This window comes from Cavia porcellus, unplaced genomic scaffold, assembly GCF_034190915.1.
Source record: "Cavia porcellus strain 051 isolate PalLab524CR breed Dunkin Hartley unplaced genomic scaffold, mCavPor4.1 scaffold_10, whole genome shotgun sequence".
Taxonomy (NCBI): Eukaryota; Metazoa; Chordata; class Mammalia; order Rodentia; family Caviidae; genus Cavia; species Cavia porcellus.
In genome coordinates this window covers 17,164,190-17,236,278 of record NW_026947493.1, presented here as the reverse complement: position 1 = coordinate 17,236,278, position 72,089 = coordinate 17,164,190, and positions in this window count along the sequence as shown.

Below are 72,089 nucleotides of genomic sequence, written 5' to 3'. Positions count from 1 at the left end.
TGAAACAATTAAAGAACAGATTCCCTTTAAACTCTCCATTTCCTCTCTCATTTTTTATTCTTCTAGCTTATTTTTTAAATTTCATGCTTGTCATTATGTCTAACATTATGTAATGTTTCAGTGAATGAAGCTACTTTTATTTTTTCCTAAAGACAGATACTTTCCTAGGGGTTACCTAATTATTGGTATCCTTAACTGCCTTACTTGGTTCTTGAGAGCCCATTGTTAATTTTTCAAGAAATTTGCTTGCTGGCTATTAAATACAATAATTGCTAAAAATTAAGTTTTATGAACTTATAGGCAATAAACGATATTATTAAGGACACTAAAAACTAACAGTTAATTCTATTCCTAATATTTTGTAACATTTTACTATTATCTATGTTCATCATGCCACTTGTATGTACTATACCTGAAAGGTAGAATTACTACAGGATGACGTGCTATGATTGCGCCTGTATTTCTAATGCTCCATTCAGAAAAGTCACACTGGTAAATGGAATCAACCACGGTGAGAGTATTTCTACCAAGAAAGTAAGAAAATACTAAAAAATGAGAATTTTTTTCTTCAGATAGATATTTGTATAAATTGACGAGCTCATGGCTTATTATGGGTTGAATAGTATCCTAGACAAGATTCATGCTTTAAGAGTTGTAACTACTTATACTTCAGTATATGGTAATATTTGAAGATAGGATTTTTAAAGAGGTCATTAACATTAAATGAGGTCCTATGAGTGGAACCTTAACACACTGAACTAACATTTTTATATAGGAAATTGGGACATACAAAGGGACAGCAGGGTTATTGCAGAGAGAGCGAGAGAAAGAGAGGGAAGGAGGAAGGGAGGGAGAGAGAGAATGGGAAAGGGAGGGAAAGAGATCATGTGTTGAGCTATAAAACTGGCAATTTCATAAGATTCAATTTAATGTAATTTTATACATATTTTGGTATCCTCTAGTTTTATTGGTTTTATAATAGATTTTGTAAACTGAGGCTTGTGAGATTCATATGTGCCATTAAAAAATGTTGCTTGTTACACAAGGTATTATTGGTAGTTTGAAATAGCTAACCTAAATTTAAAAATGAGCAAGTGCTTTAAGAACTTTGAGATTCTGGGCTTACTGGAACCCTAGAAAAAAGCTACCCTGGGATCCATTTATCCCTGGGTAGCTCCAGACTGCCCCCATCACTTAGGAAGGTTGCGTTGCTCATCTGTAATACTCCCAGGTCTTAGATGGAACGTATCTGTGTGGGTAGCCTCTGCAAGGCATAACTTTTACTCTCCTCCTTCCCTGCTAAATATGTACAAAGAGAAATAATGAATCATCTAGGGTCAAGATTACAATCCCAGAAAGGTCAGTTCCCGGAAGCTCAGCAAGGCTCCGTATGGTAGAATTTAGTAGAATATGGTAGATATTAATACAGGTATTAATATCTGCAGACAAATCAAAAGAAGAAAAATTCTAAAATCACAGATAAATTGGTGTTACAGTGACTAATCAAATAATTTGCTGCAACCTTCCACTAGTATTTGCTATCATCTGAAAAAAATTACATTGCATTTAAAGTTCATCTCAGGGTACTATGTAGTTAAATGTGTCATAATTACTATATTTCAGGAAGACAACATCAAAGGAGAAATATACAGTCTTTATATAACTTCTTAAGATCTCTGCTTGGCAGAGATTTTCTCTATTATTTTTAATTTCAAGATTTCATTTAATTTCTTATCTTGCTGCAGTTGCAATTACTGTCTAATGGCCTTCTACTCAGTTAGGTTACTTCTCCTACTACTTAGGGACTATTTTAGGTTGCTTTATTGATAAGAAACATCTTAGGCCTCTTATCTGCAAAGAAGATAAATAGAAATTGATCTCACAGGCACCATTTGTTGCCTAATTAATGTTCATGATAGTCTCTTTAATTACTCTCAAATGTTATTACTTTTAATCATGTCAGTTTATATGGATTAAAAAGCACAATGCAATTATATCTCTATAGCCCCAATGCTAGGGCAATTCACATTCTAAAATATTTCTAAAGTATTCTGTGATAGTTGTACTGGCCAATAGTCAATAAACAATACCAAAAAATGTCACTGCATTTGGCTGTATTGACTAAATCTAATGATCATCAAAAATTAGATAAGAAAAATGTATGCAGTGTTTCTTGGGACTGCACAGAAAAATTTGCAAGCATTTTATGCATTTCTATGTTTTAATCATTTTAATTTTCCAATCTGAGCATCAAAGATTCAGCTGTTATGAATATGTTACTTTGCAAATTAGCAAAGGAGAACTCAGACATTAGCATTTGATAGTCATTAAGGATTATCTAAGGCCAAGTCCTTTATCTCACAGAGTTAGAAACTGATGCCTGGAGAGAGACTGTAGATTGCTGAGTAACAGACAGTTAATAGTAAACTTCAGTGATGACAACGTCTTATCCTCACAGTGTCACACTCACATATATTCCCACTCATCTCACAAAACACTCACATTGAGAGACTACCATATATATTACTCTTTAATTTACTCTAAATTAATTTTTCCAGATCATTATGTTGTCATTTTAATGACTTTAGATAGCTGTTATAATCCATTGAGGTTTTACTAGATAACTTTACACAAAAAACTGCCACTCTGTCCTTTCATAGCTGGCTTGTATACACACATTATTATTCTACTACCTTTATGCTCATGTTTTAATCATTTTAGTTTTGCTCATGACTAACCACAGCTGCAGAGAATCACGCCTAGACTCTAATATTAGTAACACAGAGTCTAGGTACCCAAGCTCTGGTTTTGACTGGTATGCAGAGAAGGTTAGCTCTTTTGTGATAAAATCCTATCATCTACACATCCTTAAAATGAAGTGAATCTCACCTGCACCAGTATATACTGGCAGTAAACAGAGACACATCCTGAATACTTATCTCAGTACTTCATTTAATCAATAGGATGACAAAGCCAGCTTTATCTCAACATCAGTGAAGAAAGAAAAGACAAGGAAGTAATTTAACTGTTAATTAATCAATCTACACACTCAAGTGCTTAGAAATTATGAAGCAGATTTCTTGATTAAGCAGACCAATGTTGAGACAGTGGCCCTACCTTCCTCCCATTACTATGGAGTATGTTCAGTTCCCAAGGCACTGAGGGATAGGTTGCATACTCAAGAAAGTCAAATGTGATAACATCAGCCTATTAAATTAGGCCTACTATGGACTTCTAGGCCCACAGGAAGAGGCCTTTTAAATCAGAAGGTAGAGCTCTCCCCCTGGGCTACTAATGCAGTTTCATGTCCATACCCAGCTCTCTCCCATCACCTCCTCACCCCCTCCAATTCACTGTTCATGCGGTAGCACAAGTGACTTGAGCAAATGTGTTCTCTTTTTCTCCTCTGCTCAGAGTCTGGTGATGACTTCTTGTTGCCTTGAGAGTGAAGACAGAGTTTTGAGACCCTACATTCTCAAGTCACTCCTGATACAATGCCTCCACCTCATCTAACTGTGCATTCCCTCTGACTTTCCACTCCTGCTCCAGCCACACCTGCTTCCTTCATCATCTCTTTCTCCCATGCTGGCTCCTGCCACTGGATTGTCACATGATGCTGTGACTGTCTCCTCTTCCTAGAGTGTTGTTCCCCTTCTCTCCAAATTAAGTATGTCTTATCATAGCAGATCAGTTCAAGGGTCAGTTCCGCTGAAAGCCTTCTCACTCTCTATTATGATTAGGATTCAGAATGACCCTCAAAGCCTCATGAGCTCTTAGGAGGAGTTTTGAGAAGACTGGATCATGAGAGCACTGTATTCATGGGTGGATTTTTCTACTGAAGAGTTTATAGCTAACTATGTTGTTCAGAGGTGGGGTCTGGTTGGAAGAGGCAGGTCACCAGGGACATGACCTGGAAGGTGCTATTTCACTCCTTGATTTCTCCCTTCTCTCTGCTTCCTGGATGCCTATGTGAGTAGCCTTTCCTTTGTCATGTCTTTAGTCATGACGTGTTGCTTTGGAACCAGCTGACTGTGGACCGCACCATGAGCCAAACAAACCTCTCCTCCTTTAAGCTATATGTGTGAGGTATTGTGTTTAAGTAATAAAGAAAGTGAACAAGACATCTTCCTTCTTAGAAATTCAACTAAAACTACAGTATGATACCACTATATAGTGCTATTGCAGAATGAATAATGTAACAAAGACTGAAAATCCCAACAGCTGGTAAGCATATGTAGGAAATGGAACTCTTGTATTGCTGTAAAACAGTGTCACAAATTTTGATAGTGATAAGCATATAGAATGTGTGATCAAAAATACAGTGAATGTTTAAATTTTTAAAAATATCATATAAAAATACATATTACTATTGCTGTTCTTTAAAATATTTCCCCTCACTTCACACACACTTGTATCTATTCTTGTCATTTTCTAAAGCAGTCCTGGAAGCCTCCTTTTGTATTTTTAGTTACACTGACATGGCTGCCCCCATATCTTTGATCTATTCAAAGGATTTGTGTTTCTTGGTCATTTTGGTCTTAGGGAAGATTCAGGTGGCACAGGAACACATGAATAATGTAGATGAGGACAAATTATAATGTTTCTGTGAGCCTGCCTTTCTGCTGGATGGCACTCGGCAGCAGCATTCGCCTTATTTTTTCTTAAATAATTTACAAAGGTACTCATAGAAAGGGAGTTCTATGACTGCTCAAGAAAGTAGCAATAATGATGGGATTAAGCATGTTTGAAGTGAGGGGGAGTATTTTGAGGAGTATTAATGGCAATGTATCTTTCATTGTAATACATTTTTAAAATTTAAGTATTCACTGCATATTTGATCACTCCTTGTATAGACTCTGATCTAGCAATTCCATTTCTGACACTTAAAATATACACCACAAATGGGTTTATGTTTATGTTAGGGCTAGAATGTTCTTAGGAGCAGTATTTATAAAAGACAATAATTAGAGATCACTCACAGCCCATTAACAGAAGAAATAAACTGAAGTGTGTAAAATACTATATGTATTAACATACTATGTAAAATGTATTTACACATAAAAAATAGAGATGAGTCGTACAAAGTGTTGATTAGTGAAGAAAGTTAATAAAAATATATGATTCTTGGTGTATACAGTTCTCAAATGGAAATAATGTCTGGTTTTGAAAATCTGTATATGGATTACCCAAGTGTGAGTAATGAAAGGTGACGTGAGGTTCTGAGATGCTGTTGTATGTTTGTCAAAACATACAGATCTGCACATTCATAACTTATTTTTCTGCATGTATATTATGTGCTAATAATAATTTCACACCTAATTACCAAACAGGTAACAAATATTCATTCTTTGTGCTGCCCTTTTGTCTTACAATTCTCTTCAGTGTCCCAGAGTCTAGACAGAAAGCTCTATGAGGTCAGGAAACAGTTTTTAATAAGCATTACGCATTATGTGCCTAATTTTACTTTTGTCAAATAACTAATGAAATCGTTGAATGCACATTTTACACCTCCTCAGTGTAAATCTATGGTTATTAGCTACTACAATCCTGCTTCAGTAATACAAAGCATGAACTTTGGAAGCTAAGATACCTTGTGCTAGAACCAGTTCTGTAAGACCGCCCATACTTGTCTGGGGGAGTCACATGTGTCCCTGGCTCACCACTGGTCTTTGGCACTCAGTATAGTGTTTGCAAAATTTCAGTTACTCAGTTTTTTGGGATTACTTTCTTCGAACAAATGGAACACTGAATTTGAATGCACATTAAAATGGATTAGTATCTTTCCTGTGTACAACGTGCTCAAGTGAACTAAAACACCATAATGAACCATTTGATTTTACTCTCACATTCTGGTTGTAATAACCAGAGTACATCAGCCCACCCTAAAAGCTGCAGTCCATACATCTGCATGACTCTAGTTCCTCTGCTCTTTGCTGTTCACCTTTCCCTTCTGTCTCCATTAACATATCACTGTTCTGGTGATTTCACAGCTTTTGAGATGGTTCTGAGCTCACTGAGATCTCAGGCTATAGCTGATATGATTGGAGAAATAGGCAATGAACTGATTTCCAATGATAACACTGTAAATAAGCATTCCATTTTTCCAATCAAGTAGTACCAGAAAAAAATGCTTAACTGACTTGATTGTAGAAATGATTAAATATAGATTTTTTTTCTTTAAGGTATAAAATTATATTTAACTAATAATGTACTACCAGAAGTACTAGACCTCCTAAATCAAACAACAGTCTCAAAACTTTTACACCATTGCACTCACAAGAAGAGAATCATACTTATATCACCTAGAAATTTTCCAGAATATATCATTTTACTCCCATCTGACATGCTGTAGACTGTTTAAATTCATATACAGGGTGACACTGGAAAATATAAGGCAAGTCTCAAGTGCTCATTTGCAAAATATTAGGATAGATGATCTGCTTATTTATCCTCTAGGTATTTATGCATGATCTATGCATTTGCGCTATTGCTTTTGAAAGTGATCTTCAAAAGCCTGTAGCAGTGAAATCCAACACCATGTTAAATCTTTTTGCCTGTTTTTAAGATAGCAACTCTTCTCATGTGAATTCTCTTGGTATTCAAAACAACTATTAATAATGGATACACTAGACCAATCTGTTTTCTCCAAACAGGATTCTTGGTTGTCAACCATGAAATTGCCCCATGCATAAAATGCTTTATGAAGAGTTGAATATAAATCTCTCAAGGGCTTGTTTTGGGTAAAACTCTCCATATTAATTCATATAAAGAAAGTCACCTTGTTTTTGGTAGTTGGAAGAGATCATCAATGAGAAAGATATAGAAGAAATCTATGATGAGTTTCTTCTGGGTGAAGAAAGTGAGAGGAAGGGACTACACCATCTTCTGGCCTAATCCTAAGTTTTGCTGCTGCCTGTGAAACCAGTGGGCCTCATGGAAAGACCTCACAAAACTCAGGGCCAGCTGAAGTTCAGTAGGGCCTACATGGGTCAGCTTAAGCTAACTAACAGCTTTCTGAAACAGCCTGTCTTTTCACCTGGGGCACCTTGCTAAGTATCTTCTTAAGGAGCAAAGGAATAATTGTCTTATGCCTCAGCCTCCTCCACCCTCCCCCCTACAGCAAAAAACAAAGAAAATGAACATCCTACTTGTCTATCTTTTAAGAGAGTTATAAGGTTTGATTATTGTCTATGTTTCTCTCTCAGAGGTACAGATAAAAAGCCCTGATATTCACATTCACAGCACATCATGTGTTCATGCAAATTAAGCTTTCTGAACCTTCAGCTACAAAGAATTATTTTTAGAAGATTATAAACCTCTAAAGAAAAGAAGGGAATCTGGTATCACTGCAACCTGCTACATACTAACTACATTTCCTATGCCTCTCCCTGCCTGGTCCCACCAACAACACATGACTTACGCTCCTCCACGCTGACCTTCATGTATCACACTTTATTTCTTTTGGACCTCTCTAATGACCATATTGGCATTTTTTCCTTATTTGTATATCTCAAATTTCTATTATACTCAAATACAGTTCTAAATTTGCCTCAACATTTTTAAGGCATTTAAAACATGGCACTTATATTCAGCAATAGTAGGCACAAAATTCTTTCTGCGTACTATTGCCCAGTGGGTGTTACAGTGAAATGTTTAAATGAGGTCTGACATGGAAACTCTGTGGTGCTAATAAAAAGGTGATTTCCCAGGAGTCATCTATTTGTTGAAGCCATTTAACCTTAGAAATAGCTCAATATTTGAACAAGTTCTGTTTTTCCTTCTATTCATAGTTTAAGCAGCCAGTACTGTTAAGCCACTCATAAATGTGAACAGGCTTCATTTGGAGTCTTTAGATTTGTAAATGGGTTTGTAACACAAACGCTTGAACTAGATGCTATGAGGAGAAATGAGTTTTAAAATGTGTGCATCTAGGACTCGTGCTTGCAAAGGTCTCTTACAATATCCATTGCCCAGAAATGTTATTTTTTAAGACAATATAATGAGGGTAGAACCTGAGAGGTGGAAGAAGTCATATAATTTTTATATTAGCAAACTCCAGTCTGGGCATAGTGGTTGCTCAGGTCACTGACCCACAGATTTAAAGTTGGATTTTTCAAATTTTCTTCCTTCTCGTACAATGACTTTTCTAATAACAAACACTATAATCACCCTACCAGTCTTAAATGAATATGATTTGCTCATGTATCCTATATTTTAAGATACAGAAGTCAATGTCTTTTAAAATTGCCTATTAGCAACAGCCTTTAATCAGAGATCTACACTCAAGATAAAATTCTTGATGATTTTTAAAAAATAATCCTTCCAAACTGATTTGTCTTTCTTCCTGTCCTCTGTCATATCTGATCTCAGCCTATTCAATGAGACTAACAACTGGCTTCCAGTTTGTGAGAGACCAGAGACAGAAGAATTATTCTACTACCTTATTTTTTTCTAACAATGTACTTAACTAACTATGATGGCATATAGTTGCAAGACATATGCTTTGGCCATATTTGCTGTGATCTCCAAGATATATTTGTTCTAGTTCAACACATGTGTGTTTGGAGTTATTATGACACCCATTCAGTCCATTGCTCAACATAGGCCTTCCAAAAATTCCAAACTTTTTCCAGGTGAAATGTCGTGATTCATGTCGCTATAACAAAATATCAGAAATTAGTTGGCTTAGGAAAAACTGAAGTTTATGCCTCATATTTATTAATGCTGGAAAGTTCAGGATGTGGAAAGGGTGATATCTCGTGAGGATCTCATGGATAGCACCTTCTTGCCACATTACTCTGATGGCATAACAGGAAAATAGTCTCCTTCAGGCCTCTCATATAAAGGTACTAATCCCACCCACTAAGATATAGCCTTTGTTCCCTAGTCACCTTCCAAAAGCCTCGTCTCTTAGCATTATTTTGGGTATTTGGCTTCAACATATTAATTTCAGAGAAACACAAGCATTCCGAACATAACACTAAGGGTTAGAACTAGTCTTTGTGATCATCCATTTTAAAATCAAATGATTGGCCCTGATTCAGAAACACTAATTTTAGTAGTACTTATCAAAAGTGCCTTTTATTCTACCTTAAAAGAATTACAGTTGACACAGTATTAACAAGCTGTCTCCTGTTTCTACCTTACTTCCTGTCATATAGATAATCATTTTTAAACACAAAGGTATTTGATCAAATAGCTGATGTCAAAAGCGTTATCAGGTATACTGCTTTCTTGAATATTATATAAAAATGCTCCACCTAAGCTGATACTCCAGGGGAACTGTGACCTTTAGAATACTTTTACATTTTATATTTGGATTAATATTGATGGCAGACTCATTAAAATGATAAAATGTGTGTTTATTATTACTATTATTATTTATTTTTTTGGTAAAACACAATGAATGAATGGCAAACTATGGAAAGCTGTATCCTGGGTCATAAGAGGTCTACATGCAAACATGATGAACACTTTCTTTGTAGCCAGAAGAGAAAGTCATAATTGAGTTCATCTCTTAGAGACTGGGCGTATAGACTCTGAAAGGCTTTGTGGGGGGGGGGACTATAAAAACACTCAAATATGGATGTGGTAAACTATTTTCCTGCAACAGCCGCAACAATATATCCCACCCCAATGCTCTTTTGCAATGTGACCCTGCCACGCCACATCAACAGATGAATCTAATTCTCCTCTGCCTGAACATGGGCTAGCTTTAGTGATCCACTTACAACAAATACAACAGAAGTCAGCTGGAGCACGGTGGCATACATCTTTAATTCTAACACTTAGGAGGTTGAGGCAGGAGGACTACAGTGAGATTGAGTCCAACCTAGGCTACACAGTGAGTTCAAGGTCAGTCTAAACTTCATAGTGAGACCCTGTCTCAAAAAATAAAACAACAACAACAACAAAGTAATGGAAATGATGCTGTGTGTTCTCTGAGCCAGGGTCAAAAGAATCCTATCTTCTGCCTTACCCTTTTGGAACAGACAATCCCTCTCAGAATCCAGAGGTGTTAGAGAATCGAATGAAATAGAATAAATAAAATGCTAGTATCTAGCTATGATCAGTATTTACTACTGTGTGATCCAAAAGAATGAGAAGAGTGCATAATAGGAATTCTCACAAAAGATTCTACCTGATTCCTGGATACTGTATCCCCGCAGCTTGTCACTTCTGGAAGTGGGGAATACACTGAAGATGAACTTTCTGCCTTCTTAGTGAATGAGGCTGGGAAGGAAGAGGTGTCTCACAACAGAAATTAAGTTAAAAACCCCAAAAGCAAAGTTGTATTTCTGGCACACTTAATCCTACTGTCAGATTATTTAGTCTACAGTACTTTCTTCTGATCCTATGGTTTATTAAAAAAAATGGTTATTTTAACCAATATTTCATTTAGAAAGTGTTTTAGAAGTCACAAGTATGATATCTGACTATTCCAAAACAGTGGTTCTTAACCTTGGATGATTTCTCTCCTCAGTTCTACCCTAACAGAGGTTGATCAAAAACACTTCAGTGATCCCAAAGGGCAGAGGCATGGGTACTACCAGCATCCCTGGGTAGAGTCCAGAGATGCCACAAAACATTTTACAGATTACAGGGCACCCCCTTGACAAACAATTATGCAATCCCAAATGTCAAGAATGCCAAGATTGAGAAGCATCATTGCAGCTCGTCATACAACAGCTTTTCCTGAACATGAGTTAGTACAGACGAGTAGCTTTCTTTTTTTTTTCTTTTTTTTTTAAATTTTATTTAAGGAGAAAAAAAGCAGAGAAAGGGTACAAGTTATACAGATTTACAGAAAAAATAATAAACAGTAGGAAATCACTAGTTAATGGATTACATATTGTCATCTTAGAAATAATTGTTCAAGTCACAAAATTAAAGCTTGTAAAGTGGACATTCTAACAATGATACCGCAAACAGTTCTGTTCAATGATCCAATAAAACTCTGTGATATCATTTTCTATCTTATACACTTAAATATACATGCAATTATATAGTTTAGAGCACATTTTTTTCCTCTCTTTTGTACAATGACTATTACACATTTTGGGTTTCATTGCTCCCACGGTTCTTATTACTTTTTTGGAAGAGAGTAAAACCAAATGTGACATAACAGAACAGAATCGGTCAAATCAAAAGGGTGGACATAATAGACAATGTAAAAACATAATACAAGGTAATCAACAATGGTTACCATAATGCCTCCCGCTATCTCTAATAGAATTGCGTATATCATTAGTTATAATAAAATTGAACAAAACAGTAAAGAACAAAACCGACAAAACCAAAACATTGGAGACATTGTAGGTCTTCAAAAGTAGATAAATAATGAGATTCATTATAATGCCCATTCTTGTTGACTTTTATCTACTTTTACGAGTAGCTTTCTTAAGAAATCTTTACAACCAGAAGTGTTTTAGCTTTTTTGTAATGGAAAAGAAGTAAAACAAAATTTCATAACAAAATAATAGGAAATGACAATAGGTAATACATTGTTATTTTAAAATACTCAATTTCAAGATATGGGCATAAAAAGTTCTCCAAAAGATATTAGACAAAACTTTCCTTCAAATGACCTAAAAGACACTATTGGTATAACAAATTTGTATTTTTTTTTCTTTTCCTCTTCTTCCTTTTCTCTTTCCCTCATCAAATTATTTTGAACAATTTCTTCCCATTTCACAATATCTATTGTACCTTACTGTTTCAGTTTTTTAGAATATTTGTATATGTTTAATGAGATATTTTGGGTTGGAATCCAAGTCTAAATCTAAAATATGGCTATATTTCCTACACTTAACTGCATAACCTGAAAGTAATTTACATAGTTTGGTTTGTATCTGTACTAGGGATTAAACCCAGTGCTTTCACACTGAACTACATCCTTAGTGTTTTACTTTTTGTTTTGAGATATGGTCTTACAACGTAGTCTAGGCTTACCATGAACTTGTAGTTCTCCTGTCTCAGTCTCTTGAATGGGTGGGATTACAGGTGTGTACCACTGTGTCCTGCTTATATAGTATTTTTAATAATTCTGTGCATCAACTTTTATAATGTGGAGTTTTCTACTGGAGCATCATTTCAGTGCTCAAAAAGACTTGAGCATTTGGGAGTTTTGATTTTTAGATTAGGGATTCTCAATATAAGAGATTTATATGCACCAATACAAATATCCATAAAATACTTTTAACATTGATGCTTGGTCCATTTATTTTATTTTCAAAATTTGAAGTACAATGTGCTCTACACACTACCCAATAATACCATGTCTACCCGCCCAAAAAAACCCACTAGAAAATACTCAGCTTTAAAAACTAGAGATCAAAAATGTCAGCCCCAATTATCTTGCATTACCAACCACTACAGAGTAGCCACCCAACAGGAGAATAAAGTGGTCTAATCTGCTATATGATACACAATTATTTCACAATTGCTTTAACAAGTCAGAAAGATAACATTCTTTGCCCATGAAAGATCCTGTTTTTGGAAAATAAAATATACTTCTCAGAGCTTTCCAGGAAACAATGTCTTCATAAAGCATTAAGAATGAATTTTTAAAAATCCTCTTAATGCTAAATTGTTTCAGTTTAATGGATCCCAAATAGTAAGTATTTTTAAAAAGGCCTTTTGCTTTTTGGATTTATGTAAAATATTATGGCTAACATTCATTAGTATTTTTGAGGTGAAGTCATAGTATCATATAATTTTTTTGGCTACAGAATTTCGCTTCTTCAGTATATTGTATACAAGAGTTATCTTCTTAATATATACACTATCAAAATCATATTATCCTTAAAGTCGTAATTTTGGAAAACAGAATGCAAAGACTGCAGACATGTCCTGATTTATAATGCTTAATAATAGTCAGGAAAGAATAAATCAGGATAATACTTAAGCATGCTCCAATAAAACCAAGTGTTTCCGGAGACCTTTGTGATAGCAGCATGCATAGATTAAAAAAATCATCTAACACCAAATGATCTTTTAGGGAGCCAAAAGTGGGGCCCAGATGTATCTAGGAATATAAGATATATAGTTCTGAGGTTCTTAAACAAAAGTGCACTTGAGTCTTCCTTCTAAAGTTTTTCTAAACCCTAACTTAACTCTAGACCTGATGTGATCACTTGGTCATTTTTTTTTCAACTTGGTCATTTCTCCAAGGCAGTGCCTACAGCAATCAACAGGTCTCTGTTGATTAAATGGGTAAGGGTACTTAAGCAGAATCAATCAGGTCTTCAATACTACTGTGAGTCTCTGCTACATGAAACAATTCAATGGAGTCCTTTTTATGCCTGTCTTCCCTGTCTCCCTATACAGTACATCAAGTATTTCATGTGTCTGGTCCAGTCAACTATTAAACTGAGATAGCTATTAGGAAGATCCTTAAATATTAGAAGCTGTTACTATTAACAGTTCTAACTAGAGTGTGAGAAACTATGCCAAGCATCTTACAATCAATCTCTCATTTGGTACATAGGATTTCCTTATCATTATGACCATTTTTCAGTTATTCCCACCAGTTGTTTATATACAATAAGGTCAAATAATAACCAATGTACAGTGGTATCTCAATTCACAAGCCTGTTTCTTCTGATGATTCTGGAGAAGAGAGCCACAGAGTGTTCATCAATCAATGTGAAATTTGCAAACCTTTGCCAAATGCTTCTGTTTAAAAACTGAATTGTTTGTGAACAGAAGTGTACACAAATAAAGGCATCACTGTAATCTGTTTCTAACTTTGGATATCTCTGTCTTGGTTACTTTTCCTGAGACAAAACACTGGATACCAAAATTAAGAAAGGAAAGGTTTATTTAGCTCACAGTTTATAGATGTTTCAGCCCATAATTGGCTGGTTCCAAAGCAGATTGGCACAGCAGAGGAGCAACAGTTCATAGTGATGGAAGACAGCAAAAGGAGCACAAGCAAAATGGGAGGAGTGCAAGAGAAGACTTTTTCTGTCCCTTAGGCTATATGTAAACTACTCATCCTACAGTGGGTGTAACACTCACACTCATAATTCCAGCACTGGACCATGAATCAATCTCAAATTCTAGAAGCCTGCCCCCATGTCTGCATGAGGCATTGGGAGGACATCCATACACAGCAATCACTTTATTTGTATGGATTATTTTTCCTATAGAAATGAAAGGTTTCATTTCTTCTGCCATCTAAAGGAAAAGAAACGTTAATCATCTCAAACAACTTAACAGTCAGATGCTCACTCATTAGAAAGTCAAAATATGCCAACCTGAAGAAGGAATGATACAGGACATTTTCCTTTTCAGGTCTTTCATGTGCATAATATAGTTAAAATTGAAAGCGGTGTATCATTCAAGTTTCTAACATCTAGAAATGAGCAGATAATATTCTTGTGGAAAGCCAAGGCCTTTCATATACTTTCTGAATCTGGCTGATTATCTGAATTCATGTGGATCTTGTTAAAAGCATGCATTCTTCTGTTCTACTCAAGGCCTTGTGAATGGAAACATCTGGGTATGGGGCTAAGGAACAACTTTTTAAACACCTGCCAGGCAATTCTGCTTGTCAGTTAGATTGTGAACCACTTTCTGTTTAATAAGAAACAAGCTACTTTAAAAATCAAAGATTTCCTACATATTAGTACTAGTATTTTACAATATGAAATCATTTTGGAATACATTAAAATGCCTTCAAATCCTGTTCAGTGTTTAGTTTAGGCCAATATTTCCAGAAACAGAAATGTAGACATTTACTCTGTCTGAAATTAAGTTCAATTATTGTTTCCACCACTGACATTATATTTGGATGTTGAATTGGAATTATTTGAATATTTTTGATTGTGGAACTTCCAACCCAGTTTGAGTAATATCAGTTCTGCCTGCCTGATTAACACAGAAATCTTCCCCCATTCTCTTTACAGAACAAAGTAACTGACTCCTCTCTAAAGTGATGTTTTGTTTTTGTAGGGATGTAATAAAGATTGAGAACGCTGACCAACTCCATACCTTAGGGATGATGCTCCTAACTAGAATTCATACTTTGCCTTAGATACATTGAGTTTATAGTCATAAAGCTGATCCATTTGAGTTATAAAATTCATAAAGAATATGTATATTTGATGACATTATTTCCAACTTTGGCACAGCAGCTTTCAGAATAGGCACAAGATCTTGCTGAGGAAATGGATGGATGACCTAGATCATAATTTTCAATTGCATTTTCAGCAGGCTGCCTAGATTTCTTGGTCAATATAATGCTAAATAAAAAGAGTTGTGCAGCTTAGTTGAACCTTAGATTCTGCATGAATGGAAAAAGAGGCAGAACAAATTCCTCAGTTCCTATCGAGTATTAATTAGATATAGCTACAAGTAGATGGAGAAATACTCTGACATTTAGCTTTCACATTTAAAAAATGGTAAAGTTGCACTAATAGACACACGCAAGAGTACTTCTGCACCTCCTTTAGAGGTTTTATCCAAATATCATCCTCTCAGTAGGGTCTTCCATGGCCACCATATTTAAAATTGCAATCTCTCCCAAACTTTTTCCTTACCTGTCTTACTTTTTTCCATAGCCCTACTGCATCTGGTAAATCTATATAATTTACTTCTTAAGTCTCTTTATTGCTTGTTTCCCTTGACTAGAATGTAAATTTCATGAAACCAGGGATTTTTACCTGCTTTATTAATCCCTATATTCCTAAAACCTTGCCAGTCACTTTATCAGCATTTAACACATACTTGTTGAATGAAGGAATCAATAAATAATAATGGAATGGATACAGACTAACTTAATTCTATTTAAGAAACATGAACAAGAATCATTTTTATAATGTATGTTGGGCACTGGAGAAGATAAGGAGAGAGAGAAGGCACAGCCTTACTCTTGCTAGTCACTGAGACAAGGATAAATCTGGAGAGATGGATATAATTAGAAAGATATAAATACAAGTAAGAATTACATATGAATCAAGAGAAAACATGGTCAATATTGTTTGTGAATTCAAAGGAAGTAATGATTATTTACGTCAAGAGAAGAATGGAGGAGGATTCATAGAAGAGTATCATGGGAATTGATCTTAGAAAAAATTTTTCTCTGGGCAAATCATGGTATCTTCCATGATATCACATTACTTTTCAGGGATATAAAAAAAATCTCCTTCATAGAAATACTGTGAAGGATAAAGACGAAGTATCTCCAAAAATACTCACTTTTGTGGAACCAGATAGATTCTCTAATGTTAGTTCAGTGTGAATTTCCATAATAATCTGTTGCTTCCAATACAATGCTATCGAGTATATGTGATGGAAAATGACTAAAATTAGCAGAAATATTATGTTATATAACTAAAATCTGGAGAAAAGTAAAAGATAATACTATTCATGCTTACACATTCAGTTCATTGTACATTACAGTTATACACTGAGTTCTTATACATACATGGATATGGAATTGACTTATAGTGATCCTCTTAAGTTTAATTTAGCTTTAAAAATTCTTTTTATTGCTGCTAGTTTAAGTATTACAGAGAAAGCAATTTTTAGTTTAAGTTTGGCAAATGCATGCAATCACTATAGGAGAGTGTTTAAGATATAGAATCTGATGGAGTAAGGATATAAAAGTAATCAAATGTGTTTTTAAAGATTTTCTTAACTCTCTTGTTCTTTGGGCTTCAGTTGTAAAAATACTGAAATCTATATTACAAGAGAAAAAAGGGTAAGTTACACTAAGAAAACCTTTCCCTAAACTAAAGTTATAATGAGCAATCAACCAAAGGGTCATGACCGTACATTTTGGACTGGCAGAAGGTAAGAGGGGCTACTTATGAGACAGCCTGGCTTTTATAAAATAAGAAACAGCTTTGACGTCAGTATTGTCCCTGAACTGAACTGCTTAAAGGTTCAACTTGGGTTCAGTTAAATTATCCCTTCCTTCCTGCTGTCTCCCTTCCACAACTTCCCCTAACCCTGACACCACAGTCATTCCACTCTGAATTGTTCCAGACAGAACTAGGCAAAAGAGCACAATCCCCAGGCCCCTTTCTAAGTTTTCTAGAAGGAGATTCATCTCAGACCACAACCCCACAAGCTGAAAAGAGGGACCTGGTGAAAGAAAGGCCAGTTTTGCTGGGGTTGGGGTTCCTTTGAGAATCAAATCATGGAATGCCTGACAGTTCCAGGATGCAGCAGGAAGTGAACCAAGAGAGAGTGTGAAGAAGGATTTCCTTCTGACAGTTAAGGAGATTCTTAGTTCTAAGGCAGTCATGGTGAAACTTGTAGAACTTTCAATGACAGAAACAGCCTGCTGCAGCACCATGCCTAGTTTCTAAGGGAATGCCCTAAACCTAGAGATTTTAACACAGTTCTTTGAAGATTCAGCTGCTTACTAGATCCACAGCATTTGAATGTTTATATCCATTTTACTTGTGATTTGCTTAAGGACTGCAGAGTAACAAAAGAGAAAATTAAAACATGATAATTTTAAGTGAAATTGAAGATGTGGGTAATTACTGACATATTTTTAATATGAGAAGATAACATATATAATCACTCATAAAGGAGAAAACTACCCTACTGAGTCAATCACAATATTATAATTATAGACCCAACTAGGTATGGGCCTTCTGTTAGTCCTTGTATCCTTTACTTCATAGCCCATGTTCTCTCTCCTTAGAATTATAAAAACCTGAACACATTTTAGAATTATCCAAATATGTTCAGAGATGAGTGATTTGCTTAAGGACATCGGTCAACTGAGGTAACACTTCAACTGTGTCTCACTTTTAGATCAAGGTCTTTGTAATAGATCATATTACAATTTTGGCAAATGTCATTTCATTGCTTTTAATTCTGAGATAAACAGTATTTCTACAAATATGTGATATTGGGACATTAAAACCAATGAACAGGTCTCTAGTTGCTATAAAAAGTTTCTACTATAAAATTAGTTGTTAGTAAAAGTTTTACCTAATTAAGACTGAAAATAATAAATAAGAACTTGGGATTATAGAAAAGTCATTATGCCATGACCAAAATATTTTCCAATGGCTGTAAACTGGTTGTGCCCAAATGTAATATGTTGAGGGTCATCTGGTAACAAATGTGTGACACAGTTAGAAAGATATGGAAAGCTTTTTCCTTACATGGTGATTTGACTTAGAGGGGTAATTTTTTTTTCTGCTCACAAGGTTTAGAAACTGAACAAAATACAATTATAATGATGATTATCATTCTGTGTTTCAAGCTGTTGCAAAGTACCAAGACAGCTATAACTTGAGAGACTATGAAAGAGTGAGCCAAAACCCCACATCAATTTCTTCACCAATGTTTCCAAAGACTTCAGCAATACTCATGGGAAGGCTGAAAAGATGAGAAGATGACTTTTTTCCTAGAGAGAGAAGCTAGGTGAGAGTTTTCCCCATCCTTGGAAGACTGAGCTAAGTTTTAGAGCTACAGTGACAGCTGGGGCTTGAGAGGCCAGTGTCCTACAGCAAAGCACTCAAAGGACTTCATGGCGAGTCAAGTCAAAATCATGGAAAGTTGGGTTCTGAAGGCACAAGATGAGATTTGCCCCTTACAAAATTACAGGGAGCGAAAAATTGCTAAAACATGTAAGCCCAGTCCAAAGATATTCAAACTCACACTTCCTAAAAACTCTGTAATGCCCAAGCAAAATAGTTTTACAAGTCATAGTTCTACCCTTGAGCCAAGGCATCTATGTATAAACTGCCTATTAAATGAACTACAAATGCATATATACAAGAACTTTAAGGTTTAATATACATTAGAATTCAGATCAGAGTATTACATATGCCAAAATTGTTGTGCTAACACTTTACATGTTTTCTCTTTCTAATAACCTGCAACAATCCAGTGAGTTAAGCATAGTATCGATACTCAAGATATTATCAGGATAGTATCAGTCAGGATACTATCAATACTCAGGTTGCATAACTTGTTCAGTTTCCCCTTGTGAGTATGTATAGGGCATAAAATGAAACTCTGATCTTTTGACCTTAAGGCCAGACCTCCGTCACCACACACAACATTGATTGTAGAACACTGAGGAGCTTGTATTAGATTTAGAAATGGAGATAAAGCAAACCAAAGAGAAATCAAACCAAAAAGAAAACAAAAGAGAAAATTTGACTTATGAGACCATATTCTATGCAGTGCAAACTTGTAGCTTACTAAACCAGTGCTCACAGGAACTTTTCAATGTTTTTTTTCATTTCCCTGTTTTTGTTTCTATATAAATGTGTGTATTACTTTCAGAAGAACATCCATATGGTTTTAGTAGCTAGCACTGAGATCCACATTTGAAATAGTGTCCTTTGATACAGAGAGGTACCTCAGTGACATTCACTGACTTGGGCAATATCAAAGAGCAAACACTGTAATTTCCTTTGCCTTATTTGTATAACTCACAAGATTCAGGCTCCGTGTCTTTTTGTTTCACTGCAAATTGCTGAAGTATCACTGTCTTTGTGTTATATCTTTTGGTTTTGGCAGATGCTACACAAATGAAACTCAAGGTTTGAAAGTAGCAAGTTCTTGTAGAATTCTTTGTAATATTCATACTTATTCACAAGACTTTGAAACCTAAAGTTTACAAAAATACCCTGCATTATGACAGTATGTCATTGGAGGACACTTAATTACTGACTTTCTCTTTTCATAGTGGAGTCTAAAACATAAAAATTTTAGTTTTGTTGAAAAGGTTTGCATTGGTCAGTGAATTTATAAATAAAATATTATATTAATAAATCAAAATGGTAAAACTGAAAATAAAGCTCTAAAGATATACCTGTGCCTGGACAAAGAGTGGTGTCAACCAGATGAACACAGAACAGACCATATATACACAGGCAGAGCATATTATTTTTTAACTCATGAAGATTAGTTTAAAGGCAATTTGTAATAAGACTTAATTAAATCAGAAGTAACAAAATATTGAATACTTTTCATTCGTAGCTTATCATTTGAAAAATAAAAAAGACATCAAATTTACTTTGAAACATGCAAGTTCTGAAATCTTGTGCAACATTCAACTCAACACCTTTAATTAGAAACTAGAAAAGAATGCCAAAACGGCTATTTGTTTTTAGGGATTTTAAAATAATACCCTTATCAAACTTGGAATTCCATACCATTCACTTACAAAATGAATCTTTTCCTTTTTTTGAGAGACTAAAGCCAAAGCATAATCCACTATTTATCTCCTGATTGATTATACAGGCATTTATTTACTTTCTAGAATTAAATGACTCTTACGGCAATTTCTTATAGTTCGAACTGGCACGTATCAACCATACTTTTAAATACTGAACTAGAATAGACCAAAACAGACAAAAATGTCTTTTTATAAAGTTTGATTGAATTTAGGTAAACAAATTAAATCGTCAGAACTTTCAAATGCTGTATGAATGCAAATAAAGCAAGGTGTATACTGTTTCAGGGGTTGATTAGTGTCCTGGTTTATGTCATTGGCCTCCAAACTTCATGTAATTACGTGTTTGTGATTGGTTCATTGTCTAGCACTTAGATTGGTGGTGTGAGCGCCTAGGGGTGGAGCCAGGATATGATGTAATGGCAGCAAGAAGGTGTGTCTCTCTCTTGTCAGTTTCTGTCTTGCTGTTTGCAGCTGTCATGAACTGTGGCCCTGCCATGCCACCCTGCCTTGGAGCCAACTGAGTATGGACTGAAACCTCCAAGAACTTTAAGAAATAATCTTTTCATTCCCTAAATTTGAGCATCAGGTATTCTGTCTCAGCAACGAGTTAAAAAGTAACTAAGACAGGAGAGGCCTTTTAGATGATAAGATGATAGAGAAAAATGTTTATTTTAAATCTCTAAGTATTGATGTGGTTTCTTATACAGCACTAGATAACTGATACAAGTCACTCTGGACATAAGCAAGGTTAAAGTAGGGAGACTATTAAGATACTATTTTAATAACTAAGGATAGGTGGTAATCTGGACCAATTGACAGCAACAGAAGCAGAGTGCTAAACATAGGTCACAAGGAGAGCTAGTAGAATATCCTGTTAACAGAATTTAATGGGTTATTTTTAAAAATCAAATTGAATACAAGATTTTTGCTTGAATAGCAGAGTACAATTTCCATAGGCTCAAAAAAACACTGCTAAAAGGAGGAAGGACATGGAATTATAAAGTAAAATAATCAAATAGTAGACTTAATGATGTTTCCCTGATTTTTTCAGCTTTAAAATGGTTTTTAAAATGTATTAAATGTATTTTTAACTTTGATGACAGGTTTGTAGAAAATAACCACATGCTAAGTCAAGTTGCATCTTTCTGCTTGCAGAATTGCTCCACCGTGATTTAAACAGTCACAATAGTAGACACGTTTTACAAAACTATAAAAAGCTTCCTGATAATTGATTTTCAAAGTTAATATTATGAAACTGTACTTAAACATTTCAGCTAAAGTCAATTTAAATGATGTCTTATTTTAAATCTCAAAATCTGTAAAAGGCTAGTGGTTGAGAATGAGTGGAAGCTGCACAGTTTCATAAAGATTGAAAGGTCATTTTGTACTATATTTTCACTAAATGTTATTGTATTTATCTCTTCTTTGTTGCAGAGACAGACTAAATTTCCTGAAGTCTCATTTTACTAGATGGGTGTCAAGTGACTCTATTTTGGCTAATAAAATACGGCTGAGAACCATGTAGTTATCCCTGAGTTGACCCTTACTTAAAAACTTCCAACACAACTTTTGCACTCTTCACAGATGTTGAAATAATAGCATGATTCAATGGAGAAACTTTGATTCTAGGAAGCTTCCTGTAAAAGAATCTTCGTTTGATTTTGTGTAAGAAACCTTTTGTAGGGTCTGCTATTGAAACATGAAATTTGTTATCACAGCAAAATCTATAACATGCTACCATGAATGATTGGCAAGCTTAGATGAGGCCAAAGTACTTTTTCTGGCTAATTACATGGCCAGAGTGCTTTTAAGCCATACAACTCTCCAAAGTACAAAGCTCCAGAAGAATGGATCCTATCAATGAAAATGGAAGTAAACTTTAATGATCCTTTATTTCAGCTTTTTATCTATGCATCTATTCCTTTCTCTTCCAAGCAAAAAGTGCTTCCTGTCTCCCTTAACTAATGATTGTTCAGTAAATACCCTTATTCTAGAGAAGGTCATAATTTATTGCAACCAACTGAGAATTCCTACAGAGCATGATCTTCATCTTTATTTTCTGCTTTCTGAATGCCAAACACATAGAAAACATCAAACAAATGCCTGTAGTGATACCTCTGCATTAAAACATTTAGGCATACTACCTGAGTTATATGAAAATGACCACATTTTAAACCAGGGCTAGCATCTAACTGACAAAAGTTGATACAAGAAGGCAGGCCAGCTCATTGTTACTAATGTTATTTGTTTCTTGTTTAATACTAGAATAGACTATTTTATGATTTTTTGTTTGTTTGTTTGACATAAATACCTTGCATTTGCTCAAGACCACCAGCATGCTGAACTTTCCCTGCTAAGTTGATCTGACTATTTCTTATGTCTGTTTTACGTTTCCCTCCTAAATGAAAAACTCTCAAAGGTGGGCATGGTAGTGCACACCTGGAATCCCAGCACTCAGGAGGCTGAGGCACAGCACAAGGATCATTGCATGTTCAACACCAGCTTGGACTACAAAGTAAGTTCAGTCCAGCCTGAATTGCATAGTGAGACCCTGTCTCAAAAAGGCAAAACAAAACAAAATAAAAATCTGTGATTATTTCTAATTAACTTCACATAACAGCACATTTTTTTCTTGCATTATGATCTTTTTTCTTAGGGCAACGGTTGAGAAGAAGTATAAAAGAGGAGCAAAGTTAAGCAAAGACTATAAGGAATGAGATTAAAAATGACCATTACAGCACTATATACAATATCAGAAACTCAGAAATTATCAAATGTGACATAATCAAGGGATCATTTATGTTCCATCTATTCATCTATTATAGCACAGCCAATAAGCTTATATATAGTTATTTTACTACTGCATTATGATTCTGAATATAATCACACCAAATACATATATAATATTAACCAGGTACAAGGTGCTTTTGTGAACATTTTATATTTAAATTCAGTTGATCTTCACAACTGCCATCATATGTAGATGATGAAAGGCATTAAAAGGTTAATTTACTCATTTGGTAAACTGTGTATATAAATACTGCACACACGCTCCCAAGAGTATACAATTGTCTCTTTACATGTTATATACATATATATAAGCTGATTAGAAATATTCTAGAATATTAAGTGACTTTCTGATTCTTTAAACACTTTTTTATGATGAACTTCACTATCTTTTTTAACCTAAAAAAGTCAGATGAATGCATTCTAAACCTTGTAAATTAAATCCTACAAAGAATCTTAGTTTAGGTACAGCTGTAATGATTGTCAATAGTTGATTTTTCCCATTTTTGTTTTATTATTTCAATTGTAACCAATTATACTGTGCAGTGAGATAATTTGATAATCAGTACTGGCTGGGCTCAATGTACAAATATCCTACCTCAGCTTCCCAGGGTGCTGGAATTATAGGTGTGTGCCACCACTCTGCCTGTGTATAATAATCTAATCAGCTAGTTAACATTTTTTGTCTCCTTGAAACATGAAAATTTTTTTTCATTCCTTCTTTCACAAGAAAAGAAAATATCTCCTTTGTTCCAGGTATTGTTCAAGGCACTAGGGGTAATGTACATGAATGGTTTAAAAATAAGAATGAGATGTCTCTGGGGTATTTGACAGTGAGATATCCATGTTCTCTCCCAGCTCCTGAAAAGACAAGCATGCAGAAGTCAAGGACTCTGATGTCCCTCAAAGTCTAGCCATCCTGCCACAATGGCTGTGCTTGAGAACAATAAATACGGAGTACATGCTATGATGCTTGAGGAAGATTTTATACTTCAACTTGAGAATCTCAGATTAAACCAACAGTCCCTCCCAAAACTCACTGCCCTAAGAATCCTATATATAGATAGTAGTGACAAGATCCAATGAACAGGCTTCAACCTAGTAGTTGGAATTAAAAAAAACAAAACAGAATTTAAAATAGGACAAAATGTGTGTAGAGAAAGATGCATCAAATTTTCTCAAATCAGAACTATTTTGACTTGACTTCATGTTTGTGGTACAATAGCAATGGAAAAGCAAGCATTTAGGATTCAAATGGTGCCACGTGGCTTATTGCTGGTCTTTCTGCTTAACTGAATGGGTAAGTTCACAGTCAGTCACTGACCTGCTGGCCCCTATCAAAGTGTAAAATGGTCTTTCCCACTAGGCCCGTATTTTTCCTTCTGAGAGAAAGGGAACAGTTGAGGAGAATCAAAGGCAAAAATATCTAGTTCTCTATTCTTCTGGGTGCTTCAGGGGCACATCAAATCTCTCACAAAAGTCATCTGCTCCTCCCTGCATATTAGAGTGCTGGATGGTCTGTCTTCACATTTCTGGAGCATGGCCACCGTGAAGACTTTCTTACGTTTGACAACTGTTTTACTTTGGAAACAAAAACCATAGCTGATTTTGCATTGTGTATTTGGGTTAGGAACATTTTAAGACCTGCCTTCATTTACTGTGAGCTGTGTTAGTAGAAAAACTGTCTCATCTACTTAAGATGATTAATTCACCCTTATTCACCTCCTTGCCTCCCCTTCTCACACATTTCTCAACAGTAGACAAACTATTAATCAGCACTACCACTGAGATCTTAGAATGAGGTTGAAAATATCCATTCTTTAATGGTTCAAGTCCAAGATTTGGTGAGCTTTCTCTTCCAAATTCTGCTGATTTTAAAAATCAAGTATAATTCTAAATATTGACTGCTAGATGAAAAGTACACATGACTAGGATATTTTGTCTAATAAAAAGTTGGAATTTAATCTTTATAAATGTTTTCAATGAACATATACATATGAAATCTATAGCATTCATATTTTCAAAGCTGTTATAAATTTTTTAGCATTCATTGGTAAGAGTAAAATGATCACCATACAGAATTTTGAAATAAAATTACGTTCTCTCTTTTTTTTTTTTTTTTTTTTTTTTTTTGTGGAGGATACATTCTTCTCATAATCTGGCCTCGGACATGAATGAACAAAAATACTTACACACTTACATGTAATTTTGTCTGTACAGTTGCAATGTACATGTACTCAACAGCTTTTCTACATACCAGTGATACAAGACAAATAATATTCACCATTTAAAAAATAAGATTTTAAAAATCAAAAGTAATACTACTTTTAAAAATCACCTTCATGGACCAAAGGAATACTTAAGGAGTACTCCATGGGCAAGGGGAGGAGGTTAATACAGGAAAATGGGGAAAAAAAGACTGATCTGTATAATTACTTAGCCATAAATAATTTAGTATAAAAATTAGTGCTAATTAATTAATACTAGCTATGGTGTTGCTGGACCTGCCTCACCTATGCCCTTCTGAACTCTAAAAAGTCAGCATGATATTTGCATTACTTCATTATCTTCACATAAATGAGATCACCCTAAAATGTGCATTCTAGAAATAAAGGACTAGTACTTAAACTTACGTACAACCCAAATCCTTTAATCACTGCACCCATGTGAAAGTAGGCAGTTAGTAGTGGAAATCTGTTGTTTTGATAACAGAGCACCCAGTCGATGGAAACACAGCAGTTTTTCTTCTTTTAAAAAACTTTTTTTCTGTTATTCTAGCTACTGAAATTTGGTCACTATTGCAAAGAAACTGGGAGAAGACCAGCTAGTGCCATCCTTCTCCTAGGTGCTCCCAAGGGAGCTGATTACTCAAGGGCCCTTGCTTTTGCTTTTGTTATTTCTTTCTCCCTCCACCCCATATACCTGCATCTAAGGCTTTTAAAAAGTCATAATCCTAGAGCAGTCTAGGGCCATTTCTGTTGCTGTAGATAAAATTCACACAACAGAGGCAAGAGATAGAATAAAGAGTAGGAATATCACAGAAAATTTAACTCACGTCTTGAGAGATCTCAACTAAGGAGCCAAAGGTCTTTTGTACATAAGTGTAAGTCACATTGTTAATGTATACAGCCCAAAAAAGTCCTAATAGCATCGTCTTGTTGTTACTTAGCTTGAGCACTTAAGTCCAAGAAACTTCATACCCTTTCGTCTTTGTCTGTCTCACTGCTGGATGCAATGAGAGATTTCCATGATGCCATGGTCACTTAAGACATTCTCCCCAAATTTAGCATGCACAGTGGCCATATTATACAAAATACAGGGCAGAGGGGCTGGGGATTTAGCTCAGTGGCATAAGCACCTGCCTTGCAAGCAGGCAGTCGTGAGTTCGATCCCTGGTACCGGTAAAAACGAAAAAGACAAAAAAAAAAAAAAAAAAAAAAAAAAATACAGGGCAGAAAAGTTTATTGGAGATACATATGTATGCTATATAAAGTAAGTTTAGGTAACATGGCAGATAGCATCTACTTGTCACACAATAGTGTATATATCTAAGAACATAAGAATATATGTCTCTAATATCTAAGTCCAAATAACAGTGGATTATCTTTATCAGTATAACAGAAAAAATGCTTGATATAGTCAAGAAAATGCATCACAGACTGAGTCAGACTGACCAAGGCTACATTTCAGCTGGTTTGGTTGGGTTATGACATCATATACAAGTTGAGTCTCTTTGAATTCAAATTCTCTCATTTGTAGGGTAAAGATTATACTTCACAGGTGATTTCTACAGTACGATAAAATCAGAGATGTTGAAGTTCCTATTAAAATATCCAGTCTGTAGTAGGTGTATATAATTAGTATTTCTTTTTTTTTTTTTTTTTTTTATCGGTACCGGGGATCGAACTCACAACCACCTGCTTGCAAGGCAGGTGCTTATGCCACTGAGCTAAATCCCCAGCCCCGATTAGTATTATGTTTTAAGAATATGGTATAAAACTAGAGCAAATCAAGTTCTAAACCTCCTACAGATTTGTAGGAATTTAGATTTTTTGAAAGCATTATAACTTTTCAAAGTTTAAACAGACATTTACCAAAATAGTTGAGTTTCTAAAGAAGGTAAAGGGAATTCCCAGAGGACAAAAGTAAAGGCGGGCTTTCTAGAAGACTACAGAGACACAAAGGATATATCCAAAGAGACACAATTCCTTATAATAAAAGACAAAGAACAAAACATGTAATTTAAGGATCTTTAAAGCCTAAGACTTGAATTGGCTGCAATGAACACAAAAAGTCACAGGGATAAGAACCCCAAATCTGAAAATGAAAACTCTGAAATCATCCAAAATACTGAACTTTTTCAGCACAGAGCATTTCAAATTTCAGGTTTTTGGATTACAGAAGCTCAATCAATAAATATTAGTAAAATTTGAATCTACAGGCTCCTAACATTTTAGATGAGAGATAATCTGTAGTACAAAAACTCTGTCTGTAATATCACAAGGAGGATTACTATCAGTTGTGGTTCTCACTGGTGACAATGAAAGTCCTCTATGAAAAACACAAACATTTTATCTATGTCACAGCATATGATATTTCAGTCTATTGACATAAAAATTCCATGTTAATAAAATTAACTTAGGGATTTTAAACTCAAATTTCTAGGACCTTAACTGTAGAGAACAGGGTGGGGGTGCAAACCAAAAAGAAATGAACCACTTTGAAAGCTGGTTGGATGAAGGCAATCAAAGGGCAAATTAGTTAAGTTAGCCCAATGTGCTAAAATAATCTGAGAGTTTATAAATGTTTATAATTTTTAAAGGCAGAAGTAAAGGCTGAAATTCGTTCTGAAAGAAAAACTAAAGATAAAGAATATGTAATTTTTCAAAAAAAAATTGTAACCTCTAACATTAAAAGGCCTACAAAAAAATCAAAATAATATTTAGATAACTATACTGATGTGGACAAAATACAATGTAAGGTTAAAAGTATCACTAATGATAGCAATATCATAGTGCAGTAATAAAAGGAATAATTCACTGTTAGGATTAAAGTAATTTAGAAAACCTATGCACTTATTAACATAGGTTCAAAGCAAAAATGAAGATTTTTTTTTTAACTCAATTAACCTTGGAAAACTTTGTATTTTCTAAGGGTATTGTTTTCTTACTTTTTTATTAGTACACGTTGGTAGTACATAGTATTCACATTCTGTATTTTTTTAACAGTCTGTACAATAGGCTGCAAAGTTCACACAGATAAACTGTATGTAGTCCAATAAATTTAGAAACAAATTCAATGAAGTTAGAAATTTAATATCATTGGAAATAAATCCCAAAAGAGAGCAAAATATCCTCATATTTAAGCATTTTGAAATACATGCACTTTATGAATATACATCATACTAGAAAGCAAAAATATTTAGTAAATAAATAAGCACAAAAATCCTGAGATATTTAAAGGCAAATTTAAAGTTTAGAATGCATATAGAGGAAACAACACACAATTAAACCAGAATTTTCCATCCCCTTCATCTCTTTCTTTAACCGTCTCCATTTTTTAAACCTTGGTAAAACACCACAAAAGTTCATTGAAAATCAGGAAAACTACATTATACTGAGGGAGTAACATTCTACTGAACACCGTATTTTACTGAAATACAATAATATAAAAAAAAAATAGAAACAAAATTGAAGAGTAAGGACAAAACATTTTTATGAACAGTATACTATACACATATTTAGAACATTAAAGAAACTTTAAAGAGTATTAGAAAGAAATGATTCAGCAAGTTTTCTGGTTATAAGACCAACAAACAAATAATATTCCTACATAGCAGAAACCTACACTTAGAAAATGTAAAATTTATTCACAGCAAACTATTCACAATAACAATAGTAGCCAAGAAGTATTTAGAGATCCATCTAACAAAATATCCATATCTTTACAGAGCTAACTTTAAAGCACTGTCTCAATATTTAAAGATGTCAATTTTATCTTAGTTAAGTCCATAATTTAATATGGTTACAAACCAAAACCTTTTCAGGGATAATGCTTGAAAAATTCTTGAATTTCTTTTCTTGGGTGATTGAAAAAAGCCATTTCAAATTCATACAGAAAGGAGTTCACAAAAAGGAAAAGCAAAGGATCAACAGAAAAGTTTGAGGAAGAGTAACAAGGCAGGACTTTAAGGAGAAAGATGATAGAAAAGCAGTAATGGAGCCGTGGTGTAACTGCACTGCCACAAAATGAAATAGAACACAAGCAGAAAAGCACACCAATGTCTGTATTCAAGCTTGGCTTATTAAGAAAAAAAGCAAAAGAGGGAACAAAGTGGACCTCTCACCTGTACTTTAAAAAGAACAGATGGATTAGAAATATAAAAACAACACATTACAAGAAAAAATAAGCACACTGATGATGAAGTATGACTTTTTAATAATAAATAAAAAATTCAACTACAGTAAAATAAAAAAGGCAATAGCTAACAAAAGTTGAAAAACAAGCAATATATTTGTTCTTTAACAATTTTCTCTGGACAGATGTATTTGCTCTTTCGTAAAAGTGTATTTAGAAAATCCAATGCAATGCAATAAGTTCCTGACTTATGAACATGAACAATGAGAATTAATAATTCACAGATGAGAAATTCCAAATTATCAGTATGTGAAATGATGTTCAACTTTACTGGTAGTCAGAAAACTATGTATTAAGCATAGAGGAGACATGATCTTTCAAACCCGTCAGGTAAACGTTAGACTATCTTGCAGTATCAAGTTTCATGACGATGCATGGCTGAGGGAAGTGAAAATTGATTCTCACAGTACAACATCTTGTGTGAAGGACTCGCCTGGGAACTCTGGAGCTCAATGTCATTATGGCTTACCTACACATCTGATGTAACTGTGATAACTGTCTATGGCTGACATCCACTTTTGTTTAGTATCCCACTCTAAAGGTCTGGTACATATGCTCTACAGATTGTTAAATAGTTTACTCACTACAGTATTATGTGAGAGGTAAGTATAAGGAAATGTACTAAATTATATAAAATAAACAATGTAAGTGGCCCTCATCAACAAGAGAATGGATAAAGTGCACAGTCACAGAATTGCTGAGTATTAGGTGACAGGTGATGAAAGCTGATAAAACTGATCTACATCTTACAATAATTTAATATCACTGAGTATACGATTTCAAATTTTAAAATGAAAGCTATAAAAGGAAATCATAGTGTGATAGGATTAAAATAAGATTTTAAAATAAGATTATAGACATGTTGTAGAAGTATAAAAACACAAAGGAGAAGAATACATTCCAGCTTCTAAACTGACATAGCTTTGTAGCAAGAATGTAAATGATAGATAAATATTCAACTCTACATTGCTTAATTGCTTAATTTTCCTATTAATGTTTATAAGTCTGGTAGAAAGGAACATGATGTCAATGTTTTCAAGATATTTGAAATATCTAAGAATTTGTTAAACCAGTATTTGTTAAAAGAAAGCAGAGTATGACCCAGCAACCTTGTACTTCTGAACTTGCTTCAAAAATAAGAGATACATCTAGGGACATCTATAATCAATAACTTCTCATATTCTTTAACATAAAGCATGACTTTGATTTTAAGTTTTATTATTGCAGAAAAAACAAGTAGATTTACAGTAATCATACATTTAAAATATGGAGATCTGCAGATAACATATAGTAACCAAAAAAGGTACTTTAACAGAAGGGATTAAATGCCTTGCTTAGTTAAGTCTTACATATGGGATAATTACAGTACAACTAGCACCTCAAATATGTTCTCTTTTTTTAATTAGGAAAGTTTCTCAATTACTCTACTGCTGACTGTACAATGTTCTAATTACACTGAACAATGATAATTAGCAAACATGGAGTAAGTTACATAAACTGAATGTTAGAGAGAGAAGGGCTATATTTTCTTGTTGGTGTTACCTGCATTTTGTATTGATTATGTTTATGTGTGCATACACATGCACATGTGTGCTCTGAGACCTTTGTGTCTCTATTTTAGGACAGGAAGTTCAGATAAGGGGCTGAGAGTTGTACAGTCACAACATTCAAATCCATACTTTATTTTCATCTTGCCTTTTAAAAAATATGTGGAGTAAAATTTGGAAAATCTTTTCCATTTTCCACCAGGATTTAGACCTACATAATCTCTCCATATATTTTTCTCTCAACCTGGCTGTTAGCTATGTAGTACATTGCCTCAAGAGGGATATAAGTCTCCTGTCTTAAAAATGGAATATATTTCTTATGTTGCCCGAAGGCATGTGAATGGTATAACAGTTTTACATCGCAGGCACCATCTCTTTCTTCCCTGACCCTCTTGCAGCACATATTTAAGATGGAGATTCCATCTGCTTCTCTGGGGGCATCAATTTTCACACTGTTCCATTTCTCCTTCATAAGGTCTTTCTTCTTTGTTGGTCTCTTTTGGTGGCGGCTAAACTACTTTCCTATTAAACTTCCATCCTGTTGACCCTTCCCCATGCTTTAGTTGGTATGAGTCTTTATCTTGAAATGGTTTACTAAAAACGAGAAGAGAGATCAAAGAACCATATGTTGGTTTTTAGATACTAGATTGTGGCACAACAGAAACAGCTGAAGGTTTACTTTTCTTAATGAACATGTTCTTCTGAATTTTGTGCTGTAACTATACAGTCTATTCACTTGCCAAAGATTTTGACAACTTCCTGAAGGTTAATGGGAATTAAATGGGGATTAGATTATTAAATTAGAATATTCTCTGAAGAGAGAGATTATGTTTTCAATTTTTGTGGGGTTTTTGTTTTTGTTTGTTTGCTTTTTGGAATTGGGGGAATTCGAATCATTTTCAGTCATGAGATTTTGCAAGTAACTCTTAGTTTATTCTTTGACCCAATATAGATGTAAAACTGTCCAGGTTTGCCTTTTTGCCATTTGGTCAGAGGCAGAAGTTCACTGGAGAGCTATAAGGAGTTAACAAGGAAGGCTGGAATACTGATTTCCAGTGAAGTTACAGTACTGCATAGCTCTGAAATAACATCTGTTATTTGAACCATAAAACACACATGTTATACTCTCCCAGAAATTAACTACAAATTGTTTTTATTCTCCTGTTTAATGATCTTTATGAATCAATTAGAACAAAAAATAATATCATGCAAGCAGAATCCAGAGAAGACAAATAAATTTCAGCAACACAACATTAACTACTATTAATATTTCTTTAACTAAAACCACAAAACTCACTTGGACATTAATCCCAAAGTAATCAACAAACAGCCAAGATTAATTGCAAAAATCAAAACACCAACAAGAATTTAATGCAGAACTGGGCCTTTTTTGTTTTTCTAAAATAATTTTTGTGTTCTTAACCTTTGACCTGTATCTGTCTGACATGTTTTATCTTTAAGCAAACAGAAAGACTGAAGTGTGAATTCTGTTAATAATTTTGCTAGTAACACAAATTACTTATGCACACATAATACTTAACATTTTTACCATATTTGTTGCAATTTGAACATCTACATTATCTCTGGATTCCCAGCCTCAGCACAGGGAGGGAATACACAGACGCTGAATAAATATTTCCTGAGTCAATGAACTGTACTACACAGTGTTCAGAATCAAACGATTTATTGTTTAGCACTTAAACCCAGCTTGTCCCCACTCCAGGTGATCTTACCCACGGTTCTTAGAATTATATTCAAGTATTACAAGGAGGGGGGAGAAAAACATGCTCATATTTAATCCTATAAATATTTAATGGTATGTTTTATATGGACACAGATGAACATTAGGTCTCTGTTCTTAGTTGATTATTTTTCTCTTTGCAGTTTTCTACTGTCCTTTCAGTTAGACTGGAGTGGTGATGGCAGCGGGAGACTGCCACGCATGGAGGCTTGTGACTGCCAATGTGGCAGCAGGCACTGGCCTCAGCACTGTGACATATCTATTTAATTAACACAGCTGTTGTAGCTACTGTGTGAAGCACAAAAGAAGGTGAATGTTTTGGAAAAGGCTTGGCTCATAAAATGGAAAAAAATGAACAAAATTTCTAGAAACCAAAGACCCACACCTCTCTTTTCAAAAAGACAAAAATTTATTTTTTATGATTTGTCAGTCAGAGCCTCAAACCAAAGAGCTTGATATATAATATATATATTTTTTTCTTGACTCATGATTCGGTTTAAATTTTTCCCAGAAGGAAAACTTGTAAAGTGAAACTGCTTTGTGTAAAAGTACTCATTATCTAACATACTGTACCAAAGGTTGGTTTGTCTGCTTTTTCCTTCTGAGTTAAGGAGAAAAATCACAGAAACTCTCTTTAGCTTAACCCAAATATAATATTGTTCAGTTGGGAAATATTCTCATAAAAGATAACCGTATGCAAAATAGCATGGCGGCAAGAGAAATGGCTCAAGTCCAGGTGTTGCTCTTAAGGTTTCAGGACATACCTTCACAGTTTCACTGCTCCATTAAATGTCCCAGTGAGAAAGAGAAAGTCTCACGTAGTGTCAGGTCACTAATGATTTAATATGTGAACGGCTTAAAGAATATGAACTCAAGTTAACTGTTAATATCTCGCCATTTCTACAGTACTGCAGATTAACTGGATATGACAGCTTACAACATGATGGAGAAAAAAACAGTCAAATATGATTTTAAAGTATTCATATGAGAAAATAAATGAGATGATCTCTTTGAGTTCTAAAAACTAAAGTCCTCACTTCACAAATGAGAATACTAAGCCAAGGAAGGGATAAGCAGTTGGCAGCAGAGTAAAAACTTGAGATTGTAAGTTATCCCTCTTGAATTTACATACTCACTGAGCCAAAATGCTATACTGTGTATCATGTTTTGACATAGATTTGCAGAGTGAAATGACTAGTACAGGAAACAAAGTAACCTACATCCTTGTTATAGCACTTGAAATATCTTTTAGCAAATTTCCCATTTATGATATGGTATAATTAACAAGAGACACTGTACAATAGTAATTTATAATTATATTATACTACTACAACTTTGTATCCTTTGGCCAACATCTTCCAATTTTCTCCACCTTTGTCCCCTGCTTACTACTATTTTATATTGCTTTGAAGTATTAAACCTACTTAGATTCTATCATGTAAAAGAAATGTAAATATAAATGACATCATGTAAAAGAAATGTCTTAAAAGAATAAAAATTCACCGAAGTTCAACTTTTTAAAAACTTCCACGAGGATTTTTAAAATCTCATCTACCCATCCAAATGGTTTGTTTAGGTGTCCGAGCACCTAGAACACTACTGCTTAATTGTACATAAATAAATATTAGATGGATGAATGAGTGAAAGAGGAATCACAAATATCATTTCTTGTATAAAATACAATTTTATATTTGTTTCCAAGTTGCTACTGCTTTACATCACTAACCTTTCCAGCTGTTTAATCACTTATGTTACTTTTATACTGCAATGAACACTTTCATTTGTTTGGTTTATTTCTTCTCTTTTGCTTGGCTTAGCTTAAATTTTCATGAAAGAATTACTAGATCAATAGGAATGTGCATGTAATGACTTTGGATTATATAGCTAAATTGCTTTAATAAATAATTTTATTAATCTGTAATGATATCAGTAGAGTAGTGGCAAAAGAGTTTCATCACAATCTAAATTAGAATTAGTGAGAATCATAAAAAAAAAAAACCTAAATAGAGAAGTAGTTGAAAAATACTTGCTCTTTTCATTTGGTTTATTTTATTACATCATCTTTTTCTCTATGCCTTTTCTGTAACTGTCTTCAGCCACTTTTGAGTTATCTTTTATGTCCCTTAATATCTTATTTTAAGGATAAGGTAACACCATCCAACTCCTTCACATTCGATATGCTAACCCTTTCTTCCACATATTATAATTTAAATATGAGGCTGAGGTCATGGAGAATGAAGACACAAGGCTGCTTTTTTGTAAAAAATATTTATAAAATATTCTGAAATTAAATTCATAGAAAATACAGCCTATCTATATTTTTCTCTAAAAATGAATCAAGTTCTCTAATAGTAAAATGAGGGTTTTTTAAAAAAAGAAAATAATAAATACATAAAATATATTTTACTGCTCAAATACTCAGAAACAATTTCAGTAGAAGACACAACAGGGTTGCAGATGCATGCACCTACATGCAATGCTGTCAGGAATTTGACAGCTACAAATGCTGACCAGCGCATGTGTGTTTTATTGGCAACTCAAGTAGCAGGAGTAGCAGTGCTATCAGTGACGTGTGCAAATAAAACTCTCTCCTTCTTCAGCTGTTAGATTCCTGGAAATTTTAACATATACTTAATATGTGTATAGGTTTATTTGCAAAAAGGAGTTACAATATAGGCCCAGATAATTTTTAGCATCCTTAATTGTGCCCATTTCAAGGACAATTGAAAGTCACGCAGACATAGGATATATGCATTGCTGAAAGGAGTTCTCATGGTCTATAAAATGATCAGCATTCCTGGACCAATTGTTCATGGAGTCTTCCAGTCATGATTTTCCAAATCTATAATATATCAACCCCTTTCCAAATCTCTCCATGGTTGACATAACTTTATGACTAAAAGCCAAAGGTAGAAGTTGGGACTAGGCAAAACAGGGGAGTTAAATATTAAATACCACCAGGGAATTACGGAAAGAAGAAAAGGAAGGAATTCAAACATTTGAGTTCTGCTCTCTCTTTTCTTTCCAGAGTTGGAAGTATTACACAGTGAAAAGGAAAGCCAAGGTTGGAAGAAGCACACTTCTCATGTAAGAACTGGAAAAGAGATGACCTCCTAGACCATTCCAGCCAAAGCCCACGTGGAGAAAGACCACATCAAAGCAAAGTGAGGAGCACAGGGTGGTCATGCAGAAGGGGAGCCTGAGTGGTTTGGAAGGGAGCCTAAAACTTCTGCACTCTCTGAGAAGGGATACAGAAATCAGCCAGGATTCTGGACAAACATTAGGCTGGAAGGAGTGGGGGAGGGGGAAAGGTTGGCAAGTAGCTCTGTGGAAGAGCTACAGAGTGACCCAGTTAGGTCAGAACTACTGTCAGGTATTAGGCAGGTGGTGGAACCAGAGAAATAAAAGTAAGAGATAAATCAGCCAGACAGGGCACCTAGACCCTGGCCAAGCAGAGAGACCCCATGCTGAGTTCTACCAATTGCAGTAATCTTAGTCACACTTGTCAGAGGGCATACAACAACAAGGCAGACATGTGACACCACCACAACAGAAACAGGCCAGGACCCAGCATACCTCCAAGGATCTGAACACAAAGTCATGATTCCCTACCTTCTCCCACTGTTTTAAAATTATAATACTCACAATCCCTGCAGGTGCTCAGGTTACTATTAAAGAGACTATCACAACGAGGAGACAAACACACAAGAAACTGAGCATTTTTACCAGAAGAAAATGAGTTTAAGTTACTATGCAAAATGTACTTTAAACTATTATATTAGACAAAGTTGCTGGATATATCTAAAGTTAAGTACTTCAATCTTTTCTTCATCCTAGAATGAGGTAGGGGATATAACGGCAAAGTATAGAAGAGTTAAGCACTATTTGCACATCTCACTGTAGGATAAACAAATCTGGATCATGTTTAATCATTTCACTAGAATGCATTTAATGATAAGTCTCTAGAATATAAGCTCCATGAGAGTAAGGATATTATCTGACCTCTTCTCTGATATAGCTCCAACTCCAAGAACAGCATCTGGCATTTAGTAAGTGCTCAAAGCATTTTTCTGCATAAATAAACTATAATAATTTAGTAATCATAATGTTAACATTATTGGCAATCAACTATTATTTACTAATATTGTTGCCTCCTTTTGAACAGATAGGCAGGTGTCTTACCTTGGGACTGACTTAAACAGAGCACAGTAGAACACTGAGAACAATGATTCCAGCTGGCAGCACTAAGGTAAATAACTGGTAACACAAAGCACCTTCCTCTGAGCTGAAACCTTGCACATAAGTGTTTATATACATTGGGGGTCTCCTTACTTCTTTGGTCTTCTGGCATCAGAAATAGCAGTAGGAGAAGAAACGGAGATGTGAATTCAAATATGGTTCAAAAATTCAAGAAAGCTTGAAGCCTTAGTTTCTTCAGGTATCAATAAGGCTAAATGAGAGCCTAGCTCACAGGAATTTTACAAAGATTCAATCAAAAATATAGAGAAAGTAACTGGCTTTGTTGAGAAGAAGAGGGTATTTGGCAAGCAATGACTTGACTATTCAGAGAAAATAGTTGCAACATTCAGGAGAACGTTATCCAGTTAAAATGAAAGTTCTATATTCCTGGGAAGTGGTCCTATTCTCATTGCTTGAAAATTGAGGAGCTAAAACATCATCTTGAAACCAAAGAGGCTGAAATGTAACATTAAGAACGATAAGTACTCCATTATGGTATTCCTGGGGAAAAGGGGAAAAAATGGCCATGTTCTACATATTCTTTTTTTTTTCTTTTTTTGCAATCCTTTACATTCTTTTTGCTCTGAGTATTAAAATGAAATATATTTAGCATAGGTGCTAGAATAGATGTTGGTAGCTTTGTGACTGTATACAAATGACTTCATTAGACTTTAATTGCAAGCACTTTTTTATCATTTACTATTGCTTGATATTCAAAAGTTGAGTTTAATATATTATTAGCAATATTCAGTCTTCAAATTCAAAGGGTACATAGAGAAGATTCTGAATTATTGAATTATTCTCTTGTTTGGCTATCTTGACTGTTTATGCATGGTATTCCACTTGACTGTTTATGGATAGTATTCCACTTGAGCAGGAAGTTGGGACATTGGCCACAGTTTGGGTTCTCTCCACCACCACCAACTCTATGTACATCTAAGACTTTCTTAGAAAACAGATACCCTTTTCTTTCTGTTGACTTCAGAGTGAGCAAACTTGAATCATAAGATAAATCTAAATGGTCATTAGTTTGATAAAGTTTCATTGGAACAGAGCTACCATCACTTATTTACTTACGGTTTGTGGAAGTTTACCAGAGGCCTGTGGCACAAAACATTTACTACCTGACGTTTTACAAAAAATGTCTGTCAACTCCAACTTCTGATAGTTTTTCTCCCCCTTCTTTAAAATTAAGTTACAGAATAGAGTGAAGAATAAGCCTACAAAGTGGGGGAAAGTTGCCAGCTATTCCTTAGACAGAGGACTAATAACTCAAATATATAAAGAATAGAAAAAACTTAAGATACCCCCACACCCCCAAAATAAAAGATCCAGTAAGAAAAAAAGAAGGCTGAAATGAACAGATGTTTCTCAAAAGAATTAACATTGATGACCAACAATGGCCATTATGAAAATGTATTCAACATCTCTAGCCATTAAATAAATGCGAATTAAAATGACACTGAGATTGCACCTTACTCCAGGAAGAATGGCTATATTCAAGAAATAATATAATAGCAAATACTGGTGAGGCTACAGGGAAAAAGAACCTCTCTTTCTATGTTGTTGGAAATGTAAACTAGTACTACCACCACAGAAATCAGTGTGTAAATTTGCCAGAAAACTAAGTGTAGAAATTCCATTCAATATGTCCTTTCTAGGTATCTTCCCAAAAGAGCTTAAAACTTCATATTAATAAAAAGCATTCACATTCATTTTTATAGCACTGCAACTCATAATAGCTACATCTTGGAAATGGACTATGTGTCCATCTACAAATGAATGGATAAAGAAAATGTGGTGTTTATACATAATGGAGCACTAATGTACAACAAAGAAGGACAAATTTGAGTCATTTGTAGGAAAATGAAGGCATCTTGAGATCATAATATTAAATGAAATAAATCAGACCCACAAGCTTATGTATCACATGCTTTCTCTAATATAAGAAGCCCAAAATATAAATAAAGACAAAAATGAAAGACAGATTACAGGAAATAGGGAGATAAGACATTTGTAAAAAGGAAGGGGCCAAGAGATAGAGAGAAAGGGAAGAAGAGAGAGGTAAAAGAAAAAACATGAATCAAGACGTATTATATACATGTACCAACTTCCTTGTGAGGAATTTAATAATTCTCCTCACACATCTATCAATAAAAATAAAAATTAAAACAGAAACTACTGCTATATAAATAAAAATCAGATCACAGACTATAATTTCCTACCCAATATAAGATTCAACACAGAGACTATAACCACTGTGTAGCAGACAGAACTCTATAGCTAAATACAAAGTTGGGCTAGAAAGAAATGCAAGGCTGAAACTATATTTAACAATGAAACTGTAACGGTCTAAATGGACACACCACTCTCCGAGGAAACATCTTCTCCACATCTCCCATTATCTAAAGCTCTGAAGCAGAACTTTTTGCCTCATCACAGTCATTGGGAATTACAGAGAAGGGTTAGTGAGGAAATTGTAATTGAAATTCAACTTGCTTTCTCTCTCTCTTCTCCTTCTTAAAACAAAATTAGTTGGCAATTTGATGTATTGAGAAAGACATAATAAGTATGCAAGCTCCAGTACACTGAAATAAAATGGTGCATAAATAAAAGAGTCAAGGCAGCCTCATGGAAAATAATTATAGAGACATAGAGCTTAACACCTACAAGGTAGACATGTTATACAAAACATGTCCGTAGTGGGCTGGTAGAGAAAGAGACAGGGACAGGGACAGGGACAAGGAGACGGAGACAAAGAGAGACAGACAGACAAAAAGAAAGAGGGAGGGAGACACTGTGAAAGACAGAGACATTGATTAGTAGCTCTTGGATGAGCAAACTCATTTCTTAAACCAAAGTAGTTACTAACAACAATATACCTAACAATAACAGCAGCAGCAGTATGAGGTACCATGGCTATCCAAATTTGCCCTCACAAACAGCATGTAGAGAGTACCTGCTATGTGTTAGACACTAGGCTAAAGTTTTCATTTGTCATCATCACAGCTCTAAGGTCACGGTACTTTTTCTGTACACAAGATAACTAAGAGTAATTGGAAAATAAACATGCATAACGATGTGATTAATGCAAATATAGCTGTCCCTTCATATTCACTGTTCAGCATCTATGGATTCAACTAGATCTACTGAATGAACGTTGTAAAATTATGTGTAAAATGAACATGTAGAGAAAATTTTCTTATCATTATCTAAGCAATATATTGTGTGACTAGAAATGATGTAAAACATTCAGGGGATATATGTAGGTTACAGGCAAATATTATGTCATATATAAAAGGTACTTGAACAACACAGATTTTGGCATACACAGATATCCTGGAAACAATTCCCCACATATATAAAGGAATAGTTGTGCTTTTATTTGTATAATACGCACATCCATGCAAATATACAATTTCAAAAGATACAGCATTTATGCAATATTTCATAAATCCATGAAAATGAATATTACCAACCACAGTTTCCCAAGACACAGGTAAGTACCCTGTGCCTAAGTAGTAGGTAACTCATTGATATAGAGAGTCTTTTAAAAAATTACCAAATATATTGAAAATTACCTAGAAAAGTGGTTAGCATGTTAGAAAAACCCAGTACACACAAACTGGTATGTCAAAAGAATGCTTATGGTACCATGTTAGAGGGATGGCATCTCATCTGTTCATGCCTGTTTGCATCCAAGATCTTGGATAATCTGCCACCACACTAACATTGGGATAAGCCATGTGACTTGCTTTGACCAATGAGTCAACAACCACTGTGATGCAGACTTGAATGTCCTAGCACACTTGTCCTCTCTTACTGCTCTCAGAAGGTCAAACATCCTATGTGAACTAGGCAGGGCTTGGCTGCAGGAGAATGAGAAATATATAACCCATTTGCCCATGATGTCCCAGCTAAGAACCAGACAGTCATCAAATTATAAGACTAGCCACCTCCAGCTGACCTATCAACTGACCACAGAAGCAGGAGTCAATCCAGTTAAAATCAGTTGAATTCAACCTGCCCAAAAGTGTCCCAAAGAATCACCAACTAAATAAATTGCTGCTATTTTAAGCCACTAAGTTCAAAGGTGGTTTACTACACAGCAAAGGTAACTGATTCTCTACCCCCACAAGCAAAGTATGTTATTTTTGCCATGGGAAACAAGAGAAACTACAGTCTGAGCAAAAGGATGAAGATCCTTTACCACAGTCATTAAAGGGAACACTGCCTCAGGGAGGCCTTTAAAACTGATTTATGTGGTAGGCATGTAAAGGCACTAGTCAAATGGGACGATGTGGCAGATGGTTTTAGATTTACACATATTTAGGTAACACATGTCTAATTATCTACTTCACTGTCCATCTTTTGCCTCTCTAGTGCATGGATATTTATAATAATTATGATACTTCAAACATTCTCTTCCTTTGGATGATTCTTCAAACATTCTCTTCCTCTGGATACACTAGGAAAAAAAAAAAAAACCACACACAAAAAAGCCACCAAAGCTCCAAAGAGCTATTATAATTGTTTTACAATTTCATTAGAAAACATCCTGTCTGTTATGCTTGTTTCCGGAAACTCTAATGATAATAGTGTTTGTTGCTACTGCTTAATTCCCCCTTAGGGTGTCTGCCTTTTACAGTTACAATTACAATTGGAAAGTCATTCAACCACATGTTCGCATCAATTTATCCATTAATTTATTTGACCTGTTAATCCATTAGTTACTCGTCCAATAATCCATTAAACTGCTTAAAATAATATTTGCAGTCTCTAGTGTGGGATGCCTTTGGGTCAAAGATGACGAATCCAAATTATTAATGATGAAGCTATTTTATTCATTTTGAAAACTTTGATAGTGCTATAAAGCAAACTGCGAATGCCTTCTTAATTACATGACTGCAGAGGAGCTCATAAAGGCCAGTGATAGGGTAATAACTCATTCTTAGACTCTTAATATCATTTAACCAACTCATTCTCTTTAGCATAGTGTCTAACACATAGCAGGTACTCTCTAAGCGCTGTTTGTGGATGCACAGCAAACACTATCCTTGAGCAAACAGCAAATAAAGTGGGAAAGGAATAGATTTTGTCCTTAAAATCTGACCATTTGCTTTAAGGAGACAAATTTTAAAAGCAACCATTTACCTATCTCAAGGTGGGGAGATAAAATGCTAACAACTTGCTATAGGAAACAGAGGCTTGAGCAAGCTTACAAAGTTCTGAGGGATGATCTAGCCACTACTGCAAGGACACAAACTTACAAGAGACAAGCTCATGCTCTGGCAATCAATCTATCCAAGAAAAGGAAAAGCAAATGATAGTAACGGCTACAGTCACCAAACAGAAAGCTTACTGCCTGCCACCCACGCACTTCTGGGCTGCTCATGGGCCTTGAGCAGTTAGTTCTTCTGAGCTTTTAGAATAATACAGAAAACCATAAAATCTATATAAAAGTATTTACTTTTTAAGTATAGATCTCTACTACAAATTATTGTTTAAAAACCATACACAGCAAATGCAACACAGCAAAGCATTTAATTCAACATGGACATGTGGACAGTGCATACATGATAGAAAACCTGCCAGAATGAGGAAAGCATGGGAGAATGAAAATATCTAGTGAATTTGGGACAGATGGTACAGTACTATAGTCAAAGGATATAGGCCATATTAATGTATATAAAAACCATCTGAATTATATTAACATGTAACAGTTTTCTAGGGAATATTTTACGAATTTACATTGATAATACAAAAGGAAAACATTAAGTGTGAATTCTGTCACTCTTCTTCAAAGTGGGTTAGCCAAAGTTATAGATATCCCTCGTCTGTGGAACATCTGCACGATATCTCTACTGCTCTGCTTCTTGTTACAGACTTTAGAGAGAGAGAGTGAGAGATGAGTGTAAACCAAGGTCAGTCACAGATGATGGTAGAAGTGACCTTTGACATTCCTGTACTTAATCAGACCAAAGTGTGTGTTAACAAAAACACACACTGAGGTGTGGAAACCATAAAATATCACCAGGGAAATGAGAAAGAAGTTGGTTAACAGTACAAGCCACCTGCTGATATTGTACAAGTGATAGCAAGAGACAAATATAAATAGAAATCCTAAAGTGTTAAACCAACACCCACTCCCTTCTCTCATTTTTAAAAATTGTTTCTCTTAGGCAGTTAGGTATCACTCTCCCTCAATCCCTCACCCCAGTCCTCTTTAATCTCACTCCTGGTGGTGCTAACACAGTTCTCTCTTCCCTTCTGACTTCCTCAAATTCCAGTAACAGACATATGTTCATTCTGCTTAGCAATGACTCTAAAGTAAAGACTAAAAATGCCAAAGATCAGTGCCATAGAAAAACAATTTGAGAGATTAACGGAAGAACATGGCAGATAGATAGCAGCAGCTTCAGAGGCTCTCTGAGAAACCGCACTTGAAATCCAGGAATGGTGTGGGGCAGGAAGTCCTAGGCAAGGGGGGGATAGTCTTTGCCAACCCAGGAATGAACTAAATTAAGAGAAACCAACTGGAAACGCAATCCCGGTGATACAGCAGGAACAGATAAGGTCTCAGCGCAGAAGCTGGACCCCATGCCAGTGGAAGCTGTGATTTGAATTTCCTGCAGCCACTGCTGCGTCCCGGCATGGCGGGGAGAGAGGCACAAAGGTTCTGAGAGGGGGACCCTTCCATAGAGAAGGAGGCTTCAGCGGAGGACATACTCTGACCAGGCAGACTACCAGGAACGAGATGCTGCAGTGACTTCAGTCACATATGCCCCTCTCAAGCGGGATTGGTGGGGAGTGCCTGGCCTGTGAGACGCTGCTGGCTGAGACCCAGTAGGCTAGCCCAATCCCGGTCCCAGCACCTGAAGGGACTTCCGTAGGTTGACCTGGAGGGGCAGGTCCGGCATAGACTGCCCAGGTCTGTGTCTCCCTGGTGCACTGTGGTGGGCGGGTACAATGAGCCAGCGCAATTCAAACAGACTGTGGCTGACAGGGAAGGAAGCTGGGCCTCCTATATATGCTTATATATAAGGAACAAAGAATATGGGAAGAGGGAGCAACAAGAAAGGGTCCTCGGCCCCCAATCCTGAGAAACATGCAATAGCAGACACGGCACCAAGAGAAAAAAGAGCCTATCTTCATATTTATGTAGATGGACTGTTCAGTCATTTGTTAAAACTCTAGATATATATATATATATATATATATATATATATATATATATAATTATTTTTTAACAAATCTCAGACACCCTGACATCTTCCAATACTTCTCTTTCTCTTCACTCTCCCCTTCATCTCTTTACTTTTGCTTATACACAGGGAAAGAAAATGATGTGAAAAAAAATAGACATTAAGTGCTATCTAAAGAGCCTCATAGACGAGTTCAGGAATGAAGTTATTAATGACCTGAAGCAAGACATAAGCAGAATAGTTAGAGAAATGCTGACCACCGCCCAAGAAAAAACAGATGGTGGAATGGAAGAACAGAAAAAAAGGGGAGAATTGCTTGATGGAGAAGATAGAGAAAACATAGAATACGTGAAGCAAGTTCAAAGAGATTACCAGGAAACTAAAAACTATCGAAAACTGGTATAACAGCTTGAAAGAAACTAAGGATAGATTATCTGAACTGGAGGGCAGATTTGTAACATGGGAGCATGAAATGAAAAACTTCTTAAAAATAACAAAAAAAAGACAAACAGCAACAATACAAAAGCTGGAAGATGATAAGAGGATCTATAACCTAAGAATTAAGAACATAAAAGAAGAAGTGGGGGCACAAACAAATGGACTACAAAAGCTATTCACAGAAATAATCCAAGAGAATTTCTCTAATTTAGCAAATGGTAAAGATACTCAGATATATGAGGCATACAGGACTCCAGCCACCTACAACCCAAACAGAGCTACACCCAGGCATGTAATAATCAAAATCCAATATAAGAACAGAATATTAAAAGCCATCAGAGATAAGAAACAGATCACTTACAAGGGAACACCCATCAGAATTACAGCAGACTTCTCACCACAAACCATCAAATCAGGAAGAGTGTTGGGGGGAAATAATTCAAGCTTTGAAAGATAATAACCTCCAGCCAAGATTGATATATCCTGCACAACTGTTCCTGAAAATTGATGGAAAAACAAAGTGCTTCCAGGATAAAGAGGAACTAGGGGAATTTGCAACCACCAATTCAACTCTACAGAGAATACTGCAGGATATTCTAAAAAAGGAAAATACCAAGATTCCAGAAACAGTGGCAGAGAGGCCACAATGAATGGAGCAGAAAACGAAATGAAGAAGACAAACTGACAACAAATGACAGAAAAAGAGCTCAACAGAAATGAGGCAGAGAAGATCGCAAGAAAACAAACAAACAAACAAAAAAAAAAACCAGAAAAACGGTACAAGTAATACAAAATTTAAAAAATAAACAGAAATCACTAGTTAATAGATTACATATTCTCATCTTAGACATAGCTGTTCAAATTACAAAATTGAAGCATTTAAAGTGGACTTTCAAACAGTGAGAGTGCAGTTTTGTTCAATGACCCAAAAAACACTCAGTAATATGGTTATCTATCTTATACATTTAAACATATATGCAGTTATAATCTTTAGAGCACTTTCTTTTCTTTTCTTTTCTTTTTACAATGACAATTACACATTTTGGGTTTTATTACTCCCACAGTTCTTATTACTTTTTTTTTTTTGAAGAGAGTAAAACCAAATGTGACATATCAAAACAGCTATTTTGGAGAAAACAAGACATCATAATAGCTAGTGCTTATTTAGTATCATCTTGTTTTGAAGTCCCATCAAACTTGTATTCTTCTGTCTCCATCGGTCTTAAAAGGTTGTATCTTATTGGATTTTATTATATATGATAATAAAAGCAAAAACTTTTATAGACAAGGAGTTTATACAGAAACCATTGTTCATTTTCTGATAATTGGTTCTAAATACCCTGTAATAATGTCATTCTCTTGAATGGTTTTACAGTGTCTTGATATGTTTGGTGCTACAGTATACGAAGTTATACTCAAGGATTTCAAGGAAAGAGACACTATGGTAACTATTTTTATGTCAGGATATCTTGTGGTGAAACACTATTTTGCTTAAATGGTTATGTTTTGACCTGCGTTGTTCTGTTGTTATGCCCTCTTTTATCTCAATCCCCCCTTTTTTAATTATTTACTTTTTTCTTTTTATTTTTTTAATTAAGGGAAAAATAAATAAAAAATAGCAGGATACATTATAGTAACCTACTTTGATTTCCTATTAACTTGATTTGAAATCCCGTATTGCTCTCACCATCCTGTTTTGACTGATTTTCCTCTATTCTGCTTTGCTTGATAGTACCAAGTTCAAAAGTAGAGGCATAACTGTGAAGACAGTAAGAATCATTATGACGCCCATTCCGTTGAATATTATTTTCTTTTAAAATCCTGTAATGTCTCCAATGCTTTGGTTTTATTCTTACTGTTTAGTTCAATTTTATTATAACTGCTAATTCTTCTTAAAATAGCAAGAAGCAGTATGGTAACCATTGTTGATCACCTTATATTTTGTTTTTACATTATCTATTATGTCCATCCTTTTGATTTGACTGACTCTGTTCTGATATGTCACATTTGGTTTTACTCTCTTCAAAAAAAGTAATAAGAACTGTGTGAGTAATAAAACCCAAAATGTGTAATTGTCATTGTAAAAAGAAAAGAAAAGAAAAGAAAGTGCTCTAAAGATTATAACTGCATATATGTTTAAATGTATAAGATAGATAACCATATTACTGAGTGTTTTTTGGGTCATTGAACAAAACTGCACTCTCACTGTTTGAAAGTCCACTTTAAATGCTTCAATTTTGTAATTTGAACAGCTATGTCTAAGATGAGAATATGTAATCTATTAACTAGTGATTTCTGTTTATTTTTTAAATTTTGTATTACTTGTACCGTTTTTCTGGTTTTTTTTTTGTTTTGTTTTCTTCTTAATAAAAAAAAAAAAAGAAAAACAATTTGAAAACAACCTAAAATAACAAATAAGGATACAAAAGTAAAGGTGTCATTTTCACTATATTCCTAAACTTTTTAAAACTCACAGATTTTAATAAAGCTAAGCAGCCTGATGTCATCTTTATGTTTTTCTATTTTTAAAACACAGAGCTAGAAACATACAGAAACTCTAATACTAACCAATTTCTAACAACACATTTCTTCCATGTTTTGCAGTTACAAATTCTTTCATGATTATCTCAGTTTTCACAAGAAATTTATAAGGTCACATCATTCTATTTCAAAGGGTTGGAGGAAACTAGATTCTCTTAAAGTGACAATTCTAATCACAGTGACAAGACTAGATACCTGGTACAGTGACGAAGGAATGTGCTGATGTTTTGCTATGTAGCAGGTACCTTATAAGCATTTTAGATGTATTATTTCACTTAATCCTTACAACTGTGCAAGGCCCACACTAAATTTTCCTGTATTATACGCCAGTCATGAAACAGCATCCCTCCATGATGCAAACCTGATTCCAAAACTATTATTCTTTTAACTCTGCCCCACTCCCAATGTCTAGGAGACAAAGCCTACCTACTTTTTCCACAGATTGAGAGAAGTTAAATTGTTGGTGTTCTTCAAAATGTTCCAATAAAGTATTTATTGTTTCAGATATGTTACAATTTTTTCACCACAGCAGTAGCATAACTATTCTACTGCCTGACTTGGGAATTGAATATACTTATTTTATGCTTCCATAGGTCCTCCCAGATACAAAATACTTGAAAAAAATATTCAATACCAAATGTACGTTTAAAAAACTGAAGACCAAACAGATACTGGTATGATAAGACTCTGTGAAACCTTCTTGATAGTAAGCCCAGGAAATGTGACCTTTACATAGAAAGGACAATTCATTGATATAGTTTCTATAAATCCAAAATTTAGTTCTAGTTCTACCTTTAACATCAGCTCAGTTTCATATTATATTTGGTAGGCAATATTTCCAATTGACCAATCATTGCAGAGAGCTCATAAGTGATATAAATGCAAATTCTGTTTTGGTGCCACTGCCTTTATGGTTTTAACTAAGAAACCTGTCTACGGATGTTTTCCCATCCAGTTCAAGGCACCTGGAGTACCTACTATTTGAGGAGCCCCTTATGGGAGAACAGAAAGGTAGGCAATGCTGGGACTTCAATAAATATGTTCAGGGTGCCTGGCAGTGGGTGCCTACCCACTTGCCACTCAGACTCACACTGAACAACTCATCAGGTCGCTCCCAATGTCACAGGCTTATGGGTGCCAACACATAGGCAGGGCAAGCACGAGCACTGATACATAGGAAGTCATCTCTATCCACTTCCTTTTATGGGGATACTTTCAAATTCTAAAGTTTTCTGAATGTTAAAAAGAGCTAAAATACAAAACGAACGTGAACATGGAAGACTAATAAAAGATGTTCCCACAGGCAGCTGAAAAGAAGATTCAAGAACAGTTATTAAAGGCAGACACGGAGAGGACTGTTACGCTAATCCTTTATAGGATACATATAGGGAAAAAAAAGAGACTATTTCTCTTTTCATGAGGATTAGCAATGAACAGATCCCCATAAACTTAATTTGATTTGTAAATTTCTACAAAATACCAATTTCTCTAGGCATTTTAACTACAGAAATATATAATACTCCCACAATTCTTAACTTCCTAGAAATGAAAGAAAATCATACTTTATAGAGTATGTAAAACAAGGAGAAAAACTTCCAAAATTTTGTACCTCAATAAAAACTCAACTTGAAAGGACTTTGATGATAAAAAGAGAAACAACAAGGAGAAAGAGGAAAGAAACAGTACAAAATATTGAGAAATTCTCAGTCCCTTTTGTTCCTTCTCGGCATTTGTCAGGTGGGGAAGCCCCCTACTGGCCAAAACTGTACACAGAGTGATGAAGGTTTGTAAGGAAAGGTAAAAGATTGGCTTTTCTTTTCCAAAAATTGCAGTTGAACTTGTCTCTGAAATTTCATTTAATGATTAAATATTGATTGATTCTAAATAAGCTATTTTCTGAACAGAAAAAAGTCTCTTATTCAGGGTTCCTAATCACATCAAAATTCTCTCGCAAGTACAATTCTGTGGTGAAAGAGTGTGACCAAACCCCGCAGCCCACATGCACTGGTTTCTCTGTATGAGGTGCTTAGGAAATGACTCTGGCCTGTATCACTGATAAACCAAGTTTCTTAAATTCTCCAAGTTCTTTACGTTTTCTAGGATTTGGAGGACTTATTCCTAAATTACTGTACTTCCTGCATTTGGTTCATTAAGCAAATAATGATCATAATGTAATGTAAAATAATCTCATTCTCAGGGGAGGATAAAGTCAGACCAAAGGCAGCATGAGAAGGAAAACTAGATCAAGAAGCCATGAGCGTGACAACAAGGAGGGGAAGCCATTAGGCCCTAATGCTTTGGATACAATACAGCTGACAAGGACAAAAAAAGATGCACTCCCAGTGTTTTGCCTCTGTGAGAGCCTCTGTAATTAATTCACAGACATTCACATGAACATGTTCCTCTATCTGATATTGCAAAGAACTTACCCAAAGCTTAACCCATTTCAAAGAGTGACAGGGGCCAAAGAGAGATCTGCCTGCTGTATGGAATGATACACAGCTTGGCTTAAAAAGCTGAAACGTCAAAAACAAAAATCCAGGAGCAACATCAAAAAAATGTCTAAGACAGTCAAAAAACAAGTAAGAGTAATAAAATGCATGGGACATTAGTAGGCTGAAATCACTTTCACAGAACAAATGGGACAAATGGTGATAATTGTAGAGCTTTGTAGTGAGCCAAGGGGATTAAAATATGGTCCTCTGAAAGGACTTAACCTGTCTCTCAGATGAGATTGGTTCCTCTTGGTACAATGGGGATAATTATAATAAAAACATTTTTCTGAAATACCCATGAGCATTAAATGAGTTAACAAACATAAAAGGCTTAGAAGAGTTCATGATACATGACATGAACCATTCTTATCATTTAGTGTAGCAGTTAAGGGAGTGTTTTCTAACCTTGAGTAACCAGAACCTCATGAGACCTCCATAATGCCTACAGTTTTGATTATCAAGAGATTTCTACTGACATTTAGTGAGCAGAGGCCAAGAATGTGACTGAATATCCGACAGTGCAAAGGACAGTTAGTCTCCCCACCCAAATAAGCAACTATTTGATCCAAAATGTCAACAGTATCAAGGCATGAAAACCTGATCTTAGTATATTTTCTAAAAGACATCCTAAAAGGAAAACAAAACAAGCCTGCCATAACTTTTTCACACCTTAGAAAACCAAAATGCTTTCTTCTTCCCCAGACATTATGTACATGGCAATTTTATCTACCTTAGAAGTAGATGATCTGAATTAATCCAAGGTAGTCATCTACTTTGTTGGTACTCAGTTGGCCTCCAGGAGCCCCTGGAGCCCCAGACCAGGAGACCCCTGATCTGATTGGTTCTGTCATGTAAAACACTCCAAGACCTAGTCATCATCTCCACACTCCAGGCTTCACCCACCCTTCTCATATCATGGTAAGCCTTGCTGAATTCATCTACATGAACTACCCAGAAAGTCTTAAATGATCCACCCCACAAAAATGAAGAATTATTACCTTTACTAGTAGGACTGGTTGACCAAGTATTACTTCGCTTTTACATACAGAGAATGGCCAGTTGAATTATAATTCATCAAGTTCAGCATAAGTTAATACCCACAAAGCTGAGCAAAGAAGCTGTTAATTTGTTAGAGAGATTTCACTGAACACATGAATATGTTATTTTTGGTTATTCACTGCACAACATTTGTTATTGATCTGAAAAATGGGGGAAAATTAGATCAATTGTATAACTATCCTAGCAGGGCACTATGCACAGAAGATGCTTGATAAATATCTATTTATTGAAGTGATTTTGTGAATATTTATTTTACTATCAAATTATTCCTGGGGTTTCTTATTTTTGTGATTAACATAAAATTCTCCTAGAAAAGACATGAAAAATCTGAAATGCAAATCCTAGCACAAGTGTAGTCAACAGCTATATGATATTCAAATCCATATATCCCTCAGGCATGAAGAAATATCTTATTAGGAAATCTCAATCTTTATGAACTCTAGTACTCTATAAATTCTATTTAATTAAACACACACATGTTGGTCTTTGCTTTTCAGGGTAGTGTCCTCATGAAGATTTACCCTCTTTGTATAATGCAAGCTAGCTGTTTATGGCTAGTGTGAAAGAATATAACCAATGAAAAACTTCCAATCAATGGAAAAGGAAAAAAGAAAACCTAAAGAGAGCAGTACGCATTTCTAAAATCAGGACAGGAGAACATTTTAATAGCCCTTTGTGTTTGTTGTTAATTAAATTGCCTTTATGCATGCTTTGGCAGACGTCTTTGAACCAAATGACTAATTAAGGGCAGAAAGAACAGTTTTCTCCTTGTCCTTATTAGAGGGCAAAGAAAGAGAATGAGTCTTAAATAAACTATTAATTCTGAGGTTCACTGAACATTCAGTGATGGTTAACAAAGCTTTCTGAACAACTAAAGACATCTTAGGTCCTCTTCAAATCCTGAAATGTTCTCAACAAGTCTAATACCTGATGCTATTTACTGCTGGGAATACTAGAGTTCAAAAATACAACTGGCAAAGCTACTGAAATAGGATTAAGGAACCCTGGAGATGGTGTGTGAAAGGGGTGTGTCTAGGATCATAAGAAATGAACTTCAAACATTTAGGGATATTGGTAGACAGGTTTTCAAACACAGGCATTAATAAAATTATTATATACTCTAAATTACACATTATTTTTAGATGATAATAAATTCATGAAAATTCATCATTTCCTAATTTTCTAGTTACAGCATACCATGATTTGGGGGTAGTTTGTATATATATTTTATCTGTGAAGCATTAAAATATTAGAAATAAGGCCTACTGTGACTAACTGGAAACATGAATGTTGTGTGGCACCTACTCACTTTTTCTTAGTGAATTCTTCCTCCCACATCACTGGCAGTCACATTTTAGACTCTGTGAGCTGGCTCTCCCAGAAAGAGCTAGATAGTACTTGACCCAAGCGCAGTATAACCAAGGGCCCTTGACATGATATAGCACAAGGATTCCCACAGCTACCTGGTGTCTAGAACTCTCCTCTGCTTCATTCTCCAAAGGATAGTGACTTCTACTTTGATGTCCCCATCTCCCTCACTTCCCTATCTGTACTCTTACAATAAAGACCTCTTATTTGAATTCTCTTGTAAATGTAATTTTCCTTAGCATACAACAGGACGCTAGCACACCGACTATAAAAAATTTGAGAAGAAAGTAGAAAAAACAAAACCATCTAGAGTGTGAAATTGTAAATTACATAACTTTCCACAGAGCACAGAAAGGAAAATAATTTGTACTCATGAGTGCTTAACTAACCTGCTCAGAAAATATTTTTATCTTATCTTTAATTTGACTAAGGAATTAACACTATCTTTTAACATCCACATCCAGTATAAAGCTTAATAGACAGCTATTCTGGATATGTATTAAATGTCAACGTTTTGAGCACTGTAAACACAGAGAAAAGAATGGTTCTGCCCTCCAGGCTATTCCCCCTTCTACTGGGGACAGAGAGAAATGATAGAGAGCTATATAACATTATATTCACATACAATTTGAATGTCTTGTCAGATAAGTGAACACAGAAAGAACAAAACCTCTGGCAGGCAAGGGATGTGGGCCTAGGGACACTGGAGAGCTTCACGAAGGAAATGGTGCTAAAGCTAAGTTTGTGTCAGAATAGGGATTAAGGGTAGAGATAACAGTGGAAAATACCACAGACTACAGGGAAATCATTTTTTGGTGAATGTAGTAGAAGGGAATAAAAGTAGAAAATGTCTAACAAAACAAGTAGGGGTCAGATCAGAGATTTGAAATCTATCTAGAGGATCTGAAAAGGAAACATTGAAAGACTGGTTTGCCATTTCTCTCAAAGGAGGTTATGCAGGATAGTTGAGAAGGACTCAGAAATATCAATAACCCTATTATAGCTATTATTTAGGTAAGGGACAACTGGATACAAAGTAAGAAAATGTACATAAAAATTATGAAGACAACATAGGTGAACTCTTAGAAGACAACAGAAAGATTAATTAAAAGTTACAAGAGAGGGATACATTTAAGACGACCTCCACAGTTTTGTCTTTTGCAGGTGAATAAAAGATCATTCTGTTTTCTGAGAAATAAACTTATAGTTGGGCAGAGGTCAGAGCAGATGACACAAGAAAAAGAAGAACCTTAGCTCTGTTTGCACAGTCAGTCTAGACTCTAGAAGAATATCTTTAAAGCAAAGCAATGGCCTATGGAATGAAATGTTGATTATAATAACATTTCTAGTAAAGATATTTGGTCTCAAGGTCAGGGTTAACATTGAATTACCTAAATTGTCTGTTGTGCTCAACACATAATAGTTTATACATGTTTCAATCCATCTGTGCCAAACACTTTAATGTAATTTCCCTTTGCTCTTGCAATGGATTGAGCTAATTCCATTAAATTAGTATGGAAACTGCTACACAAACAAATGGAGAGGACACCTAAAACAAAGAATTGTTAGAAAGGTATAAGATTTTTGTATGTGACAAGACAACAGTTTGTTCAAGTAATACAATACTGAAGCAATGGTGTTAAATCTATTTGTACAAAATTAGGCAAAGTTTACTGGAAATTTTTAATATTACATAAACAAGTTTGCTTGCAACAAACAAATTATCAAGAAAACAAATTCATTTTCAGACTCAAAGTATTAGATAACAAGTTTTTCCACATTGTGTAAGTACTCATAGCTTTACTCAGAAACTTCCTCCTTCCCAAACTTCCTTTCTCTCTTTTCTTCTTTTGCTGGTTGTATACACTGGTTTAATTTATTTTTTTTTTTTCTTTATCTTGTAGTCACCATCCCAAGAGAATGCTGAAGAAAACTGGGAGAACGTTTGACATCTCTCTACTTCTAAAGACAGGTAACTTTGGCAAGTCTATGACCAATCTATGTTTTCTATTTGTCTTTTCAAGGAAATTTATAAAATAATATTAAAAACTCCAACTATGGTTTTAGGTCTTATTTTGTTTCATTTTGAGACACAGTCTTGCTGTGCCATTCAGCCTGGCCTGGAACTCACTCTGTAGCCCGGGTTGGCTTCTAACTCTCGACAATCCTCCTGCCTCAGCCTCCTGAGTACTGGAATTACAGGTGTCCACCAGCACACCTGGCTTTCAGGTTTCATGATAAAGGATAAATGCGATTTTTCTTTGGATTCTAAAGCCCATAGCCCTGCTAGGTTTAACAGTACCCTGAGAATAAACCTTCATTTTCTAAGCTACTTTTATAAATTTACAAGACAGATAGAGATTCTGTATTGTTCTACACTATTCCTTCAGCTCCAGCTTCAGAGAGGAGGTGCTCATTTCCTGGCTCCTAGAAAGTTAGCTGCTGAAGGGTTTTGGCTAAGCCCCTCTCTGAAAAGTTTCTTCAGCAGAAGGAATATTTGTCCTACTCTAGGAGTAACCAACATCTAACAGCTGATTGGTATGAATTAAAAAGATTCACACCTTGCCTAATTATGGTTAACTCAAAAGAACTATTCCAAATTCATACCTTAGAGAAATTGGCTGAAAATGGCCTAGCTAGCAAAACAGCCCGGAGTTCTTCTGGCTGATCCAGTTTTCCTTGTTCTCTTAACATATACAGAATACAAAGGAACATCTCAATAACCTTCCCCTGTATACATACTGGTAGTTTCTCCTTGGACTCAAGCCCACTTCCTAAGCCTTTGTATTGCTTATGACAGAACCAGTCACTTAGATGTTCATTTAAAGGATTTGTTACTTTTGTTAATACCTCCCAATTCTAAGGTGGAATTTTCTAAATCTATTTGCTTGAATTAATGAATCGTAATTGTTTTAAAACCTAACAAATAAAGCCAATATTTGGCTCACCTGTATTACCATTTCTTTTGCAGATCTAATACATCAGTCTTCATCAGAATCAAAACTCAGTTATAGGCATTTTCATGCACGTGGTACCAGTTATCTTTTTGATAAATAATCATTTTGTTTGGTTGCTTACCATCCCAGAGTACAGTTTCAAGTCACCAATTGTAGCAGGGATTACAACTACGGACAAAAAACAAAAAAGTCTGGGATCAAGTCTCAGACTGTCAGTTCAGAGCAAATTAGTAGAGTTTCATCTGCACTCTGTTAACTTTCTGTATGTTTAAAACCAGTATCAGCAACTCCAGGTTATTAACACATATGTGTCGGCTCTTCTTCACATGAGGCTGGTTGTAAAGAAAGCCAATCACAAATTCAAAACAATTACTATTTGTTAAATGCATATTACATGGTAAGCTTTTAAAACCATTTTCTCACTTAATAGTTACACAGTCTATGAAGTTATTGTTATGCATATTTAATAAATGTGATAACTGAGATCAGGGATGTTTCTACCTGTATTATCTTCACTGTCACCTTCTTCTTTCACCTTCTGCAGAGTAAACTTAAGTATTTCTCTTTTATCTTAGAAATATTTCCTTTCTTCACTTTCCCCCAACTTGATCAGGGCCTAAAATTTCATGGCATTAGCAGGAATGACTTTCTTCTATACTTTTCTGTAGTGGGATGGACTTAAACAGTAATCACTTAATTCTAAGCCAGATTTCCCAAATTCTACATGCTCAGAATTGTCCTAGTTGTAACACTTGCTTTCTTCATTCCATTTATTTACTCTGTAAATGTAAGGATTGAATGTATTCTGTAATTTCCCAAAGCTGTCCAAAGGAAACAATTTGACTCCTGATTTTCCATGATTTTTCCCATGACTTCCTAACGGTGCAGGATTCAGTTGCTATGTAGCAGTGATGAGGCAGAGTAGCACTTTTCAGGCTGTTAGCAGTTACACTGAATAACACTAACAACAACAACAACAAAACTCACAGGATTTACCTTCATTCTTACCCACTTATTTCCCAAAATCTTTTGTATGATCCAGACTAGTGAGTACATGAAAAGTTTTAAAGTGGACTCTTAAAGGTCCGAGGCACTGTAATTTTATAAAACACACAATGTGCTGAAATTGTTCACTGTCATTTCAAGAATTGAATGGGCAGGCAATCTGGCATGAGTGCCAGAATGCACCGAGAATCCACATAAAACAGAGAGGTAGAAAAGTCAAAACAACACACAGGCAAATCCAAGAGTATGTAAATGGCAAGACAAGAAGATAAAGATAACAAAAAAAAAAAAAAAAAAGCACAAGGAAAAGCAAATAAATAAAAAAGGAAGAAGAAAATGCTAAAACTGGGAGTACTAAAGAACAAAAATAAGGACAAATTAAGTCTTTACCAACTGCAAAATAAAGAAACCTTAGCAGCCACCAGTCAACTCTCTGTCTCCACAGCACTAGCAGTACATCCAGCTCTGTCTAGAAAGTTAGTCTCCTAGAAAAGTCAAGTGGGAACTGAATGGGCGGAACACATTATAAATGTGTTAAGAAAAAAGCTTTGAAGAGTACGGGAATGCACTAAGGTGGGAGTAAAGCAAAGGGAGTTCTATTTTTGACTTTGACAGTAGAATTGTTTTTTTTTTTTTTTTAAATCTGTAATTTCCTAGGCACAAAGGCCTCTTCTGACATATGAGATCATTTATCTACTATCTACTCAGCGTCTATCTATCATCTAGCTATCTATCATCCAGTTATCTCTATGGCAACGATCACTACTGCATGTAGGTGTTTTGACACTTTAGAGCCAAGCTTCGAGTTCACGGGATCTGTCGCCTGAGGTGAACACAATGAAAAGTGTACTTGGGCCCTTTTTAAAAATGCAATAGGATTTCAAACATGGCTTTTCCAGAAGACTCCATCGTTTAGGGATTTAAAGTCAGGCCCTGGGCCTTTAAAGCATTTCTAGCCAAGATGTTTCAATTTACTTTAGAAAATAAATCAGGTAAAGTCTGCTTTTTCAGCTTCTTTTCTTTTTTTTTCCCCTCTTCATTTCTTTTGAATATGCATTTCTTCCTCCCACTGTGCCTGCTGGCAAACTTCCAAGGATTTTTATCAAATGTTCTAGGGAGTGAATTACTCATTTTAGGTTATTTAAATGAAAGAGATGCATAATACCACTTCACATTCAAATTTCGTGAAACCCTGCCCATGAACTCTTTTCTTTACAGGCATCTATATTCCCCCAAATCCCAGCCTGTGCTTTCTACTTGCTCTGTCTAGAAGGTACTATAGCTAAATGGCATCCATTTGATTCTAAATAATCCAAATGACGTTTTTTGATTTTTTTTTTTTGCCATGAATAGTTTCAACAGAAGATGCTACTCCTAAATTATACATCTTCTGATGTAAAAAAAAATAGCATTAACGTAAGGCTTTGTTACCTTTTAACATAATTCAGTGAGTTGCATAGATAATTTACGGAAATTGAGGGTTAGGTTTAATGTATTTGTAATTAATCCATTGGAGGAAAGTAAAGAAAAGTAGAAAAGAGAAGATAATAAGAGACAGAATAGATTCTAAAAAGCATGTACACAGAGCAGTCTTCAATAACAATTAGTTTTAATGAAGCTGAATGAGTTTTTATTAAAATGTGTAGTATAATGAAAGTTTATTGAGCACTTACTGTGCTAGGCAGTGTAACAGAAGACAAGAGGATGGGGTTGAGGATGGGGTTACAGTCTTGTCTGTATGGGACTTAAGGGAGTCATCATTTGAACTACACAAATGACTTACTCATGGTAAGTGGCTAGCACTCAGTGGTACTAGTAGAAAGAATGACTTTCAGGAAAAGATAACCAAAACATACTTGTCAAGAGGGTCATTTTGACCTTGATCATACCAATAATCTTAGGGAATGTATGTATATTTAATTATGTAAAGGGGGGAACTACTTAATTACTATAAAATGCAAATATTTGTCAGAATATATCTCCCCAATCATTTAAATTTAAACTACTGAAGAAATAAATGTTACATAAAGAAAGTTATAGACATGGTTCAATTACTTTTTGGTGTCTTGCTGAACAATAGTAATATACTGTGACAATGATACCCAGATAGAGGGTTAATTGCAATGGATTGCACACAGCAACAGTATATTCCCCTGCTTCCTATAGTACATGAGTAAAAGCGATTCTGAATGAGAAAGGAAAGATGAGTCAACTCCCTCTGCTTTACCTTTGAGGTTTATTGATAAGCTGTTTAGCCTATATATAATGATAAACATCAAAAAGGAGAATGGATGACCTAAGGAACAGTCTGTCTCCTTTTGTACCTTCTACTTTCGGGGACAGGGGTTGACATTAACTTGCTGTTGACTGATTTTCATTCCCCCAAATTGCTACACACGAGTCCTTTTGGACTACAGAAATCCAAGAGTTTCAGAATGAGTGAAGCAGAGGTAGGCTCCACAGCAGATGCCTAGGAGGGGACTGTAAATGATTCCTGTTCCCATTTCTCATGAGACCCAAAGCTTTGTCCTTGGGAACACTAAGGTCATGAGATCTCTGCAAGCATTTTGTTGCATTCAGCTGCAGAGGGAAAGAGGTCCACATGTCACTGAGTGATCGTAGTGAACCCATAAAGCTCACTGTTGGCAAGCTTCTCTTTATACCTTTCACACAATTCTTTTAATCACTGTAGTAAAAGTTACTGAAATGGTACTTTCTAAGCACTTCAGAGAGACCAACTATCCCCTCCATATCTCCTGGCTGTACTGTGCTCTTCACCTTGTAGTCCTTCCAGTCTCCGATTCTTTCTACCCCCCACTTCAGAGTCCCTGTTCTGTATGCACCACATGTCCAAAACACTCAACATGCTGTGCACAAATTCGCCAGTACTTTAGCTGGTGATTTTAAAACTTTGGAGTGCATCAGAATGCCCTGGTGGCCTTGCTAAGACAAATCCCTGGGCCCCAACCCTATTATTTCTGACTGCATAGGTGTATTTGCATTTGTAATAATTTTCAAAGTAACAATAATCCTGATTCTCTAGACACAATACTGTATCCTTTCCTTTAATACTACACCTTCTTTTTATTAATGGCCTATGGTCTTCAAGCTCTAATTTATATGCTCTTTCTATGATAAAAACGTCTATTCTTAGTCTTTTCTAATAACCACTCCCTCTTCCTGCTTTTACCACTCTTACCTATGCCTCCCATCTACCACTAACCCTGCTGGCTTTGTCTACCTGTGCTCGCAGCCAACAGGACAACAATGCATCCTATCTCAGGCTCCATTACAATTGTCTCTAAAATATCAGATGTAGCTGTGCATTTTGCTGATATTACAAATTCATTTCATGGACCAGAATAAAGTAGCATATTTGAGCAAAGCTGTGTTCTAGATATATTAAAGTGTAAAAAAACTGGCATGAAAAGCAGGTCTCATGTAAACAGAAGATTATTATTACTTAGAATCCTATAATGTGCCCATCATATGGATCTCTAGGGCATTTGCAAACCCATTTTTACATAATTATGTGAAGAACATGTATTTTATATGAGATGGTGAAATTAAATACAAAATAGGGTATTTTGAAATGGCTGTAATGTTTTAAATGAAGAAATGAAACTGTTTCAAGACATATGTAGGCGAGAAAATTTATAGACCACAGTTTTTAAGAGGCCTTATTAATTCCAAAGAAAACACAGAATGAAAATGAAAAACCTAAAGAATAAAATAAGGGGTCTCCCATAAAAAGCAGCCTTTGTGATTCAAGGGGTTAGGCTTGCCTTCCAACAATCTGAGTTTTACAAGGTGATGCTCACCTACATTAGTATTATTTTGTTACACATGAACACAAGTGTTCTAATCTGCCTCTTCATTCTTCCTTCCCATCTTGGGTATCATCCAAAAGTACAAAACTATGCCTGGCTGCTGAAACTTGTGACAGCTGCCTATACCTGTGCCAACCCAGGCTAGCCTTTTTAACCACTTGCTACATACTGGAGAAAAAATTTAAAAAGCAAATTGCATGCTTGTGACTATTCAGGGAGCACCCAATGTATAAATTATCTTTTGGAATTGAAGAGCACTTTTTTTAATTTCAGAGGCTCAAGTGTAATATCCTACAGATCCAGAAATGCTTCTGAATATCCATGCCAATTTTAAAATCGAAAGATTCCAGGAGTCTGTATTCTGACTTGAATATGTAACAGCAACATTTTATTTTTAAAATTTTGTGATAAAACATATGCCCTCATAGAAAGCATAAAAATATAAACATGAAATCACTTCACAAGACTCAAATTGCTATAAAGTTATTTTGACAATTTTCCTTTCCTTCAGTTTGATATTCAATTTTACCACATACCTTCTTTAACGTACACAGGTTTGGAGTCCTCACTATTTGTACAACATATTCAAAGGGGAAAAAGAGATTTCTCTTTTTTCTCTCTCTATATTCCAGAGGAAGTTCATCAGATGATCACATGAGCTGAGATCAGGAAAAATATGTTTCTGTGACACTTCCCAGTGGTGCCATCTGCAGCACAGCTGTAAGAGAATTGTGGCTATACCCCCTCAGAAAGCTAAGCCTCCACTGGCAGAGGTCACCGTCAGGAAGAAGAGCTCTCTCTCTCTCTCTCTCTCTCTCTCTCTCTCTCTCTCTCTCCATACACACACACACACACACACACACACACACACACACCACACACACACACACACACACAGAGTGGGAGTTACCATTTTTGCCTTACCACTGGAAAACCATAGTTCTAAAAAATAAGGAACAAATGCAGTAAGGATTTCTGAGTTGGTAGGCAGCTGATGACAGAGACCAATGTCAGCTAAGATTTGGGAAGATCCTCATTCAGCAGCAGGACCAGGATGTATCTCCTGACATTTCTCTGCAGAAGAAATAACCCCTAATTTAACATTTCTACTGGAAATAAGAATGGTTGGTGTTTACAGAAGTTATACCAAATATACACCAAATCACAGAAAACAGACTATTTTTGTCACCTTGAATTTCCTTTCTGTCTGGGATACAAGGAAAAAAATCTCTAAAGATTTCCTAGCCTAAGATAAAGAGCTCATAGGGAAAGAAGACACATAAACAAATACCTTTTCAGCTTCTATTTATCCACCTCCTGTGTGGTCAACTTTCTACATCTCGTGGAATAGGACAAAGAAACCAATGTCACCCATCTGGGAAGTGGAGAAACTAGGGTTTGAACTCAGAATTTTGGTTTTAATTGGTCAGTATTTCTTTTTCCTCTGTCTCTCTCTGATTTCCTTCTTTCCTGGACTCTCTAAACAAGTAAGTACGGGGCCTGCTTCCTAAACCTGGGCTGACCCCAGTGCACATATGCAAGCTAAATCCCAGATATCAGAACTTTCTTCTCAAAGTCCCTTTCAGCTGTCTTCAGTATCTAAGCATAACTCCTCAGAGAGTAAGTTTTTGGTCATGGCATTAGTTTCTTTGAATTACAGCAAAAACATAAATAAGTGGGTATATATCTAGCTAGAGTAAAAAACAGTTCTACAGAGCAGAGTCACATGTATGATATTTACATAGCCACCTTTGGAAAAAAGAACTATATAATGATGTTGACTAGGCATTTCAGTCCTTGCCTTATACCTAACAACCTTACCCAGGTAAGCTTTTTATAGATATAAAAATGAGATAGGATTCTAAATTTTAGAGCTAAAGATGAAGAACATAATTACAAGGCAGTGTGGAGACCTGACTATACTTTTCTTCAACCTGAAAACCTGGTCTTTCCAGTTTCTTAGCCAAATCTCCCTGTTTCTGCACAGTGCTAAAGACCATGCTTTGTCAGGGTAATGAAACCAGCCATGCTAGTGCACCCCTATAAGACTGGATAGGAAAATCTTTGTCCCCCAACCACAATCACCAAAGGTTATCTGTACACATGAACCTTCTTTGTAGCCATAAAAGCGTATCACCTAGAAGATCATAAATAAAAACATACATGTTTCAATGAGCTAGAGGAGATGCGGGCTCATAGCCTGAGGCTCCTTTGGCCTGACTTCGTGATTTATACATGTTCTATTTCTCAAAATAAAGCACCACTCCTCTCCACACATGTAATATTGAAGATCAATTTAAGTGAATTATTATTCCAATATCCTGATATACTTAGTCTGTTTTTGCTACAAAACATAATCTATGATACAAACTAACACTATGGGATTGGTAATCAAAGGAATTACGTAATTTTAAGGAAGCCACTGCAGAACCATGTAAAAATCTTTCTAGATTTCAATAAATGATAGCAGTTGAACACAATATACTCAAATACAGAAAAATATATAGGAAGAATATTCTCTGCATAGTCACCCATGCTCCTGTTCTTGGCTCCATTTGGTCAGAGGCCTTTTCTTTAGGGTGCTCTCCACTTAGTCTCATTTCTATAACTTAGCATCTTCATCACCTCTATGAAGTTAATTTTTCTGTATTTTAAAGATAAAGTTCCACACCTATAAAGCACTTCATTATGAGGAAATTAGCATGTCTCTTCAATGACATTACTATTTTTTCATAGGCTGAAAACACAAAGTTGCCTCTCTTTGGAGTGGTCTGTTTTAACTCTATTTTCCACATGGGCCTTGCCATTATTAATGTATCATTCCTCAAAATTCCAGATTTTTCCAAGAATCTGTATATAGTATTACAACAGAGATATATCCGTTAGAAATAGCTTGGTAACCACATCTGCAAACATTCTTCAGAGAAGTAGCACTCTTCATTGTATGTAGATCCTCCCAAGTTTCTTACTACCACTTAGTCCCTAAAGGCAATGGATTTAGTTATGCAATTGTCATTCTGAACTGCCTGATATAAAATTAACATTCAACTCTGTGAAAAATATTTTATTGCCCACTAACTATGCAACCACTTGAATTTTAATGCCTCTTATGTAATATGTTACACGGTTCTCAAATGGCTTGAGAAATTTACGTACAGTACTAAAGAGTTGAGGTGACAAATAAATGTTTGAAGATAAATTATTATCAGTTTGAAAGCAGAGCAGTAACTATTGCAAACTGGTCCTATTTTCCACCAGCACTAGCCCCACAGATGCTTCACTAACTTCAGAAAGCCGTAATGCCATAGGGAGCTGTATAGTGTGTCAAGACGAACAAGAAATACATTGATGTTCAGGTTTGCTGTCTGGTGACTGCAGGCCAACATATCAAGATGTAGTAGTGATCAAGTGTTTCATGGGAATTCCCTTTTAATTCTTGGCAGGAAAGGGTTATCACGAATAAGATTCGGGAATACACTCATTAAAAGAAGACCTATTTCTTTAAGTACTATAGGAACTGGATAAATAAGACATCCCCAAAAATCATATGGGAGAAGAAACCTGCTTCCTGAATTGTTGATTGAATCAAGATCTACATAGGAGGATCCCAGGAGATATTACTCAACTTACCTTGCAAAGTCCCACTGTTATGAACATTATACATGTCCATGTATAAAACACGCAAAACACACAACACATCATTGCTATCAAGATCTAATTTCTGTTCAATTCCTGTTAATCAGATAATATTCAAGGACTAATTTAGACACTTGCACTTCAAAGCATTTGAATTCATCATTCCTAAGGCCTAGCACCAAGAAACAAAACAGAAAAAAAAATATAGATCCTTTGAAAAGGAGAAAATGTATGACTCACCAAACCTTACAAATTTAGTTTATATAAACACACAAATGTGAAAATGAAAATTATCTTAAGTACACTACAAGCGTAAAACCAGAAATTTAGAAAGAAAGACAAATTCTTAACAAAAACTTAACCATATAACTTCAACATAATGAATAGTGTTAGTTTTCTAAAATTGTATTACTGTTCCCCAGTCCAAGTGGTCCAAGTAGAATGCCCTGGTTTCTATGGCATTGTTACTTAGCCACTGCCCTATGCCCTCTGGAATTTGAAGGTTTTTTTACTCCCTTTTCTACTTAAACCTCTCCAAAATCTTAATGTCACTAAGCTTTCATTGGCACAAACTCATTATTGTCTATATTCAGTCTGCCTCTGCTCCTCCCTGAGTAATGTTCTACAATTAACGTAATGGTAGTTGGCAGTAATGTCATAGTAAACACATCACAATATGGGATCCAGATGATCAAGAATATGCTCATGTCCCTTCTACTAAGATTGCCACTGCAACAGGAACAAGTGCAGGACAACCCACCCAAGGAACTCTCAAGAAAACAACCCCCAGATTTGAGGATGGTTAATTTGGTACGAATGTATCTTTAAAAAACAGAATCTATAGCTTACATGCCCAAATGACAGGCACATACTTGGATATTCCTCAGTTCAAATTCCAGCTCTGTTACTTTTATATGTCAGACAAGTTGGTGAATCTCTCTTAGCCTTAGCTCACATCTCAAAAGCAAGAGCATCACCCATTTAAGAACATGCCAGTATGGATTAAATGAACTGATGCCAGTCAAGTGCTTAATAATTAACACCATTAAGTTCCCTGGAAATGTTTGCTATTTCCATGATTTCAGCAATGCCCATTTGGCAAACATTTATTATGTGTCAGACATTGGACTCTGGGTTGGGGGCAAAGAAACAAAAGAAAGCTACACCTTCAAGGGGAACAAAGTCTGTGGAAACATATGAAAAGGAGATAGATACACTCCTAGACATCTGTGTTAGATAAATAAACAAAAATGTAAGTTAGGTTAATCAGGACTTCATACTTTCCAAGAGAAAGTAGTGAGTTAAACTTCAGTCTTAATACAACTTAGGGTCCTAAATCTTCCTTGGTCACTTCAATCAATACATTCTAAGTCACTCTTTCCCTGAATTACACAGAAAATGTTGGGTAGTCAAAATAATGTTGTTCCATTTTGCTTTGAGGCAGAACTATTCTTTTACTCTTTCAGTTTTATTTTGAAAGTTAAAATTTAGGAATGTTGATGTTAAAAGGGAACAACCTTTTATAAGTCTCCAGCATCTAGGTCATAAGCAACCACAATGATTGACTCCACTGACTACTAAATTGTAAAATGAACAAAAGACAGCTGATTCTAACCTTTGATACTTTGTCATTCTATTCTGCTTTATTCAGAAAATACAGCCATCTAAAGGTACAAAACGCAATTTTCATGAAAATGGCACCTTAAAATATTCTGACACAATGTTCCATCAGCAACCCTTACAGCCAGACAAATAAAGACGACGAGCCACACAGACCTGTTAACATCTGCTCAAAACATGCACCCGCACTGCCTTGCCTCTGCTAGCACTAACTCAAGCTAGAATTCATTTAGATAATTCCTTAAGTTTGGAATGCTTAGCATGTCACATTTCCACCAACTCTCATTTATATAATTAGTGCTAACATATGGCCCACAATCAACACTGGAGATTTGGAATCATTTTTAGCATGCTGTTAGACCTAAAGGAGTATGGATTCAATATGGAGGAAAGAGAATTAGGCATGCAAATTCCATTTACGATAACAAGAGTATAGCAATGGAAATTTACCCCCAAAAGGTTTGGCTGCTAATCACATAGGCAAGCAGAAAGAATTACATTCTTAATAACCCTTACCAAGTGCAATAAAAGAAAATAGAAGTTTGTTTTATGTGATGCTTTTGGTTACTATTTCTCCCCCTAAACTCAGAAATATTTTCACAAACAAATGCTAACAATTAAGATTATCTCACTAAATTTTTTCTTATATAGTTTGATTTAAGAATCTAAGTCAGGACCTTTTTTGCATCATTCACTAAAAGGTATGGTGTACACAGACTACACAGAGGCTCTCATTTCCCTGGGTTGCACCTGATGGCCTATCTATTAAGCTTTCATTAAACCCTTGTTTCAGATGTTGGTTTTTCCAAAACAAATTTTGAAAGCCTAAATCTATTTTTGTCCCCTTAAATATTTTTTATGTGAAAAAATCTTGAGATACCAACAAGATAAAGGAAAAAAAGAATGATTAATCAAGCCAACTAAATACAGTACTGAGTTCATAAAGAATTTTGGGAGTTTGAGTGATAGGAGTACATAGTTAGCATGTGTAAGACCCTGAGTTCAATTCTTAACACTGCTCCTCAACACAAAAAAGGAACAGAAATTCCTCTAAACTAATGACACATTGCATTTTTTCTCATCAATCCATGCTCTTGACAATAGTACTTTCTGTATTCAGGCAACATTAATACACACTAAACAAACATAATACCTCTTAGTTTCCATAAGACTCCCCAAATTATCTTGATATTGCAGGTAAATAAACTGAGATTATACAATTTAATTAAAGTCACTCAAACAGTAATGTCAAGGAACTCATAAATTCATGCTTCTAGTCACCATGAAAGTTCTTAATTTTCTATGTACTGTATCATTTTCAACGTCTCTATTTTAAGGCTTTGTGGTTGTTTAGCTTTTGAGTCTTATTGATTCAACACAAGAATTACTGAAATTTGTGTTTTGAGATTAGGGCCTCCTTACTTCAAGTATAAATTAGTAAGAATAAATCCTAACATTCTTGTCTTAATTACTTTTCTCTTGTTGTTGGGACAAAATACCCAACACCCAAAGTTAAAGGAGGAAATGTTCCTTTAGCTCACAGTTCGTAGAGGTTTCATTCCATAATTGCCACCTCAGGTGGGATGATACCGCAGGCAGGCAGGCATTGCAGAGGAGAAACAGTTCACAGTGGGCAGAAGGTAGCAAAATAAGTAAGAAACAAGACAAACCTCTTTCTGTTCCTTGTATTGTATCCAGGCTACCAGGATTTCAGCAGGGCCAAACCAGTCAAAGAACTGATTTGGTAATCATACAGCCTTAATCCCAGGATCACACACCGTAATCCAGCCTCCTCTGAAAAAGCCCCACCTATGACTGCATGAGGCTTTGGGAGGACATCTAGACCCAAACCATTACAATCCTTTCCAAACTTAAGATTTGATTATTCTATAATGATTGCTTCTGTATACTTCCTAACACAATAATTCTGACCATAGATAGATATGATTATCATCTCACAGTACCTAATGAAATGACGACATATAAGAGGTGTCAAAGTGAGTGAAGGTCCTTTTGAAACAGGAATTATGAAACTCGTTCAGTCCCAATTTTACCATACAAGGCCATGTGATCTTAAATAATTTCTTAGAAAGTTAAATGAAAACATCTTTAAAATGAAGACACGCAACCAAAAACTATAAGAAAGGCTCCACAGCAGTATAGCCAAAACATTCCTATACTTTGGTGTTTACTTCCTCCTTTTAAGGAAAAACAAAATTTAAATTACTCAGCCTGACTGTACATATTTCTATTTCATGAGAAAGTCTATCCAAGGTTCAATGGTAGAATGCTTGCCTAGCATGTGGGCCAAGCGGGGTTCAATCCCCAGCAATGATGAGATACAAAGAGAACTAAAATTTCAAAATTTCAATTTACCTGCAAGTTTTTGGTCTTCCAATCTTGCAAACTGAGTAAACTATCTTACATAGGTATCAGTTGCCCATCTTTAAATGGAGGAATCTACATTCAAGATGCTCAATTACTGGTAGCTAAAGTGTTTTATAGAGTATAGGTACACGTAACAAAAATGACAATAAAGTTAATTTTTATAAAGCTTATATCATCAGCTCGCTATAGCTGAGTTTTATACATCCATAAATTGATCCAACTGCAGATGAAAAATATTAAAAAGGTACACTGGACATGTGCAGAATTTTCTTGTCTTTGTTCCTTAAACGATAAAATACAACAATAATTTGCATAGTATTTAATTATATTAGGTAATACAAGTAATCTAGAAATTATTTAAATTACAGGGAGGTTACATACACATTTTATATAAGCAGCTTGAATCCCCCACAAATTCCAAGGGAACACTGTTTATTTGGTTTAAAAGATTCTTTTATTTTGATTGTTTACTGGCTGGTTATATTTTTGCATTAAAACATCTGTTTTATGAAACTTGTTAGAAACATTCTTTCAAGAAATAATTATTTGAAACATTGTTTTAAGAAAGATTTTTTTGAAAATATCCTTTGAACATAGTGAGAATTTGCAAAGTAATAGTAATATCTTTAAAAATATTCAGAAAGTTTCGTGTTTTCCAATAATCACTTTAGTTTTCTGTTTCAGGTAACTTTCCCTATCCACTGTGTGTCTTTCTTTTAGGACTCCCCACTCTAACCCTTGGCAAACACTATTAGTTCAAAGTAGAATTCCTTTCCTTTAATTTATGGCAATAAAAGTAGTATTTCCATTTATCAGTAGTAATGGAAGGGGGTTTCTATTGTACCCTGGGATGACAATCTAAAATTTAATGTTGGCTGGCCCTGTTCTTAAAGTCCCTTGAGCAACTCTATGTCAAACAATTTCTCAGTGTCTTCTCCTCTCCCTTGACTTTAGCTCTCATTTTCTGTCTAAATTGCTATACTTCTACACACAAACATACACAGAGCCCAGATGAGAAAAGTTAATGCTCCAAGAGGTTGACCATCTTGCCCAAATTGACAGTCAGAGAACCCAAATCCAAAGCCTGGAGACTTCTGAGCCCAAGCTTTCTCTCAGCATTACCACAGACCTGTATCTTAGTCCTGAGTCTTTTCTAAGCCAATGAAGAAATTCCCACCCACTGCACTGCTCACGTTATTTCTATGGATGAATAGAAAGCACTATTCAGTATAGAACTGTCAAATGAAACTCCTTTGTACTGTGAAAAAAAATGAAATTATGTGCCACATCGTTGACTGGACACATCAACCAGTACCACCATTTAAAGAAGACATTTATAGATTACTGTCAGTATTTCTTTCCTACTGAAATAAACAATGAGGAGTCTATTTTTGCTATAAAGTCAACCTGGCATCTTATTTATGTAACTCTAAAATGATCTTTAAAAAAGAAGAAAATTGCTTTGATTGGAATCATAAATTTAAAGTAAATGATATTTGATTATTAGGAAGGGCAGCGCACAAAATGTTATCTATGTGCATAGGCTGAATTGTGAACTTATTCCTCAGTGTGTATGTACAGTGCTATTTGTGGTCAAAATACATGTTTTCATGTATGATTACATAAAGTCACATTTACATGGAATAGGTTACAGTAGGCTATCAAATTAACTTCTGTTATTAGAAGAACATGAATCCAGAGGTAAAGCTATTAATTTTGCAAAGAACAATCTTATCATAGGAAATGAAATTTTTTGTAGAGGAAATAAATTCTTTCAAAACAATCATTACCACAGTAGTTAATTTGGAATCAAAAAATTTTATTTATGGGCTTGAAAATAGAACAGTGTTGACCAAATCTGACTCTAAAGGTACTCTCTTTGATCAGAGAATCTGCAAAAAATTTTACTTTTTGACGTAGTATGTACTTTCTCTTTTTAAAAGCGGTACAGAGAGATTTATTAGAGAAAATTTTAAAAGTATACTCTCAAAGAAATAGAGTGAAGACCCTCAAAATCAACATATATTTATCAAAATAAGACTAATATATAATACTTATGGCACAATACACTATCTGGCAAATTCACAAAAGCAGAAGTTAAGGGTCAAGGAGGAGAGAATGTAGAACTATTTGTACCAAGTATATAGCTTCCATTTGAGAGTATAAAGAAAGTTTTGCAAGTGTATAATGTTGAATATTCCACACTTTGCCTGCTTTCATTTTCATATCAGCACAGCCAACATTAATTCTAATCACCTCTTAAGTTATACTTCTCCCTCTCACACTTACACCACCATCAGCATACAACTCACTGACTATGAATGTGTGTTCAAGAGGGGAAGGGACACACTGCTGTCCATGCAGGGCTAGGCTGTCATGTACATGAATCACCCAAATCATTAACAAAATAGCTACCTCTGGCATCTTGTCGGCACAGGTTTAGTGTCAATAATACACATACTGTGCTGTCAATCTTTGGATTTTTCAAAGGAATCTAGAAATCTGAATCTGAGATTGAAATCTCTGTTTTTAAAACCTTGGCATAACTTTTGAAAGTACTCTGCATGCCAAATAAAACATCTGTGTGCTCCACTCCCTCTGCTCACCTGCTGTGTGTTGTCTCCACTCCACACAGATGACTCAATAGCAATGAGCACTTCCAGTTTAAATGTTTAGATGCCGCCCTTCCCTGATGCAGCGATCCATTTCTAAGTCAAAACCGCAGAGGAAGGAGGGTCTTTCCTATCTTGCATCTTATTCTCTTCTTTATTTTTTCTTTTCCTCTCTTTCCCTCCACTTTAGATTGTCCAGGTCCAAGATGTGCCTTATGATCTTGGAATGCAAAAAAGCTTCATGCCTGGAAAGAATGCACATGGTAGGCATTGCTGGGAGCAAAGAATAAGGATGAAAAGTAGGATGGAGTAGGGACACAGTCTCAATTTGTCTTTGGAATTAGGGCAAGTTTTAGTATCTGGGAAGGCTCTTTGGAGAACACAGTGGGTTGTGTAAGTAGTCCTTCTCTAGCTTACTGCAACAAACAGAAGAGAATTCTCAAACACACACTGAATCAAACTGAATAGCAAGAAGTTTCTGGCACAGAAGTTTGTTACAAGGAAAGACAAAAGAGCCAAAAGGAAGGCAAGATTTTAATTTTTGTCTAAGTATGAGAAATCTGTTTTACTAGTTGTTAAAACTGGGGCATGGCTCAAATGAGACAATCGCTTTTTGAAATAATATCCTTAAATTATTTTTTAAAAAGATAAATTTTACATTCTTTTTACAGGCAACAGTCAGGAAGAATTCATTTTTATATTTTATAATAACTCTAACAATCATATATAATTAGCACTGAAGACTTATCCAGACTCCTCATAGATATTTAACCAAGGAATGGCCCTTCCCTTTGGAATTTTGGCAAAGCACACCCTAAAACACTGCAAAGCATTTAATTAACTGGAAACCGTTCTCAAGTACACTTAATTATAGGTCAGTATTCTGACTATATAAATCATGGAAAAGGAAACGAAATGACACAAAAGCACTAGACTAATATAATTTATAGCTATCTGAACTAACACAAGGAAGGAATGGTACTGTTCTATAATTAAAGATTAGATTAGTGCCAAAAATCATAATTTTCTCCTTGGCTTTAAAATAAAATGTCATGTTAATGACAGTTAGCTTTTGATTACGCCGAGATGATTATATATAGTTTATGGAATATCTATGCCCTCATTTTCTTTCCCTCTTCCTCATGTTGCTTTATTGCTAATTAATCCCTCTATCAGAATTCTGCTTACAGAAAGGAAGAGAAGTAGAAAATCAAGTTAGTCATTTGGGCTATTAGCTGCCTTAGTTAAGCTAATGTGAAAAATGCTTTTCTGAATTTCAATCTTTTATTCTCTGATCTTTAGCTAAGATTATCAGAAGTTGAGTATCTTGAAAGGGAATAACATTAGGTTACAAATTATAGTCTTTGGGTATTTTGATTTTATATCATAATGTGTTGTTTCAACATGTAAAATTCAGACAACTTTTACTTGATACTTTTACTCTATACACAAAATAATAGAATCTCAGGAATAATTTTGCATGTCATCCCCAGCATACATCTTGACATTTATGGTGTAGCTATGAAAGATTTGTACCCACACCATATTCTGCACACACATAGACAATGAACAGATATGTAACTTACAACTTTAAAGCAAATTTCAAGGGATGGCTCTCACTCTGGAATATAATTTTGAGAGTCTGAAAATCTAAGAGACTGTCTCAAAATATATATACCTCATCTACAGTGTTTCTAAACACTATGTTGCTGAGACATCCGGAAGTGCTCAAATTTAGTTTTTAAATTTATAGATTCTCTTAATATATCATGAAACAAAATTCATCTACTCTGTGCCAAGTCACCAGTGGTTAAAAGAAGAGGAGATTTAAAAATATGTAGAAGCAGTGAAAAACTGGAAAAACCTGCCAACAGATCTGTAATAAAAATCAGACAACAGCCTGCCATGTTGCTGCAATCCAGTTGTGATTATGCCTTACTGGAATAATTATGTAGGAAAGTGAGAACAATTCAATTTTTGAATCTTAAGATTCTCTTATCCTGCCAGACCTACTCCACAATTTGATATGTTGGAGTAAGT